The sequence below is a fragment of the Lissotriton helveticus genome, chromosome 10 (genome assembly GCF_964261635.1).
Source record: "Lissotriton helveticus chromosome 10, aLisHel1.1, whole genome shotgun sequence".
In the NCBI taxonomy this organism is placed as follows: domain Eukaryota; kingdom Metazoa; phylum Chordata; class Amphibia; order Caudata; family Salamandridae; genus Lissotriton; species Lissotriton helveticus.
This window is the reverse complement of record NC_136071.1, coordinates 468,443,829-468,515,917: the sequence shown is the minus strand read 5'-3', so window position 1 is coordinate 468,515,917 and position 72,089 is coordinate 468,443,829.

Sequence of the window (72,089 nt, the reverse complement as noted above, 5' to 3'; positions counted from 1 at the left end):
ACGCTTATCTTACCTGTAATTTGTGTTTGAGGGCTGGCTCCACCTGGAATTCACAGTGTCCTAAGGCGTTCTGCAGCAGGGCCCCAACTGGAGTTTCCCGGCGAGGATTTTCTGCAAAACAAAAGCAATCAACATTAGAAATATGGCAGCGGTGCTCACAGACCCCAAAATCCTAGAAGCCCCACAGACAGCACCCCTAAGACAGGCAAGCGAGCAATAATAACGCCTAAACGTTCACGTGTAATTGGCCAAATGTTTTCCAAAGTAAATGCCTGTCACAGAGTTTGTTAATTCAAGAGCCCTAGGACTTTACTACTAGTACCACTGTCACTCTCTCGCCTCTCCGAATACTCCATTATACTAGCTCCCATCCAAACGCTTATCTTACCTGTAATTTGTGTTTGAGGGCTGGCTCCACCTGGAATTTACAGTGTCCTAAGGCGTTCTGCAGCAGGGCCCCAACTGGAGTTTCCCGGCGAGGATTTTCTGCAAAACAAAAGCAATCAACATTAGAAATATGGCAGCGGTGCTCACAGACCCCAAAATCCTAGAAGCCCCACAGACAGCACCCCTAAGACAGGCAAGCGAGCAATAATAACGCCTAAACGTTCACGTGTAATTGGCCAAATGTTTTCTAAAGTAAATGCCTGTCACAGAGTTTGTTAATTCAAGAGCCCTAGGACTTTACTACTAGTACCACTGTCACTCTCTCGCCTCTCCGAATACTCCATTATACTACCTCCCATCCAAACGCTTATCTTACCTGTAATTTGTGTTTGAGGGCTGGCTCCACCTGGAATTCACAGTGTCCTAAGGCGTTCTGCAGCAGGGCCCCAACTGGAGTTTCCCGGCGAGGATTTTCTGCAAAACAAAAGCAATCAACATTAGAAATATGGCAGCGGTTCTCACAGACCCCAAAATCCTAGAAGCCCCACAGACAGCACCCCTAAGACAGGCAAGCGAGCAATAATAACGCCTAAACGTTCACGTGTAATTGGCCAAATGTTTTCTAAAGTAAATGCCTGTCACAGAGTTTGTTAATTCAAGAGCCCTAGGACTTTACTACTAGTACCACTGTCACTCTCTCGCCTCTCCGAATACTCCATTATACTACCTCCCATCCAAACGCTTATCTTACCTGTAATTTGTGTTTGAGGGCTGGCTCCACCTGGAATTCACAGTGTCCTAAGGCGTTCTGCAGCAGGGCCCCAACTGGAGTTTCCCGGCGTGGATTTTCTGCAAAACAAAAGCAATCAACATTAGAAATATGGCAGCGGTGCTCACAGACCCCAAAATCCTAGAAGCCCCACAGACAGCACCCCTAAGACAGGCAAGCGAGCAATAATAACGCCTAAACGTTCACGTGTAATTGGCCAAATGTTTTCCAAAGTAAATGCCTGTCACAGAGTTTGTTAATTCAAGAGCCCTAGGACTTTACTACTAGTACCACTGTCACTCTCTCGCCTCTCCGAATACTCCATTATACTACCTCCCATCCAAACGCTTATCTTACCTGTAATTTGTGTTTGAGGGCTGGCTCCACCTGGAATTCACAGTGTCCTAAGGCGTTCTGCAGCAGGGCCCCAACTGGAGTTTCCCGGTGTGGATTTTCTGCAAAACAAAAGCAATCAACATTAGAAATATGGCAGCGGTGCTCACAGACCCCAAAATCCTAGAAGCCCCACAGACAGCACCCCTAAGACAGGCAAGCGAGCAATAATAACGCCTAAACGTTCACGTGTAATTGGCCAAATGTTTTCTAAAGTAAATGCCTGTCACATAGTTTGTTAATTCAAGAGCCCTAGGACTTTACTACTAGTACCACTGTCACTCTCTCGCCTCTCCAAATACTCCATTATACTACCTCCCATCCAAACGCTTATTTTACCTGTAATTTGTGTTTGAGGGCTGGCTCCACCTGGAATTCACAGTGTCCTAAGGCGTTCTGCAGCAGGGCCCCAACTGGAGTTTCCCGGCGTGGATTTTCTGCAAAACAAAAGCAATCAACATTAGAAATATGGCAGCGGTGCTCACAGACCCCAAAATCCTAGAAGCCCCACAGACAGCACCCCTAAGACAGGCAAGCGAGCAATAATAACGCCTAAACGTTCACGTGTAATTGGCCAAATGTTTTCCAAAGTAAATGCCTGTCACAGAGTTTGTTAATTCAAGAGCCCTAGGACTTTACTACTAGTACCACTGTCACTCTCTCGCCTCTCCGAATACTCCATTATACTACCTCCCATCCAAACGCTTATCTTACCTGTAATTTGTGTTTGAGGGCTGGCTCCACCTGGAATTCACAGTGTCCTAAGGCGTTCTGCAGCAGGGCCCCAACTGGAGTTTCCCGGCGAGGATTTTCTGCAAAACAAAAGCAATCAACATTAGAAATATGCCAGCGTTGCTCACAGACCCCAAAATCCTAGAAGCCCCACAGACAGCACCCCTAAGACAGGCAAGCGAGCAATAATAACGCCTAAACGTTCACGTGTAATTGGCCAAATGTTTTCTAAAGTAAATGCCTGTCACAGAGTTTGTTAATTCAAGAGCCCTAGGACTTTACTACTAGTACCACTGTCACTCTCTCGCCTCTCCGAATACTCCATTATACTACCTCCCATCCAAACGCTTATCTTACCTGTAATTTGTGTTTGAGGGCTGGCTCCACCTGGAATTCACAGTGTCCTAAGGCGTTCTGCAGCAGGGCCCCAACTGGAGTGTCCCGGCGAGGATTTTCTGCAAAACAAAAGCAATCAACATTAGAAATATGGCAGCGGTGCTCACAGACCCCAAAATCCTAGAAGCCCCACAGACAGCACCCCTAAGACAGGCAAGTGAGCAATAATAACGCCTAAACGTTCACGTGTAATTGGCCAAATGTTTTCCAAAGTAAATGCCTGTCACAGAGTTTGTTAATTCAAGAGCCCTAGGACTTTACTACTAGTACCACTGTCACTCTCTCGCCTCTCCGAATACTCCATTATACTACCTCCCATCCAAACGCTTATCTTACCTGTAATTTGTGTTTGAGGGCTGGCTCCACCTGGAATTCACAGTGTCCTAAGGCGTTCTGCAGCAGGGCCCCAACTGGAGTTTCCCGGCGAGGATTTTCTGCAAAACAAAAGCAATCAACATTAGAAATATGGCAGCGGTGCTCACAGACCCCAAAATCCTAGAAGCCCCACAGACAGCACCCCTAAGACAGGCAAGCGAGCAATAATAACGCCTAAACGTTCACGTGTAATTGGCCAAATGTTTTCCAAAGTAAATGCCTAACCAATTTCATCCCTTAATAGACCTTGCCAGCAATGGCCCAGCCAAGACCCGTAAACCCAATCGCAAACAAGTTTGACACCCCCCAAACAGCCAAAAAGCAAATCGGGGAAAAAAAGTCACACTTAGCAAAATGTATTTAAATGAGGACTCACTACTTCCAGTCCCTCTTTAGGGGACTCGTCAATGTAAGTTTCTTCATTGTGCAGATTCCAGGCATCAGCATTACGGGAAATGGATAGGGTGAGTCTGGAGGAGGAGGATAGACGACCAGGACTGAGTTCTTGTCAACTAACTGTTGTGAACCTGAGGAATGCTGCGGCATCAAAATCAAGACAGTTCTGCTGATGGGCTTGTTGTTGCTTGTGATGGGGTGATTACAGTTTTGTTGTGAATGTGATCAAGCACTTGCTAAAAAAAGAAAGACAGACACACAGGAATAAAAGTGAATAAGGACTAATGTTAAAGTTAATTAATTATTGACTCATTTTCAGAACTCGCTGTCAGGGAAGCAGAACTCGTCCTCATACACTGCAAATTCAGTCGGTAGCACTTCTGGTAACTGAGGAGAACTTTCCTCAGGTAGGTCAGTGTCCTCTTCTTCCTGCGTGCATTCTCGTACTTTGTAATCTGGTGGTATGAAGTGCTGGTTCATCTTTATCATGGTGAGCCGCTCCACATTTGCGGGCAAGAGGCGGGACCTTTTGCAAGTCACAATGCCACCAGCAGAATTAAAAACACGTTCTGAAGACACGCTTGCGAGTGGGCAAGACAAGTAATTGATAGCCAGGTTGGTGAGCTCTCGCCATATGTTTCTTTTCCCATGCCAATACGCCAATGGGTCCTCAGTAATATTGACCGCTGTGGAGTCATCCAGATAGGCCTGCACCATAGAAACAATGTTCTCCCAGATTCCTGTACTTTGCACTTCTGTGTCCTTTCTGGGACAAGGAAACCCTAGCTCACTTAGCCAATCCGCTTCAGACATATCGCCTGGGCCTGGTGCAGATGATACGGTTGCTGGTGTGGTTAACGGCTCAGAGGAAAAGTTACTCACTTCAGCCACAGGCACAGATGCAGAAGTGTTTTTTTGGGACGCCTGATGGCCTGCTGATTCACTAGTAGTACTGTCTTCAAGTTCTCCTACAGTTTCCTTCCGCTCTCTTTCAAAACGAATGGCTGACTGAGCTAGCCAACCTTTGTACTCTGTAACATTTGATGTTTCAAAAGGAATTATTACTTTGCCAAACAATGGCTTTTTTGTAACGTGGATCCAGAATAGTAGCACAAATGTAGTGCTGTTGTTTCTTGATATTTACAAGCCGTTTATTGCTAACTAGGCGATGTAATAATCTCTGCGCCAACTCATATGCTTCATTCTTTCCAGCATCTTTTAATTCTGAAGACACCACCTTGACTTGGTGCTCGAGCTTCAGCAACAATGGGATAGCTTTGCTCAAAGAACAGTCCTCCCTGCTGACGTCACGCGTGAAGACCTCAAAAGGACGAAGCATGTCTGTCAGGCTTTTAACTAGCTGCCATTGCTCCACCGCTACCATCATTTCTGTCGTATCACCACCCAGGTTGTAGAAATACTCATTGACTACTGGAAACAGCTCATGCAGACGCTCAAGCATGTAGAAGGTTGAGTTCCAACGTGTTGCCACCTCCTGGATAAGTGCTTTCACTGGCATTCTACGTACATTTTGCTGGCGCCTCAGCTCCTTCCGGGCCTTAAAAGAATGGTTGAAGTGTGTGCATATTCTTCTGCAGATGGTCAGTATTTGGTCGACTGCAAGTTCTTTTTTCAAGAACTTTTGCACGACAAGGTTCATACAGTGCGCCAAACACGGCACTCTGAAATAGTAACCGTCCTCCATGGCCCTAACTACATTGCTGCCATTATCAGTTGAAACATAACCAACCTTGCAATTTCTTGGGGGCAGCCATTGCGAGACCTTTTTGTTAAAGTCATCCAAAATGTTGACTGCAGTATGACTTTTCTCCATGCCAAACATGGCTAATGTTGCATGTTTACGAGCACCCTTAAAAATCTCGACCAAGTCACCACCTGCATTTATCTGTTGTGCAACCCCTGAAAAAGAGACCCAGTGTGCAGTGATGCACATGTAATCAAGGGCTTGGCAACTGGTCCACATGTCTGTTGTCAGGTGTATAGTGTGAACAGCACTCTTCTGCAAAGCTGCCCCAACCAACTCAAGCACCTCTTTATGTAGTGCTGGAATAGCAACCCTGGCAAAATAGAACCGGCTAGGAACCTTCCATTTAGGGGCCAGTGTTGCCACGAGTTCAAGAAAACCCACATTTTCGACAAACGAAAAAGGGAGAAGGTTCACCGCTAGCATTTTAGCCAGCTTAGTGTTATACAGGCGTACAATTGGGTGGTTGCGTTGAAATTGCACATCTGAGGAGAACATGGCTGAAATGGTGCGCTGGACAAATTTACTGGATGATGCTGATGCCTTCTTCGACCCACTTCTGCTCAGTGTTGACATTTTCCGCATTGGTGTGTCTCCCAGACTCTCAGTGTGCCTCCTATGTGTTCCGGAGGGTGTGGTGCTGCCAGGGGTACTGGGTGCAACCGGACAAATGTCTGACGCTTCTTCTACCTCCCCGTCATCTTCAGATGAAACACCTAATATGGGTATATTTTGGCCACTTGCCCTTTGGGATTGCTTTCCCTTGATGTTTGCTAGGTGCCCAAACCATTCGATAGCGTGCCTTCTTTCAAGATGACCTATCTGGCCTCCGGTTCCATAGTTGGTACCAGTCTTACCACGGCTAACTCCAGTCTTACAAATGCAACAAACGGCTATGTTATCATACTTTGCATGGACACTAAAAAAGTTCCAAACTAGGGACTGGAAACTTCTGGTTTTGCCGCACGAGATGATACTGCCAATGCCAGATGAAGCAGTGGTGGATGAGCCTTGCAGACATCTACTGGGTTGTGCAATTATTGCAGCAACCCTACTTGAGGGAGTCGAGCTGGATGGAGTCCCCCTCTGGGGAGAAAATATGGGAGCTGTAGGTTTTGTTGAACTTGTTGTACTACTTGACTGCGTTGGTGGTGCTACCAGTGCCACGTCGCCAGGGTCACGCTCAGCATGATGTCGGGATAGGGTATAAATGTCTGTCTGCTGCATGGCCGGTGTGGCTGGAATGACGTGTGTGATGACTAGGTCATTGCTGTCATCCTGTTCAACAACATCAGAATGCACCACTTCATCAAGTCCGACGTTCGGATCCATAAGTATGAGCTTTCCGGGGCCCTTCCTTTTAACATTTGATACCTTTCGCTGCTCATGGTGTGTCTCCCTCTCAGACGTCAGAGATGGTTGCCAATCTAGATCCAGATCATCATCTGATGGAGCGGGGCTTGAAGAGGAACTTCTACACACACTCCTTGATCTTTTCCTTGGTGGGGAGCTGGGAGAAAATGAATCATCAAGCGGAATGCCTTCGTCTTCCTGACATGATACCCCGGCTCCAAAGTCAATTTCCTCCTGTGCCCCTACTTCTGGAAGAACAACCATTGTGGGCACTTGCACCGCTCCATGCGCCGCTACATGGGCCTCTTCACTGACCTCTACTTGCAACTCTCCATGGACCTCTCCTTCTCGGCCTTCTCCTTCTCGGCCTTCTCCTTCTCGGCCTTCTCCTTCTCGGACAGCTCCTTCTCGGACAGCTCCTTCTCGGACAGCTCCTTCTCGGACAGCTCCTTCTCGGACAGCTCCTTGCGCATGTACTTGTGCTTGTACTAGTAGCCCATGCAGTTGTTGTTGCGGCTTTGGTTGTTGAATAGTACTTGTGAGATGAGTTACAACCTGTGTTGATGGTGTGCTGCTACTTTCTTGCGATGAGCCAACATCACTGGTCGTTGGTGATTGAACTACTAAACTGGCTACCTGTGCAGCACTCATGGTGGGCCTTTTTTTTTTCCCCAAAATGTAGTGGTCGAGCCACCAGTCTCCTTGGTAAGTGGTGCCACTTGCTTCTTCTTCTCCTTAGTAGAGACATTTTTCTTGCAAGAGGAGCTACGGGCACCTCTTTTTGGAGCCATCTTCTTCAGATGTCGGAACAACAGGCCACAGCAGGACTTCTTCCTGGCACTGATGCTCAACGATGATGCGGAGTTATTGACTTTGTGCACCTAAAAGCAAACGAAGACAGAGGAACATCAGTAAAGATATGTTGCATATGTAGCGCTTCAATAAATAGTTTGCAAGTAGGCATTTATGAATACACACATGGACACCACACAATATGGAAATTTCAAAATTAGGATTTGCTAAATTTTTGGGAAACAGGAATTTAACATTGCTCCAAGAGAGCACACACAGAGAGGGTTATAGTTTCATGTACCACTGACTCCCCCTGGGCTAAATGGGTGAAAGCAAGGCAAAATGGGTGCAGGCCTATGGCACAAAGCTCACTGCCTGCCTTCAAAATGGCCACTTAACCCCCATCCACATGGCCAGGACCATGCCTCAAAATGGCCCCCACCAACATAGCCAGCCCCCAACCCCTACTCCAAAAAGTCGAAAAACACAACACCAATCAAATCACCACAATCCAATGCCATCCATCAAGTTTCAGAAGGTTTATGCTGCCTGCTGGAGGTTTTCTGGTGCGAAATTGCAATTTCTGCAATTTCGCGAGTGCGAGATTGTTGCTTCATGACGCGAACGTGGCGAATAACCAGCAAAATCCGCGAACAGACGGATTCTGGGCCCCCTGGGCATGATAAAATCACAGCACACTGGGTGCAGGCCTATGGCACAAAGCACACAAACTGGCTTAAAAATGGCCCCTAAACCCCCACCCACACGGGACCAGGCAATAAACTGGCCCCCACCCACATAGCAAGCCCCCAACACCACCCCAAAAAGTCATAAAACACACAAAAATCACAACAATCCAATGCCATCCATGCCCTGGCCAGAATAATGTTAAAATTAAAGAAAACAGTTGTATCATGCATGCACCCATAACTAAGCCTGGTAGTTTTCAATTCATGTGCAGAATTGTAATTTTTACAATTTCGCGAGTGCGAGATTGTTGCTGCGCGGGACGCGAGCAGTGCCAACACAGGCAAACATTTTTTTAAAAATCCGATTTTTGGGTAAGTTAGAGGCCCCCTGGGCATAATGAAAGGAATCAGAGCAGACTGGGTGGGCATAGGGCACAAAACACACTGCCTGACTTCAAAATGGCCGATTGACCCCATCCACATGGCCAGGACCTGCAGGACCATGCCTCAAAATGGCCTCCCACACATAGCCAGCCCCCAAACCCACACCAAAAAGTAAAAAAACACACACAAAAATCACCACAAACAAACAACATCAACTTATCAACTTACTTGTAAATCAAATTTCTAATCAAAAAGTAATCCAAAAGGCCTCAAAGCCAAATCTCCAGCAGCATCCACAAAAAGTAATCCTTCCCAGTCAAGATCGAATTCAAAGTGGCCAGGAAATGGACTAAGCAATGGGAGGAGCTTGCTGGACAGGAAGAGGAAGTTGGAGACTGGGTCACTTCCTTCACCCATCCCCAATTGTAATTTTTGTAATTTCGCGAGTGCGAGATTGTTGCTGCCCGCGCCGCGGCCCGCGAGCAGTGCGAACACAAGCAAAAAATTCGCCGCGCGCGGATTTGCGTATTTTCGCCACATCCGCGAGGTTCGCGGATTGCGGATTTACCGAAAATCCGAGAAATCCACGAGCGGAACGGATTTTGCGCCCATGCTTACATAACATTGCAACCAAGCGCCGGATACCTGTCGACAACTCTGGCAGTGAATCTGAAGGGGACGACCGGCCACCTGCACATGCGCACCATGCATGCGGGGAGAACCCAGCTGAAGGCCACAGACGTCGCAACCACATCACAGTGAACAGTTTCTAGGCCACCCTCTTCCCTCACCCCACAAATCACAATTGCATGCAAAATGTAATGATGACACAACGCTAATGTGTGCTGCAAAATAAATATATTGTTTCATTCACAAAAAATGTCACCAGTACAACTATTTTCTACTAACAGTATTACTTCATACTGCAGGACAGGGCAGGCTTATAGTCAGCCTGTGCCTGTAATTGTCTAAATGAGTCAATTGCGCCTCACGCGCGTTCCGCCCAAGCGCCTCTGAGGCTCATCCTCTTCCGGGGCACCTGTACCTGGCGTTGCCCTGGTGCTGCGCCTGAGTGGCGGGACTAGTGTGGCAGAGTGGCTGCTGATGCTGGATGCCCCCTCACTGCCATCATCACCCCCAACAGTGGCAGGTAGAGCAGGAGGGTGTAGTGCCGTAACCGCCGTGGTGAGGTGCTCCAGGACCCTGGTCATGTCCTCACAGCACTGTACGAGTTGGTGCTGCTGTACTAGTGACCGCCACGACAACTGTGAAGTGGCATTCGCTGCCACATAATTGGACCTGCTGTAGGAGGCCAGCCGGCTCATGAGCTGGTGGTGGCGCCGGCGTGCTGCACTGCGCTGCTTAGTCATCGCAGCGGTGTTGGCCTCCATGGCTGCAGTCATGCGGGCCGTTCCCTCCCCCACACCTGCCATGGCTGCAGTCATGTTGTCCATGCGGTCCCCCATACCTGCCATGGCCGCCGTCATGCGGTCCATGCGGTCTCCCACTCCGGCCACATTGCGCCCAATCTTGTGGAGCTGGAGCTGAATGGCACCTTGCTGCCGTGCCTGGCGCTGATGTATTCTCAACATGCGTCTTTCGACGCTCATACAAGCAAGACTCTGTCCATTGCCCCTCCTGCTGATTGCAGCAGTGGTGTGCTGGCGAGACCTCCCACGCCTGCTCTGCTGGCCTGTCACTGTGGCTGGCCGCTGTGTTGGCGCTGTCGCAGGCACAGATGTTGTAGCACCAGCTGCTGGTGGTGTCACAGCAGGCGTTGCTGGTGCAGCAGGGACTGGAGGCACAATAGTGGCGGGCCTGGCTGTGGCTGTCGGTGGTCCGCCAGATGCAGGGGGCACAATGGTGGGGGGCCTGGCTGTGGCTGTCGGTGGTCCGCCAGATGCAGGGGGCACAATGGTGGGGGGCCTGGCTGCTGGTGTTGTAGCAGCGGCAGGGGCTGGTGCCTGGGTTTGTGGTGGAAAATCCTCCTCCTGGGCCTCCTCATCAATTTGCAGCCTTTCACTGTCGCTGCTTTCAGCGCCACCTGTGAGGGTAAGTGGACAATCATTAGTTGCATGTGTCTGTCAGACGTGTAGTTGTTACATGCATGCTGGGTGACATTCCCTGAATGGCTGTGGATTTGCGTACTTTGGGACCTGTCTGGCTGCATTGTGGTACTACTACATTGTGGCCACACTACATCTCCCACAATGCTTCAGGGCATTCCCAGATGTGCAACAATGGCATGACTAAGGGTCATTATGGGAGCCTATTTGGTCAGGGACAGTCATAGGGGACAGGGTCGCAGTCGCATGCCACTTACCTTGGGTGTCTTGGGTGGGGCGGGAGGAGTCCAGACGTGTGACGCCAACGCACGCCTCCCTCTCAAGGGTGTTCTCCACCTGGTCCTCCAAGGGTGTGTTAGGAGGGACTGTAGGTCCGCCACCTCCAGTGCCGATGACTCTCCAAGGCGCTCCGCCACGCTCTCCTTGGCACGACCTCGGAGGTCATACCATCTTTTCTTCAGCTCCTCAAGTGACCTATCGGCCACACCCACGGAGTTGACAGTGGAGGCTATTCCCTGCCTGATCCTCCTTTTTTCTTGCTCCGGGACCTTCCTGGAGTCTTTGCCAAAGAGTTTTTCGTGGTTGGCCACCACCCCTTCAATCAAATGTTCGAGCTCCTGCTCAGAAAATTTGAGCTTCCTCTTCCGCCCTGTGTTGTTGCTGGGGCCAGGAACAGGTTCCTCTGACATGGCAGCAGAGTAGTTGCAGTTTACAAATCACCAGAATAGCAGCAGCTCTCCCACTTGCTCCCTCCAGGTCTGCCTCACTGTGGTGAATGGGGGTGGGAACTGCCTGCTTCCTGGTTGTGATGTCATCACTGTGCTCGAAATGCGACTTCCCGTTTTCCCGATCTCGCGAGTTTGCGAATCGCAATCTCGACGCGGGTAGCCGGAAATAGCGATTATTCTGCAATTATCGTTAATCGCAAACGGAATTTGCGCCCGCGTGCGAATCGCATTTTTTTATCGGTAATCTTCATGAATTCAGATTTGCGCTTTCTCAATAGCGATTCGCAATTTATCGCTATTTGAGACTCGCAAATCCCGTTTTTCATGAATCAGGCTGTAAGTCCCCAATGGCGAAGACACGGGTTCTAGTGCCTTTGTCGTATGGCCTCTTTTGGGTGGTTTGGGCACTCTCTAGGTTCTGTCTGACTATGTCCCGGATCACCGACAGGTGGGTTTTCAGGTTGTCTATGTATTCGGGGAGCGAACGTGTGCGATCTGGTTCCGCTTCCCAAGCCTCCTGAGCCATGTCTAATAGGGTACGAGGGGGTCGACCATACAGCAACTCGTAGGCGGAATAGCCAGTGCTGCTCTGAGTCTTACACCGGATGGCGAATAGAGCCAGCGGTAACATCTCTTCCCACCTTTTTGCTTCTAAACCCAATAGCTTTTTCAGGGTTTGCTTTAACGTGGCATTATAGCGCTCAACCAAACCGTCGGTTTGCGGATGGTACGCTGACGTCCTAATTTGTTTTATCCCTAGTTGGGAACAGACTTGTTTCATGAGAGCTGAGACAAAAGGCGTGCCCTGGTCGGTCAAGATTTCCCGGGGAAACCCTACCCGGGAGAAAACAGAGATAAGGGCCTTGGCAATGTTCTGGGCAGTGGGTTGACGCAAGGGTATGGCTTCAGGGAAGCGAGTGGCATAGTCTACTATAACTAAAGCATAGCGACACCCGCTTCGTGAGGGCAAGAGGGTTCCTATGATGTCCATCCCTACTCTGGTAAACGGGACGTCTATGATGGGGAGGGGTTGTAGCGGTACCCTAGGGGGCCGATATCGACTATGTTTTTGACAGACCATTTATTCGCGGCAGTAGGTTTTGATCCGTTGGTGCACGCCGGGCCAGTAGAACTTTTCAAAGACCACCTGACTGGTTTTCTCATCACCAAAATGACCCCCTAAAAGGGGGCTGTGTGCTAGGAAGAGGACTTTGTCTTTGTCTTGGAAAGGACCAGGGTCCAACAACTGTGGATTCTGTTGTGCCCCCCCTTTCGGTATAACAACCCATTTTTCTTGAAAAAGTAGGGACCTACTTGCAAGGGATCCTCATTTTCTAAGGCCCTTCCCCATGCTTCCTGAAGAAGTGGATCCTCTTGCTGTGCCGCCCTGAATTCCCTGTCTGTCTGGGCTTTCTACACAGTGAAGGTGCTTTACAAGTACTATACAGTGCAACTATCACGACGCTTGTGCCCAAGAGAGTAATTTACAGGGTATTTACAGCGAGCACCTAGCGTGCTCTGAAGATGGAAATACGGGTACTCACACGGTCCGCCGCAACTCTCCAGTGAGTCACGGCCGCTCTTCAGCCACCTCCTGGGGACTCCACCAATCTTCCGTCCACACGTCTTCTTCAGTGTTCGCCTGCTCTCCTTCTTCAGCTCCAGTCCGAGTGTCCTGCCACGATGCTCCGACGGCGTTCTGGTCTCTGCTTTCCGTTTTTCCTTGTTCTGGCGCTGCCACGGGGGTGGGACTTCCGGGGTCAGAGGGATGTGCTTTCTGTCGATGCCTACCTCCGGTTGGTTACTGCAAGACAGAGAAGGGCGGGGGTCTAATTGTCATGGTTACTGCTCCGGGACTTGTTCCTGACATAGGGGAATGTCCGAGGGGCCTTACTCCTGGCGGAAAGGATGGCGACACCGTATCACAGCCCCACAGGAGGTGGAGCCAGCATTGTGGAGGAAAGGCACAGCCCTTGAGCACTCTGTTGACATGATTCCTTCTCTCCTTTCACAGTGCAGGGCAGAGACATCAGCCGCACCACAGGAGGTGGAGCCAGCATTGTGGAGGGAAGGCACAGCCCTGAATCACTCTGTTGACATGACTCCTTCTCTTCTTTCACAGTGCAGGGCAGAGACATCAGACACACCACAGGGGGTGGAGCCAGCACTGTGGGGGCATGCGCAGTCCTATTTAGGTCCCAGGTGCTACTCCTCCCTCCCATCTAGACATAGATCTCTCTATTCACCACTGGGCTTACTTACCTTGTCTCCTTCAATCCCCCAGCCCTGTCACTCAAACTTCAGACAAGGAATATACAACCTAGCAGAGGCAGGCTTGGATAGTTAGACAAGAAAATACCTACTTTCTAAAAGTGTTATTTTCAAACACAAAATGTTAAAAGCAACTTCACTAAAAGATGTATTTTATCATTCTGAGTTCAGGCATACTAAACTTGAATTTCCACCATGTTCCCTGAGTCAGTTAGGATTATAAGATTTAATATTCTAAATGCCCATTGTGGCCTATGGAGAACAGATAGCCTTGCAATAGTGAAAAACGAAAATGGCTGTAATTCACTCTTAGGACATGCCATACACACCAGAACATGTCCTACCTTATACTTACAATGCACCCTGACCTTGGGCCTCCCATAGGGATGTCTGATATGAAGAAAAGGGAAGATTGATTTAGGGACTAGCAAATGGGTGCACTTTCCCAGTCAGCATGGCAGTACCAGACTGCACACAGACTCTGCAATGGCAGGCCGTAGACACATTTTACAAGGCTGCTTCTGTGGGTAGCACAACCAGTGCTGCAAACCCACCAGCAGCATTTGTATTTACAAGCCCAGAGCACACTCAGTGCACTGTACTAGGGTCTGAAAATTAAACCAAACAAGTCAATCATGGAATCACTAATCCATACATCAATTTACAATAGGGAAAGCATATGCACTTTAGCACTGATCAGCAGTAGTAAAGTGCTCAAAGTCATAAAACCAACAAAAATAGGTCAGACAAAATACAGGAGGAAGGCAAAAAGTTCAGGGATGACCCTGCAAAAAGGGCCAAGTCCAACAGCACGTATACCCAAAAGGCGTCATGGCGCTATCTGCTTCTAAGCCGGACATGCATACTTACTGAAATTCCAGGTTTTTAGCTGTTTTCTGAAAGAGATAAGAGTGGGAAGGGCTCTGATATGAGGATGTAGGTTATTCCAGAGCTTAAGACTACCCACAACAAAGTTTCTGCCTCCCCTGTTTGTTCTGTAAATTCTAGGAGTGATTAACAGGTACATCCCTTGGGAACGCAAATGTCTTCCAGGTGTGTATATCTGCTAGGAGTGTTTAAAAAACAGGGCCTATGTTGTGTATCGCCTTATAGGCTATGCACAGCGATTTACATTTTATTCTGCTTCCGATTGGGGCCCTATGCAATTGTCTTATAACCTTGGATACAGTATTATATTTGGGAGAGCCAAAGAGAATCCTTGCAGCTGCATTCTGTACCATTTGAAGCTTACTGAAAATACATCCCTGAGCATTGATCAAGAGACTATTACAATAGTCCAGATTAGACATGACTAAAGCAGTGACTATTGTCCTTCTCGCTTCTGCCGGAATAAATGGAAAAAGTTTTTTTTTACCTTTCTAAGTATGTAAAAACAGGCAGAGACCAGAGAGTTGACTTGTAGCTTATAGTTTAGCTTGTCATAAAATATAATGTCCATATTTTTGCCTTAACCACTGGGATGGGCTGGGATCCCAGTTCTTCAGGCCACCAACTAGAGGACGAGAAAGGGAGTACATTTCCAAACACAATCACCTCAGTCTTCGAGTTCAGTTTGAGGCAGTGTCTGGAATTTCATGAGATAATGCTAGCATGCCATCATGTAAGGTGGTTGATACATTTTTATAGATGGACAGAACTATTTGGTTATCATCCGCATAGGAGGTAATTATCTTTATTTCTCCTTGTTTTTTCCTATTTCTACGTGTGTTGAATTTTTTAGCACACATAGAGAGAGCAGAAAGAGGAAAAAGCTTCAGAGAATTGTTTTTGTGCAGAATGTGTCCCCTCCTACGCAAAAACAATCCTGCCTGCAAGTCAGACACCCTTGCACCATGGTCCCAAGGGACCTGCATTGGCACTAGGAGGCACACATTGTGCGCCAGTGCAAGGAGAGGACAGGGATGCGCCATATGTTAAATCTGATGCTTCCCTTTCCTCACCCTATCACGCAAAGCAGAGCAGCTAGGTGGGTTGCTGCGCTGCGTAACATTTTGATAAATCTGCCCCTAATAGTTTTTAATCATTTTCCTTTCTTTCTAGAACTAATCTATATCCAAATGACCTTTCACTTTTTTCATAACTGTGCGACTTGTGCTGGACATGCAACCAAATATGAGAAGCTGGATTAACTTTGTGCGAAATGTTAAAAAAAGGGTTGGAGTCCTGGTTTCATTTTTACTCTTGGCCCGCCCTTCAGAACTTATAACTAGAAGAACCGAGAAGCACAGAACTGCAAAAAGAGAGTGCGAATGTAGAGATATCAGTCACTTTGATCTGATGAGTGAATGAAAGATTTAGAAAAGTAAAACAATTCATATATTTTAAAATAAACTATTTTTAATTTGAAAACTGTAAATAGGAAACTGAAAGAACATTAAGAAGAGGTTTTAGATGGACACGCGTTACCAGCCCCATCACAACTCAGAGGCTACTCTCACCAGGGCCGACTTTACGGTAGTGCGACTGGTGCAGCTGCACTGGGCGCCGACCTGTGGAGGGGGGCGCTGATCTCAATGCGGGCGCTGTTTTGAGTAATAACTTATCATCGGAGAGATGAGGGGCACTTTTGCCTGGTGGTTTGAGCAAATCCGAGGAGGCAGTCATAGGGAGTGGAGGCACCAAAAATGATTGTCGCACCGGGCGCCACCTGACTCTCACAGAGGGCCTTAGTTGAGAAGAACCAACTTTATGAATAGACACATGTAATGTGACAATTTATAACATTTAATTTTTTTACAGCAGTATAAAAAGTTCCGTGTTATGCATCATATTAGGATTTTTATAAGGGCTCGGCCTCGCCTTGCACTTTTTGGGTTAAAGATAATGCCACTGCATTGAATTTGGACTTCACATCTCAATTGCCAATCATTTATCAGCCTGGAAGAGATTCCGTTTTTTTCGCCACTCGTTTCGAGAGCAGGGGGAGACAATGCAGATGGCCTTGTGTAAATCTCACAGAGGCGGTGATTGGTGACATGCCTCCCACCACCAAACAAACGAGAAATGCAAACACTTGGCAGACAATGCAGCAGCAATGCAATCACCTCCTTCAAAATCCGGAAGGGCAGATGTGAAATAAGCATGAGCAGAAAGAATAACGAGCCTGAGAAGGTTTACTCCTGCAATTGCATTCTACGTTGTCAGATGTCTACTCTTCGGAGAAACAAATCTTCCCACAGCGAGTTGCCAGATTGAAAGGCAATACAAAACTAATCACGGCATCACACCATCTAATTTAGAGAGGATGGCATTGTTCCACCTTTGCCAGCACTCCCTCTTTCGCCAATATGAATCACATTTCGGGCCATATTATCAAGGAAGCTGCGGTAGTTTATCGCCGCTTTACCGGCAGGAAACTGCCGATAAAGCGGCGATAATGGCTTGATAATATGCGATTCGAATTTCAATCAAAGCCCAGGTTAGATGTATGAACATCTAACCTGGGCTTCAATTGAAATTCGAATTGCATATTATCAAGTCCATTATCGCCGCTTTATCGGCAGTTTCCTGCCGGTAAAGTGGCGATAAACTACCACAGCTTCCTTGATGATATGGCCCTTCATTTTTTTAACAAAATAGCGAAGGCATTTTTTTGTAAAAAGTGTTGTGCAAAAAAAACTAAGAATGTAGGGGCATATTATCAAGGACGGGCGATACATTATCACCGCTTTTATGGGTAGGAAACTGCCGACAAAGCGGCGATAATGGGCTTGATAATATGCTCCATGAATTCCTATCGAAGCCCATGTTAGATGTGAAGACATCTAACATGGGCTTCGATCGGAATTCCATAGAGCATATTATCAAGCCCATTATCGCCGCTTTATCGGCAGTTTCCTGCCGATAAAAGTGGCGATAATGTAACGCCCTTTCTTGATAATATGCCCCGTAATTCCTTAATCACATAATCACTGATTTTGCTTTTCTCATCAGGAATGGTATTATCTGCACAAGTGGGAACATCATAATGAACGAGCATTAGTGAAGTCAATATAACTGGTTATTTCTTAAGGAAAAATGATTCTTCATCGATTTGTAAGTCTGAACGCAAGATTGTGTAGATCAGTAAGTGGGTGAGTGCGATCATTAGTCATCTGTGGGATAGGCGAGCTAGTGCAAGGATGTAAAGTAAGTGACCAAATGCTTGGATAAGTATAGGGTGAGCTCAAATATTGATACGTTGTTGAATAAGTTAGTGCATTGTTGGAAGGATGAATACATTAGTGACTGAATGAAAGATTTAATGAGTGTATGATAGAATGCAGATATTGTACACCTATCTTTAAGACTGATGCCTCAAACAGCAAAAGTAACAGTGTTATAAAAATGCCAATCACAATTTGTTTTGTGAGTTTTATATAGCGCGAACTAAACTTGAGACATCGGGTATCAGAGCACTTTACATGAGCACCAGTTGTGTTACTGAAGGACACATTCATTTTCGTTATGCAGGGGGAGATTAAGTGATTTGCCGCTGATTGCGTGACCCGCAGGGGAGCATGGGCAAGCAGCGCTTTAGTGCCACTAGTCGGAGCACCCAGGCCTGCTCATTGAGGGTGGGCGGAGTATAGAAGTTGGCTCCGGACCCTCCCCGCTGCGACCGGACATTGGCTGAAAGGGGGGGGGCGGGCTCACCTGTGGAAGGGGCGTACTCGCCCCTATTTAACTACAGCGTGCCCTCGGCCGGGCCTCTTTGTCCTGCTCGCCCGCGCCCGAGTTTAATGAAGTGGTTGGGATAAGTTTATTATTCCTTGAGGCAGGTTCAATTTGGCTACTGCCATATTACAATTGCACGACTACTAACACTTTAAAAATCCCTGTAGATCAGTAGACAACATAGCGCAGGGTCGCTTTCAGGATGTGGGGGATCGGGTGCGTTCTTACGCTGCAATTTGTAAGATTTGAGGGTATGGATGCATTCGCGCATCACAGCACAGGCAGTATGACTATCAGTTGCCCTAGGTGAAAGCTTAGTTGGCCCCCCTCTCCCCTGGGTGGAGCAGCGTCGGTTTGATACAGGCCACCCCTCTCATGCTCATGCTTTCAAGAGTCATGACAAGCACAATTCTAAATAGGTGTGCATTCAAGGAGGGGAGGGTGATGTGTTTGTGGGCTGCGACCCAGCAGCAGCTCACTAATGGTACGGAAATTAGTAATTGACCCACTGGCTAGAATATAGGAGGGTTTACCTGATCCTAGGTGACCCTTCAGTGATGTTGGGGGAACATAGGGCTCAAGGTGAAGTGTCGTAGGGGGCACACTCCAAGAGTGGGTTATCTCACTAAGGCTGCCTCAAACCTACGGGTCACGTGACGGACATACCAGTCACTCTGCATGGGGAACGTGAGGGAGATTGGCCAAGTAGTTCCCATGAGAGGCTTCAACGCATGACGGGGACAATTAGTGACATGCCTGGAGTGGTAAGCATGGTAGCTAGGGGCAGGACGCCTAGGGAATAGCCGGACTGGCGTGCACAGGCAGGTGATTTCGCGGGGCCTTAGCCAAGCTTGCTGTCAGGCGGGGGGCCCACACAACAAGGGATTACAGAAGGTTGCAAGCTTGCACCAAGAGATGGATGCTCAAGCCCAACGCCAGAATAGCGAGATAGTCCCCAAGGTGGGAGATGGCCGTTGTGCGCCTTACTAGGTCAGGGACAACCCCCCCCCCTTTCATCCTTCAGACGGTCCCCACCGGGATTTACCGGCTGGCTCCACTCCTGGCCTGGCTGCCCCCCCTTTTAGACTCTTTCTTGTTTATTCGCTGGATAAAGGTTTGGAGCGTTTTGGCAAGGGGGGGCGAGTGTTTTAGGTTAGGGTGTGGCTGTGTACAAGCTATTTGTGTCAGGCTTATACTTTATACAATCTTGGGCTGACACGTAGTGGTGCAACTGGCTATGTCCTCTGTTAAGCTCTCACTTGTACAGTAATTCAAGGACTAAGCATCATCACAGTAAACAGTGTGTAGTGTGATTTACTAAACTACGTGTGCTGACAATACGGTGTCTTCTCCCCCTTCATTGAAGTATCCGGCTCTCTTCACAGCGGGTTGTTGCGTGTGCATGGCACAGTAAGGGTGTCAGAGCCAAGTACCAGAAGCCGAAGGAGGTTCCTGGAAATCGCGGCGGCGCCCCGTTAGTCCTTCGGGCGGTCGGTGGGCCTGAACTGATCGGGGGTGTGCCACACCGCTCCGCCCTGACAGGGGGGGCGGGAGTATTACGAGGATGGCAATGTGCTGCACCGTTTGAGCATCAACTCACCGTGCAAGACGGCTCTTTAGGCATGCGGGACAGCGAGGGGCTGCCTGCTTTGGATCGCCCATAAGATGACCCACCTAAATCGTCATACATATGTGTTGTATGAAATAAACCTGCAACAGTTCTTCCCCATAATCACGTGTCAAGAGTATCATTTGGGTGGGTACTGGTGTTGTGGTTGTGTGGGTGCTGCAGGCGGGAGCGAATGACGGTGTGGGCACTATGCCCAGAATCACAGGATGTTGAGCATCGTTGCCGAGACTCAAACCTGGTTCTCTAGCTTCGCGGTTGATGGCTGTAGCCATAAGGCTACATCCTGTCCTACATTATTATTCAACTGCAAGAATTACACAAGAACAGTGCACTGTTGTCTGTAGAATTCTATCAAACACACAAAATATGATAGGAGCAAAGCTTGCAGTAAGTCTAACAATTTGCCATTGCTCAGAGTAGCATTCCAGCCCATTGTTCTTTTTCCCATCTCTGCATCTCAGTTTAGTCCGAGCCATATTCAAATCTGCCTTGAGCAAGGTCCAATAGGAAAAGTCCAGCCTGAACTGTTAGTCCGAGTCTTTCCTGTACAAGAACACAAGCAACCCAAGACCGGTTTTGCCCTGATTGGGATTTGTGAGTCAGTGTATCTTGGTTACAATTGAGCACTGGACTCATGTCCCATCATACCCTTTCCATTGAGGGATGTACAGCAAACACACATAACGTGATGAGAGGAGTGCTTACAATAAGTCTAACCTCTTGCAATCACCAGGCGAAACATTCCAACCCATCATTCTTTTGCAGTTAAGGCTGGACAATGGGTTAGAATGCTACCCCAAGTGACTGCATGTGGTTGGACAAATTGCAAGTTCCTCTCATCACTTGTGTGTGTTTGTTGTAACACCCTAAGTGGGGTGCCCTGCTCACTGTGCCACTGGAACCAAGGTAACCTGACTGATGAGACCAAATCAGGGAGAAAACATTGTGGGTTGCTTGTGTTCTGGGTTCACTGTACATGTTTACAGCGAATAGTGCAGTCACTGTAAATATTTACCGGAAATAGACCATAACTATGCAAAGTTGCATAATGGCATAATTTCAGGAATTTTGGGTAAGAAGAGTAATTAAAAATTCGCAAAATGACACAAATACACTGGCATAATTACATTTTCGCTCAAGCCTAATATTGAGAGGCCATTTCAAAAGGTACCATAACAGTACACCTAAGAATACTTTTCATGGTCTGTGTTCACTTATTGAATCTGATCTCCGAAAAACTTGCTCTAAAGAGATACCTTTATTTTTCTGAGTATGTAACTCTTGTTCGTATGTTATTCATTATTTTTGGTTGTTCGTTGTTATTTCCCATACACTGTAAAGTTCTCTACCATCCTGTGCTCAGAGCTTTGACGTGCTATCTCGGTAACATAAATAAATACATGCAGGGCCTGATACAGGGTGACATACACAGCGTTTGTCTTAATCAAAGTCTAGGAGATCTCAGCCTGTAAATAGATTTTAGTATGCTGTAAGAACATGAAACATTGTGCAGAATTGTGTGTTAGTCATTCACAAGGAAAAAAAAACCTGCTTTACTTTTCTGTCCTTTGCTGAAGTGCTGCCTCAGTAAATATTTAAGAAACTTGTTCTTAGATAACAAGATACATATTTTTAAAGCAACATTTGTGTTCTTACTTCTGCCTACTCATCCAAAAGATGCTTATAAAGAGTTTTAGGGGCATATACTCAAGGACTTATCGCCGAGTTAGCGGCACTTTTCTGCCGCAAATGCTGCGATATTATTATTGCCCTATTACCAAGCGGCAGCTTTTTTGCAAAAGATCGCGACTTCTGTTAGCAATATTTATCGCTAATGACATTCAAAGGAGGCGTTCCCATGCAAAATCTGCCGTTAACCCAACATCTCCATATTCACAAGGAAATTCCTTAAGCCCAGGGGACCACAGAAATGGCAATAACTGCAACTGGAGGCAGTTTTTTAGCATCAGAAAATATCTGGTCTTAAAATGGAGCTTACCATTGGGACCTCATTTCAGCAGGTTTTGTTGCTGGACCGCGCTGCAAGCAATGTTGCTGCGCTGCCCTGCTACAAAATTACAGGACAGGAGTGCGCACCATCAATAAGATAGTGTGCATTCCTGGGCCACACTCTTGAGAAGTGTATCAGCGCTGCAACTAGAAAAACATTGCAATACTTTTCACTAGCCCTTCTTGCGACACCACAGATGAGCTGCATTCACTGGACAGTGCTCCATGACGCAAGTAATGACAGATATGTCTGGAATCCTGACGTATAAGTCTGCGCTAAAGTCACGCATTGCTGCAGTTGTGTCACAACCATGACACAACTCCAGCAATGAATGGTGCCAGCCTATCCCTGTGGCACAGCATCACCCTTAGGCCTGCTATCAGGCAGGCGTAAGGTACTAATGCAGTGCCGTCCATGAGGTGTGCCCGGGTGTCAGTGCAGTTGGATATCCATTGTTTGCCTTTGGGCGCTGCGGTGTCATCGTCTGTAAGCGTAGGCCTAGTGGTGGTGCTGAGGGAGTTGACAAGATTTAATTTGGTGACCTTCATCCATCTGCAATGTGTGCAATGATGGCGGTGGAGTACGGTGGACATGTTGTAGACGTGATGTATATAATGATGGTTGGTCCAGGAGAGTCCTGTGGTGTGGCTGTAGCTGAATGTCCAGCAGGCTGAGGAGATATGCTCAACAGTGTGTCCTGCTATGTTGCTTGCTGTGGTGACTAGCTGCTTGATTCTGATGTTATTGAGCTTCCCCAGGAGGGGGTGTTGTTCTGATCACTGGGGTCATCCAGGTGGTGCTTGAGTCCGCTGAGTAGTATGTCGTCGGTGGATGGGAGAGCTTGGTGTTCAATGAGGTCTACAATGGTATAGGAGAATGGGGGTCCATGGCCCGTGGGGCCTGCAGATGAGTGTGCCACAGAGGATGGTTTTTGGCTTGGTCCTTATCCGGAATTTGAGGTGTTCCATGGTCGCCCTTGGGTCATTAGAGTGCGTGGTCAGTCGGAGTGTGCTCCGGTAGTTGATGGCAATACCTCTTGCATGATGGTCGGGGTGCTCCTTGAGGGTGATACTTCATCCGTCAGTGATGGGGATGGCAATATCAATTCAGGAGCAGAGGTTGTTCTTGGCTGACGAGGAGGCACCCAGGGTTAATAGCAAGGAGGGTGCCGGCATCGTAGCGGTGGAGTGTCCAAGAGGAAGGCTCCTTGGTGCTGATCGCGGTGCAGGGGCAGACGGACACAAACGGGCCAGCCCATGGGTTGCCTTTGGCATGGAAGACGTCCAGTACAATGCAGGCAGTACATTATTAATTTCACAACTCTGATAATGCAGGTGCCTTTACGTCCCATTTGATTACAATGCATTGCTAGGTCAGTAATGGGGTAATTTAAAGTTTTTGGGTGGGTATGGGTTTCGGATGTAAAATATAAAAATTGGGGTGTGTGTTGGGGTAAAATATGGAATTTGGGCTGTGTTTTGGGGTAAGAGATGGAATTTGGGGGGTGTTTTCGGGTAAGATATGGAATTTGGGGGGTGTTTTGGGGTATAATATGGATTTGGGGGTGTTCGGGATAATATTGAAATTGGGGTGTGCATGTGGGTCAAATTTGATTTTTAGTTGTGTTATGGGGGCTCAAAAAGGAATTACAGGGTTCACTGTTGGGTTTGAGGTGCAAAGGTTAGTTTTGGGTTGCACTCACTGTTGTGGGAATAGTGATATTGATGTCTCCGCTATGCAACACCTTCTCTACTGTTGCAATGTGCATAGTATTAGTATGCTTGGGAATGGAATGCAATGTTATGGCATGAGTTTCAACCACGTATGGGCCTTTGACATGGGCACACAGCAGCCGCCATTGTGAAGTAATGGGGGGCTGGACATCTGTGAGGTGGTAAACTCTGGAAAGAACACTGGATGGGGCGTGAATGAGGGGATGTGTTTGTTAGCAGGTGTTGTAAATTTTTTAAAAAGGGAAGTCTTACCTCGAAGCCGGGTCCTGTGTCTTTGTTGCTCCTGCTCTCCTGTGTCTGCTTCCAGGAACAGGAAGTAGGCAGCCAGGCTCCCTCCCCTGGGCCAATCACAAAGCTGCAATGCAGCGGTAGGGTTGGTATTTGGCAACGGGACAAGGCATGCAGCCAGGGGCTGGAGGGGTGGGCATATTCTCCATGCAGGCTGTAATGCAGCTTGCATTACGAACAGGGAATTGCGCATGACTGCTTTGGGTGGCCTGAGTGGGCCAACCAAACAGTCATTGCGCACTTGAGTGGGCGTGTAAATCCACCCATGGCTTGCCCTGTGCTTGGAGCAGTACTACCCATCCTCCCACCCGCAAGGGAAACATAGTATGGTTACATCAGTAAGTTATCATCATGTGATGATTGTCGTTCCTCTGCACTTCTTAGAAGCAGTGGGGCGATGCTCTATTGCCCTAGCGGATGAGCCGACACTGGGGGTATGTCATATATGTGTGCTAGGCCTGGGGGACTCGACCCCCAGGCGTCCTATGCTAAGTGTCCCACCTTCTCATTACCTGGACTTTGACACCCTGGCTCAACCCGCTGCACTCTCTCCAAATCTGTGACTCAGCCAGCAAGAGCCTCAGCCAGGCAGAATTTCACAAGCCTGGGTACATCAGTCACAGCCAAGTTGGCTGGTAAACCTACTGATGCAGTTGATGCAGCAGAGCCCCCTTAAGCGTGAAGTTGCAGCGCTCACACCACACAAGTTCGGCGCAGCTCAGAGCCCTCACCTTCCACAGCGTCTGGCCAGACCAACATCATCCGGCCTGTGATGCAGAGAGGCAACGCCCACTGTTGGTAATCCCCTCCATGCACCCCGGTGTAGTGGTGGATCATAGTATGCAATGCAGACCTCCCTACGTTGGGACGCAGGAGCGCCTCTACTATTGAGAGCTACAAAGTGTGCAAGGCGGTCTTCTCACTCAGGTCAGCAACGTGTTTCCATGCGACCTGCCAGACTTCACCACCAGGTACGGGCGATCGTCGCGCATCAATGTCTACCGCCACTACTCATTGACTCCACAGCTCCTCCACATTCCACATACTCCAGGCTCCAGCTGCAGGTCCAGCGAGGCAATCAGGCTCCAGGCGCAGGTCCAGCAAGGCATCCAGGCTCCAGACGCAGGTCCAGCGAGGCAACCAGGCTCAAGACAGAGGTCCAGCAAGGCATCCTGGCTCTCATCCTGGTCATCCTGGAAGTTGGGTGGCTTGAGGGGTTGTTGATGTGTGCTGCACTTGTCCCTGGCTGCTCCATGCTGCAGTTTATTGGTTATTAGGCCTATTTTACAATGGAGGTTGACTGATAGGCTATTTTTTGCATTAGAGACAAAAATACCTCACGTTAGGCTGACCAACATGAGTTTTTTTGCAGCTAATGGGCCTTTCCGTAGTTTCCGCCCGCTAATGCCAGATTTCCTATGACCTTCGCGCTGATGTTAGCGACAGTTTTCACCGCTCTTCCCTAATAGTATCGCCATGTAGCGACGGCTTGATAATACATTGCTAAAATGGTGATCGTTTTCAGGGTTAGGCGGCAATAAAAAAACTGCGGGTAAATATCACAGGTTCTAGAGAATATCCCCCTAAATGTCTTACATATTTTTGGAGTTTATTTCAACTGTTGTAATCTATTTTCACTTGCTTATTGTATTTCTACTAATGCACGAAATCCATGGCCTTTTTGGAGGTATGTATCACATTTAAATAAACAAAAGTACACAAAATAAATAAATAAACATTTGTTTGTGACCCATCATCAGGTAGGGGACATTATAGAATGTAATTTCCCAGAATTTATATTCATGTTGTATGGCAGCGAAGAACGGATTAAAAATTCCTACAGGTTTCTGAACATGGAGAAATCCTTAAAATCCTTTAACAAAGAAATGCTTAATCGTTAATTATTTCTGAAAGTAGAACGGTTACGATGGTGTTTTGGCCACATTCAGATTAATAGTAACATCCATAAGGTGCCACTTAGTGCTGAGATGTGAATACAGACACAAAGCGACTTGTATTGTTACAAATTTGAAGCAATATGAATATCGAAGTAAAAAGCAAACCAATGTTCCTTTTCTTTAAAAAGTGCCCGTCAAAGGTCATTAGACCTACTTTTAAAATGTAATCAACCAGCTGAGAGGCCTTTTGCTTGTGTTTCATATGTTGAATACGATCTTTGTACCATTTGCATGAGTTGTAATGGTTATTTCCCCTTAATGGGCACTGTCATGAAAGCAGTCATGCCAGGGAGCATTCCAATTCTCTTCATTTTCTGGGCTCATGCCACACAGTTGTGCAACTTCCTTCTTCCCAAATGTCATTTATCTGCACAAATGAAGGGGCATATTCTCAAGGATTAATCGCTGAATTAGCAGCACTTTATTGCAGCCAAAGTTGTGAGAAATGTATGCCCCATTCAAAAGCTGGTGATAACAGCCAATATCACCAGTTTACCTGCGATACCTAATGAGATGTAGAGTGGGCGTTCCCCTGCAAAAAGCCACGACAACACCACTCCGCAACATTCTCAACGACCAGCCAGATCGGCAATTAGATCCCAAAACATGTGATAAGGCGCGTTAGCAGCAGGCATTTAACACCTGCTCTTACCTGGTGTAAAGTCGGACGATAACCTGCACCGGAAAAGGGAGCCCAGTCATAGCCACACCTGAAGAACAACATATTCCATGGTGCTACTGATCATGCAGCTCGGAGCCCCAAGGTGGCCACAACACCCACCGCCACAACCCCCAGGCCCAACCCGCCCTGACCCCCCCTCCCCCTGCCCACCCAGGACTACCACAGAGGTAGCGCAGACAAAGACAACAGACCTTCAGAAATCGACCCAGCCTCACAGACCTAACACCAGGGGATGTCATTGCCCACCACAGGCTCAAAAGGACACGCATCCTCCGCATCCTGAACATCATTGCCCACAGGCTGACGGTACCAACATAGTGGACAACCAACATCCCTTCACAGACAAAGCTGCTGGCTGTCCTTTATCTGTTGGCCTCTGGTACCTTCCAACCAACAACTGCCAGAGTCGGAGGAGTCTCACAGCCACCCCTATCAAAGTTCCTCACAACTGTCTTGGATGCCATCATCAGCTTGGTACCCCAGTACCTTTACTACCCCCACACTGTGCAGGAACATCTGGAGACCAAGCAAGACTTCTACGCCATAGCTGGTTTCCCGCACGTTTCAGGGGCAATCGACCGCACACATGTCCTACTTCTGCCCCCTGCCGACACTGCACACAATTACCACAACAGAAAGCACACGCATTCCATCAATGTGCAGGCAATAGCGGACCACTGGGGACTCTTCACCGATGTAGTCGCCAACTACCCAGGCAGTGTGCATGATTCCTAAGTCTTCTGGCACTCCATCATCAATCGGCGCTTCCAGGATGGCTCCTACGGAAATGCTCTGCTCGTTGGTAAGTACCAAATGAACACTCCACACAACCCAACTCCACAATCATGCAACTCACAACTCTGGTAATGCACGTTTTAAACTCACATACAACATGCCAAACAACATGCCCACCCACCAGACATGACAGCACAACTTACTGTGGCAACCTGGGCTAGCCATGTACATGAGCCAAAAACGGCATGACACCTCAACCACACTATAGCAAAATATGGGGAGAGATGGGAACCAGGCATGTGCGAAGGGAGCAAGTGACCCATGAATGAGAAGGTACACAATGCCAAGTGTGGCGTGGATGTGCTGGCCAGACTGCAATATGCATACCACAGACATATCCATGTCGACATACACTGCTGGTGTTTGGAGTGTAGTGGAGAGTGGACGCAACCATGTCACCCCAGAAAGTGTGGAAGATCACGGAAGCTTGTTACGCCCCCCCCTGTAAGCGTGAGCGGAGTGGAATGGCCCGGTATACGCCAGGCCAGCGTAAGGGTATGAATAAAAAGCATGTAGCCCTGGGCATGGCTCTCTTCCGGAATGGCCAGACATGTGATCCTGTGTGCCTGCTACACCCCGGGCCACTGGTCCCCGAACCTGTCTTGTCTGCCCCTGCAAACGAGGCCTCACTGCTCACCTGTCAACACCGGTGTGTGTCAAAGAGGGCCCACCACGTGACGGCGCAAGCTCCAAGTCCGAGGCCCGAGACCTTGGAAGCCTCCTAAGACCAACACAGCCTCCACGACACAGGCCCGCAGTACTCCTTTCTCGCTGACGTACTCCACCGCTGCCTCCGACCTACACTACGGTCAAGTAGGTCACACATTTGGAACTGAGTCTTGATATCCTGATGGCCGAGTTCATATGTTCATGAGACGTTTGATAGAAATGTACTTCCTTCGATGTGGTGCCACCAACTCTGTGCATAGCATTCCAACCACACGTGTCTGTGGTCCCTTGCTGACTAATGCCCACACTGCGGTCCAAAGGTCACACATTTGGAACTGAGCCTTAATTTCTCAATGGCAGAGTTCATATTATTGCATGCAAGGAGAGGTGTAAGAGGAAGACGCGTTTCAGTCCAGAGGAAAAAAGGATCATCATTACGGAGGTGATCGAACACTACCAACAACTGCCCTGGTGTCACTAACTCTGTGCATCGCGAGCCAACAACACGTAGCTGTGTGCCCCTGCTGTCCACTGCCTCCGGACTACACTACGGTCGAGTAGGTCACACATTTGGAACTGAGTCTTGATTTATTTATGGCAGAGTTTATATCATTATACAGGCCTCATCGCAGACTGCATCCCCTTTCAGCTCCAGTGTCACTGACTCTGTGCCCAGACATTCTTGGACACTCTCTGGTTGAACTTTGGTGGCGTCTGAGTCTATGGCCTAGGGGTTGTCTTCCTCATCATGTATCACCTATACTGACTTGGTAGCAAAAGCGAGGCTGTAGCATTCCACTCCTCCATTTGCCTGTTTCTGCCGGCTGCTGCCCTCTGCAGCATGCCCACGAGGACATCTTCCACTGTCCCCCGAAAGACTCTGCGACATTCTCCTTGGACTTCAACGAGGAGCCGCTCAGCTCGTGTGGCCCTAACAAGTGCACCACAAGTCACCGTCCCGTGACGGTGTGCCTGTGCCGGCTGCAGTGCATCAGGGGCCACTAACTGTGCTGCTCAAGTAATGGACCCTTGCTGTTTGAACTTTGAACTTCTGATTGACTGATCGCTGTTGTAGTTGTTGCCAGCACTCACCAGCCCCTGAGGGGTGGCTTACACTCACCCCACACCCATCCAGAATAGGCGTCACTGGACATGTGACCCTGGCAATAAAAGGGGCCGGGCGCACATGCCCATAGCCAGTACCCCAAACTATCTAAGTGTGTCTGTGTGGTCAGTATGTATGCATGAGGGCCGGGCCCTGCCACATTACATTGTGCTGTGCACAGCGGACACAAACATGTCACCTCAGGTGTTGGGATAGACCTGGGCCATGTAGCTGTGTTGCATCCACCTGTGAGCGTAAGCGGAGTGGACTTGCGTACAACAGTCCAGTGTAGGGGTGTGGTTAATCAACCCGGGGCTCTGGGCATGCTTAAGTTTAGGCCTTGCCAAGGAAGTAACTAACGCTTGTGTCTCTGTTGTAGTGTCGGTACCACCCATCACGCAATATACAATGTTGCTATGTAGCATGCCCCCGGAGTGCGGGCTCGGCTGAAGGGGTAAATGAGGGAGCGCAAGCAAGCTCGGGGTCACAGATCATACATGCCAACTGTTGTGTGGGTTGCTATTACCGCAGCATAAGCCAAAGGTCTCCCCTAAAATGCATCGCGAGTTCAGCCAGCCATGCACTCTACATCTGTGTCTGCCCTATCCTTACCGTAGGCCTACACACACGTGGCAACCCACCTTCAGCACACAACATCACAGGGTTGTTGTCAGGCTTGTGGACATGCGCTGACAGGCATGATAACGGTGTGCCATGGGAGTGCAAGTGCACTACACACCATTGTAAATAGCCCAGGGGGATGGAGGAGCAGCAATGAGGCTACGTAATACGAATTGATGCCACACATTTGCTATTCTACAAGCAGTACATGTCAAACAGGAATCACAAAGTCACACATATCACACACCAATGTACCAGTGAGCCTGCAAACACATCATGCAGAATGAACTATTGACTCATGTCTCTCTGCACTGTCACAGGTGATCAAGGATATGCACTCTGCGGTTGGATGATGACAACCCTCCGAGCCCCGAACACACAGGCCCAGAGGCAGTACAATGCGGCCCATAAACGCACAAGGGCCATTGTGGAATGCACATTTAGGGTGTTGAAGTCACATTTCAGGTACCTGATATCACAGGTGGGAGGCTCTTGTGCAGCCCAGGCATTCTGTGCAAGATGATTGTTGCATGTTGTGTGTTGCACAACATATGTGTAGGCACCAATGCCCCATGGATACAAGTGCCAGATGCACTGGACAATGATGAGGAAGTTGAGGCAGGTGGACCACACACCACTGCAGCTGCAGCAGGGATAGCCTGTAGGAAAACCATCATTGACAATTTCTTTGCATGAGCACGTCACATTGTGACAGTCCTTATGGGACAGTCCAAAATGAACACAGGGACAGCATGTGAAAATAAATGCAATCCAAGACACTTTCCCTAAGTACATGTCCCTCATCTGTACAAGCACATTACTCAGACAAGTGTGAGTGCGACATGTAGTGCAAACGATTTCATAATTTAATGATAGAAGGTGGGTGTGTCACCTCTGTATGGAGAGGCTGTTTAGGGTGTCAAGTATTCAAAATACCAGTTCTGTGTGTCACAGATAGTACGAAATCAAGCTATCCTGGTTGAAGAGGGGTGAAATCCCGAAACCGGTCCTAGGATGTTTGTTTCCAGTCCAGGGAGGACCTGGCCTGGCAGTTCGGGCTGGACTGTTCCCATTTGGCGCAGGGTCAAGACTGATTTGCATATGGCTGGGTTTAAACTGGAATGGCATGGTGAGCAAAAAAATGGATTTAGTCCCAGATCTCTGTACTGGGGTGAATGTATGACATTGTTCTGCATTCTGTCCATCAATAGTTCTTTTTGCATTTGTCACCCCAAGTGGGACGGGTATGCTCAGACGTGAGTACCATGTTCTCCATGCCACTGGAATTAAGCTATACTGGCTGAACCGGTCCTAGGATGCTTGTTTCCAGTCCAGGGAGGACCTGGCCTGGCAGTTCCGGCTGGACTGTCCCAATTGGGCGCAGGGTCAAGATTGATTTGCATATGGCTGGGTCCAAACTGGAATGGCAATGGATTTAGGCCCAGATCTCTGTACTGGGGTGAATGTATGACATTGTTCTGCATTTTGTCCATCAATTGTTCTTTTTGCATTTGTCACACCTAGTGGGACGGGTATGCTCAGACGTGAGTCCCATGCTCTCCATGACACTGGAATCAAGCTATCCTGGCTGAAGAGGGGTGACACCCCAAAACCGGTCCTAGGATGCTTGTTTGCAGTCTGGGGAGGACCTGGCCTGGCAGCTCGGGCTGGACTGTTCCCATTGGGCGCAGGGTCAAGACTGATTTGCATATGGCTGGGTCCAACCTGGAATGGTATGGTGAGAAAAAAAAAAATTTAGGCCCAGATCTCTGTACTAGGGTGAATGTATGACATTGTTCTGCATTCTGTCCATCAATAGTTCTTTTTGCATTTTCACCCTGAGTGGGACGGGTATGCTCAGACGTGAGTTCAGTGTTCTCCATGCCACTAGAATCAAGCTATCCTGGCTGAAGAGGGGTGAAACCCCGAAACCAGTCCTAGGATGCTTGTTTTCAGTCCAGGGAGAACCTGGCCTGGCAGTTCAGGCTGGACTGTTCCCATTGGGTGCAGGGTCAAGACTGATTTGCATATTCCTGGGTCCAAACTGGAATGGCATGGTGAGCAAAAAAACGATGGATTCAGTCCCAGATCTCTGTACTGGGGTGAATGTATGACATTGTTCTGCATTCTGTCCATCAATAGTTATTTTTGCATTTGTCACTCCGAGTGGGACGGATATGCTCAGACTTGAGTCCTGTGCTCTCCATGCCACTGAAATCAAGCTATCCTGGCTGAAGAGGGGTGAAACCCCAAAACCGGTCCTAGGATGCTTGTTTGCAGTCCAGGAAGGACCTGGCCTGGCAGTTCAGGCTGGACTGTTCACATTGGGTGCAGGGTCAAGACTGATTTGCATATGGCTGGGTCCAAACTGGAATAGCATGGTGAGCAAAAAATCAATGAAATTAGGCCCAGATCTCTGTACTGGGGTGAATGTATCACATTGTTCTGCATTCTGTCCATCAATAGTTCTTTTTGCATTTGTCACCCCGAGTGGGACGGGTATGCTCAGACGTGAGTCCTGTGCTCTCCATGCCACTGAAATCTAGCTATCCTGGCTGAAGAAGGGTGAAACCCCAAAACCGGTCCTAGGGTGCTTGTTTTCAGTCCAGGGAGGACCTGGCCTGGCAGTTCGGGCTTGTCTGTTCCCATTGGGCCCAGGGTCAAGAACGATTTGAATATGGCTGGGTCCAAACTGGAATGGCATGGTGAGCAAAAAAACAATAGATTTAGTCCCAGATCTCTTTATTCGGGGTGAATGTATGATATTGTTCTGCATTCTGTCCATCCATAATTATTTTTGCATTTTTCACCCTGAGTGGGACGGGTATGCTCAGACGTGAGTTTAGTGTTCTCCATGCCACTGGAATCAAGCTATCCTGGCTGAATAGGGGTGAAACCCCGAAACTGGTCCTAGGATGCTTGTTTCCAGTCCATGGAGGACATGGCCTGGCAGTTCGGGCTGGACTGTTCCCATTGGGTGCATGGTCAAGACAGATTTGCATATGGCTGGGTCCAAACTGGAATGGCATGGTGAGCAAAAAAAGAATGATTTAGTCCCAGATCTCTGTACTGGGGTGAATGTATGACATTGTTCTGTAATCTGTCCATAAATAGTTCTTTTTGCATTTATCAGCTCGAGTGGGACGGGTGTGCTCAGACGTGAATCCCATGCTCTCCATGCCACTGGAATCAAGCTATCCTTTCTGAAGAGGGGTGAAACCCCAAAACCAGTCCTAGGATGTTTGTTTCCAGTCTAGAGAGGACCTGGCCTGGCAGTTCGGACTGGACTGTTCCCATTGGGCGCAGGGTCAAGACTGGTTTGCATATGACTGGGTCCAGACAGGAAAGGTATGGTGAGCAAAAAAAGATGGATATAGTCCCAGACCTCTGTACTGGGGTGAATGTATGACATTGTTCTGCATTCTGTCCATCAATAGTTCTTTTTGCACAAATAGTACGGAATACCACTCTTTGGCATTTCACATATGTCCCATATAATTACATTTAGGCAGTCATTTGTGACCTAGAAGTGACAACAGGGCTTCTTTTGGGGTCAATTATTTACCACCATGATGCAGGGATGCACCCTGTGATTCATGTCCCACAACATGAGCAACATGCATGTAAGGAGGAGTCACTGCCCCTGCATTCGTCCATGCTTTCACCCTTGATTGATCTTGGACATGACACGTCTGTGTGCAGGAGGTGTTGAGTGTCCCATTGCAATGTGAAGGGGAGATGCGGTTTCACAGTGTGTTCCATGTATGTTTCCGCATTGGCGCAGTTTCCATTCAGACTGCATGTCATTGTACATTGTGACTGTTTTTGAGGAAATGCCTATTTGATGCGGCACAATGGACATTTGTACTGCATCACAGATGTGGGGTTGTACTCATACATTATCATTTCACCGTTTTTTTCACTGCTTTTCAGGTGCATTTTCCTGCATGACAATTGGTTGGGACATCGCTGCTTTTTTCGCATTCGTGTTTCGCATTTTTGTAGCGTACAGTTGATTTTAACGCAATCATTTGACGCGTTATTGTGAGACCATCACATGGTACAGCCATGTTGAAAATACCACGTTAACACAGCGTTATTTTCACACGATAGACTGCTATGGGAAGAGTTGCATTAAGCTTCTTTTGCGATAATTATCACATGTTCTTGAGAATATCCCTCAGAGTGTTTGAATGACGCAAGAGAACAGGGCAAAAAGGGCAATGCTTATTCTATTCTTTAATGACACACTTTGAAATATTTTAAGGCTAAGTCCCTCATTACTTAACCCCTTGGATTCTTGTGACGGAACCACTCCGTCACCAGCCACGGGTGGGCTGTGCTAATGATGGAGTGGTTTCGTCACGGCCCGGCCGCCGCGCCTGCGTGGCATTAATTTCGCGCCTGCGCGGCATGTTCTATTAGGCGGGCGGGGCCGTGTCGGAACCACTCCGTCACAAGCACAGCGCGCCCGTGGCTGGTGACGGAGTGGTTCCGTCACCAGCATGGCAGCACCGCACGGCCCCCACTCCCCCCCTGCACCGCGGCAGAATTACCGCCGCAGCCAAGGGGTTAAATTCTGATACCTGTGCAAACCTTTATTTTAACAGGGGCCGAAACTAAGAGTTGTGTTGTAATTATCACACCCTCATAGTTTTCCACTGATAAATACCGACAGGTCAAACCTGACGAAATGTATAAGCGGGGAAAAATGCCCGGTATTTACAAGTACTTGCAGATTTTGGCATGGTCAACACCAAAATCTGTATGTTGTTCCCCAAAAACTTGCAATCATGCGATATTTATCGCACCTTATATATCTTGACTCTGCGAAGTCGGATTTTATCAGGTTAGATAAATATATTGTACAATTTACAGGCTGCTCCTAATGAGGACCCAGAGCTATCAAAATACTACACTGTTTATGTGCTATCTAGCATCAACTTGCTTTATACATGGGGTCTGAACTAAACACCTTTTTCAGTGACCATCGAAGAATATATGACTACATAACCTGCACAAGATTCGTCAGACAATCAGTAGTTGATGGGGGGCTAAGACAAAGCCCCTCAATCTGTGTATTTCCATGTTTTGCTGAAGTGAGCTCTGGCAGATGGCTGAAAAACGATATGGTGTGACCAGGTAAGTGATAGCCCAAGTAGTATTTGGCAAACATTTCTGTTGACAAGCGAAATGTGTGTAGGTTTTCAAGCTTCACCTTTCCAAGTGTTGCCTCTAAGCTACCAGTCTAAGCTACATCCATCAAGGTGCCAGTGTGCTCCATCACTGTCCCTCATTTCAATCAGAATATCCCAAACCTTCCCAGTAAAAATGTTTCAACCTATCAACATTTCACATCAGTGTTTCAGGATATGACATGATGGTGCCTGAATATTCAATAACTGTTTTATTGTATTTGGAAAATACAATGGCACCAACTGAGTACACTGTTATGCACCAGAAAATAACGTGCTATGATTATTCTTGAGTATGGCATGATTGCACCATGCTTAACAATAGTTAGAAATAGTATTATATGTTTCCATGTTTAGGACCACTCCTATTTAATTAAAGAAAATGCACATACTTCTGACCATGGAACTCTAGTAAAAGATGGAAATTTGACAGCTTAACCCATGCCTAGAATAGGCCCTTGACAATGTATGAAAATCGCTTTTGTATGTGGATGATCACCAATCCAGTAAAGAACCCATGACGCTGTATGAGTAACCAGCTGATCAGGACAGCTGGAGGAGATAAGCACATGCATTTAAATAGAGAAGCCAGAATTAAATGGAATCTGATGTTTCCTCTTTGGACTTTAACCATGGGCATCAAAAGTTCCTTGAAGCATAATAATGTACATACAATAAACAAACAATGAAAGAGAGATAAGCAGATGTAGCCTAAGGGCTAGGGCGGTCGACCTCAAAACTGGGAAACAGGGTTCGAGTCTCGGCAACGCTCAACATCCAGGGATTCCTTGGAAATCACTTAATCTCCCTGTGCCTAACAAAAATGAATGTGTTCTTATGTAAGGCAATGTAATGTTCTCTGATACCTTGGGGTCAAGTTCGTGCTATATAAAACAAAAAAATATTCTGAAGTAGTAAGCTTTTGCAAATCTGTATACAGGGAATGCTAGGATGAGTAACATGATCATCAAGCTGCTGCACTTGGAGTGGCTTCCTTTGTCTACAGGATCTTCCTTGCTCCAAATACATAATGAAGTCATTTCACTGAAGCAAACAGGAAAAATGTCCATTGGTTTTCATCCAGGCAGCTCACAATTGTCTTTGTTTCAGAGCCACTTCACTGTCCTATAACATGGGAGAAGCTTCACGGACAAAAGGAAACGTCATTGGCTAGAATAATACCCCTATGTCCTTAGGGTCAGTTAAAGGCTGACAACACTGGCCCTTAGAGCTGCTTCCTAGTCCTAGTAATGTAATAACATGCTGAAGACAAATGGTCCCAAGCACATCTGTCAGCACCAGGGACGCACACTGTATTCTTTTATTCCAGTTAGTGCTCTGTTGGAAGAGGAGTCATGCAGTGTTCTTAAAGAGTTAAAAGACTTCCATGGTTAATGAGGACCTGCAAACTAATCCAACTCACACATACGCAGCCACATTGTATTATTTTTTGTGTGTTTAGTTTTAAAGCATTATCAGGTTCACATCAAACTATAGAGATTTGGTTACACCAGCTATTGCTAAGGTAGCCATGCATGCTTGCACATTAAATATAGCGCTATTAAAGGCGTGTTATTTAAGATATCTATATGTCTTACAGATATTCATAACTGCAGATGTCTTTACTGCCCTGTGGTGTTCGGAATGTCTCAATCTTCTGCAGTCTCTTTGTTAGACACATGTGATATTTGTATCCTTATATCTCGCAGAAATAATCCACATATCTCACACCTTGTCCTTTTCAGCACCCTCTTGTCACTTTCTCCAGCACATACGTCCTTGCATCTCCTTAAGGTCACCACTCCCAAAACACAGCACAACCACTCAGCTCTAAGCAGTGTATTTTCTTAAACTTTCACTCTGTTAATATTTTGACAGCTGCATATCACCTTTACACACTTTTGCATATAAGCAACATTACAATTGGCACAACTGTGTGCACGTCAGGGAGGCCAAGGATTGGAGAAGCATGTATTCTTGTTTGCCTCCTGAATTTGGTATCAGCAATATCCATCAGATAGATTATCAAAGACAAAATCTCAACTATAAAATGACAATAGGTGTGTATACGTTTTCTCTACCTATTCCTTTACATTGCTCCACGTGCACATACCTATGTCATACATATATCTTCAAGGGACATAGGGGCATATTATCAAGGGGGTTTATCTTTAAAAGCCAAGAAAGCGGAGATAAAATTATCTCCCTATTACCTAGCTGTCGCTAACACCAGTTAGCGACAGCTAGTAGGAGATAGCGACCATCTTGGGCCCCACTTTGCATGTCAGTGATATTTATCACTAATGACATGCAAAGTGGGCGTGCCAAGATGTTAGCGACTGGAAACAGTTGCTAACATCGCTATCTCCTATTACTAACTTTTGGAGATATTCGCGCTAAGCGCGAATATCTCCAAAAGCTAACACCTGCCCTGAGCAGTTCTTAGCCATGTTATCCAATGGTAGGTGGATAACATGGCTAAGAGCATTAGCTCGGTAATGCATGAATATTGCTGACTATTCAGCGATATTCAAGCATTGCGGACGTTTTTTATCGCATTTACGATAAACCTTGGTAATACCAAGGTTTATCTGCGATAAAAATCGCCGCAGCTCAGCGGTACATTTTTGTCTCTAACCAAGCAATAGCGATAATTATCGCTATTGCTTGGTAATATGCCCCTCAGTGTAGTGTTAGGATTAGTAAATCTATAGTTCTCTATATGCACTTACTTTTTGCTGTTTTGTCCTGCAATATTCTATTCCTGATATTAGTATGCCACAATATTGTTGGTGTCGATACTCAGTAGAACAATCATGTATTCTGAACCACATTTTGAGCACTTGGTGGGCAGTGTGAAAAAATTGCACTGCTTTCAGATTGAACTCCCCAGCTGTCAATAGTAGTCCTCCATCACATTGAAATCACACATAGAGATAGAGGCATCTCTTTTCACGGTGCGTACTATACATAAATTACAGATTGTATGAAGGTAATTACAGAAACACAACATCCTTGAAAAAGCAAGTATTCTTATGAAAAGAATCAATAAGAAAATGTGAAATGTAAACTCAAACACCTTTGCTCTTCCCCTGCTGAAAGGGCATTTTTAAGTCTAGCTATAGCGGCAGCATGCATGCGCTGCTCGCTCTGTGAGGCATGCAGTACTAGAGTATGGGGCATGCAGTAGTAGAGTATGGGAGACAAGTTGCCCTCAATCTCTGCACATGTTTTTCATTGGCTTCTGTGTTTGTCCTTCGTAAATTCTGTCTTCTGATTGATTATGAGGCTTGTTAGTCCCACCTTATAATGCCATATCGTCAATTGTACCCTCCCATGGCTACTGGCCCCTTTACTTCAAGCTCTGGTATTTTGAGGTCTGTGTCCACCACTACTTTTATTATAACAATTCAATGGATTATTGCTGCATATTCACTAAATGTCGCCTTTGCTCTCTGTCCACATAACCCCCCGATCCCCATCCCAAACAACCCTAATTTACTATGCTTCGTAGTGACTTTAGCAATGTTATGAATTTAAAGAAAAACTGGTTCTGTGGGTCAGCCTGATGTTACTCTTGTCACATACCCAGCCCCAGGAATAAGATACAAATGAGACAGTGTCAGGTTCTCAGGTCTACAGCTGGGTGGCAGCAGGCTTGACTACTAATCCTGACCCCTGGTCCCCTCTTGATCAATGTTAGATTAGGGGGTCCCTAGTTGGCAGAGGTAGGTACCTTGGACCAAGTAGGGACCCTTGTTTCTAGTCAGGGTAAGGGGGTTCACTCCTAAAATAGCCCCTGCTCACCCCCTTGGTAGGCTGGCATGAGCAGACAGGCTTATCTCAGAGGCAGTGTGCAAAGCATTTGTGAACACATGCAGTAACCCAGTGACAACACTACAGATGGACACCACACAAGTTGTAGTATAAAAATAAATATTTTTATGGAGACTTAAGACAAGACCACAAACAACAAAAATCCACAATACTGTACTTAAAAAATGGTAGAAATAGATTAGGTCTCTTTAGATGTAAAATGCAACACTTTAGGTTCAATGTACCTTTGGATGCGTAACGCTATACAACGAAAGTGTTGCAGGGAAGGTGATGCATCGGTTCCTTACATGCAAGAACGGTGATGGGTCGGGTCCCTACTGCTGTGTAGGGGATGCGTTGGTTATTCTCCGCCTGGGGAGGTGATGCATCGGTTTCTTACTGCGTTTCCGTGGTGATGCGACCAGCAGCGCCATGATGCGATGAAGATCCGGTGCAATGAAACAAAAATGGCGTCTTCTCCTTGATGCGACACCATGCTTGCACGCCCGATGGTTATGCGGCGACTCAACGATTCTTCTGAGCCGTGACAGGCCCTGCAACATGCTTCTCTGGTGTTGCGACGGCGTCTGGTGTGACGGTGACACTCTTCTCCGGTAATGCGAGACGCTTCGGCGATGCAATACGACAGCGACAACATCCTTCTTCAGTGATGCGACGACAGTGGCTGGGGCGGCTATATGCTTTTCCGAAGGTGCGCGGTGCCTGTTGCGATGGCGACACTCTTCTCCGGGGATGCAAGGCGCTTCTGCGAGGCAAAGCGACAGTGGCAGCAGCGACACCCTTCTCTAGTGATGCAACAACAGCGGCTGCGGCAGCGACACACTTCTTCTTCGTAAGTCGTGCTTCCAGCTCCTTGCGACACGCAGTCCCTCAGAAGACCCAACACAACAGCAGGCACTTCCAAAGAACTCTTGGGGAGCTGGTTGCTGAAGCCTGTTGCCCCTGAGACTTCAGCAAGAGGCAAGCTCTATCTCAAGCCTTCAGAGATCCTTTACAGGTTGATTTGAAAGTAGCACAAAGTACTTTCTCCTTTCTTTGGCAATCAGGCAACCACTGCAGGCCAATCCCCCAAACAGCACTCTGCTGAGGGATAGGCTCCACCTTAGTTCCTCTGGTTCCTCTCCTCAGCAAATGTTCTTCTTGTTTCCCAAAGTGATCTAAAGTTCTGGAGTTTGGGTCCCCTCTTTTATACTCATTTTCCCTTTGTTCTCTGAAGGCAGAGAGGCCTTTGCCTTGTCCAAACCAGTTCTGGTCAGGCCTGGAGCACTTTGTTGACAAGACTCCTTCTTTCCTTTCACAGTGTAGGCAAGGGACATCAGACGCACCACAGGAGGTGGAGCCAGCATTGTGGTGGGAAGGCACAGCCCTATTCAGGTCCCAGGTGCAACTCCTCCCTCCCATCTACATGCAGATCTTTCTATTCAGCCCTGTGCTGAATCACCCTGTCTACAGGAATCACCCAGACCCTGTCACTCAAACTCCAGATAAGGAATACACAACCTAGCAGAGGCAGGCTTGGATAGTTAGGCAAGAAAATGCCTACTTTCTAAAAGTGGTATTTTCAAACACAGAATGTTAAAACCAACTTCACTAAAAGATGCATTTTATCATTCTGAGTTCAGGCATAATAAACTCGAATTTCTACCTAGTTCCCTGAGTCAGTTAGGATTATAGGATGTTATAATCAAACTGCCCATTCTATCCTATGGGGAACAGATAGTCTTGCAATAGTGAAAAACAAAAATGACTGTAATTCACTATTAGGACATGCCACACACATCAGGGCTTGTCCTACCTTTTACCTACAATGCACCCTGCCCTTTGGCCTACCATAGGGGTGACTAAAATGCAGAAAAGGGAAGGTTTAGGGAAGGTTTAGTGACTGGCAAGTGGGCGCACTTGCCCAGTCCGCATGGCAGTACCAGACTGCACACAGGCTCTGCAATGACGGGCCTGAGACACACTTTACAGAGTTTTTCTGTGGGTGGCACAACCAGTGCTGCAAGCCCACCAGCAACATTTGATTTACAATCCCTGGGCACACTCAGTGCACTGTACTAGGGTCTGTCAAGTAAACCAAACCAGCCAATCATGGAGTCACTAATCCATACATCAATTTGTAATAGGGAGAGCATATGCACGTTAGCACTGATCAGCAGTGGTAAACTGCCCAGAGTCATAAAACCAACAAAAACAGGTCAGACAAAATACAGGAGGAAGGCAAAAAATTCAGGGATGACCCTGCAAAAACGGCCAAGTCCAACAATCTACCGGTTGATCTTCGACAGATTGTGCTATCGCGATGGGCTTCTGCTTCTTCAGATTTCAAAATCGGAAAGGCCGAAAAACAAACAGAATTTCTACTTCACAGCAGATAAAGGGTTAGGATACCCACAATTATCGAAGACAGTTGACGTGGCAGCCCAGCACCTGAGAAGACTCGAATGCAGTTTGAAATGCTGACTCAATGTGAAGGACTTTTTTAAAAGAGCTGCAGGTTGCAAGTTCATGCCAATAGAAGGTAGCTTGGTGGGTTAATGTTCGGTCTCTCATCACTGCAACCTCGATAAAGTGAGAACAATTGGGTCAGAGAATAGAAACGTCAGCATGTGTGCAATAGGAGCCCCCTCATTGTGCCAGGTGTAGCATACGACATAAAAGAAACAGTTATTTTTATGTGATGGGAGTCTGTAGGCTGAATCTGAGGAGGGCACAGAAGATCCATATGTAGGCGCTACATTTAAATCAAGACACTACATCACAAATTCACCTCCCATGCAGTGTTGAGTTCAACATGCACACCCATGTTATGTTACAAGTTTTGTATGGCGCACAGCTGCCCCAGCAAAGGGGCGTCCCACATTAACAGGCGGAAGTTGGGAGGCTGCTAAAGCGAAGGGATAAGGTGTGTTTTAATAGCCTTGCTCAATACCAGGTAGTTGTCTGTTCTGCAGATGTGCGCAGGAAGAGAGTTCCACTGTTTTGCAGCCAGGGTGCAGAAGGAGCATCCTCCTGCCCACTCCACCTCTGTTTCACATATTTCAGAAACTCTGCTGTGAATCTTGCATTAATCCACTGGGCTTATAGTGAGGTGGGCTAATTCCAATGCCATAAAAAAGTGAGTTTTCCCTGCAGTTCCTGGGTTTTGCCCCGAAAGGGCTGACACAGCATTTCATGCTTTTGAGGTTGACATCTTGTAGGGTGATACTAGCACCAACTGATAAGTCAGTATGTGGCATTGGTGATTATGATGACGACCAGCACAGTTACAGGGGGAGTTCCAACACATGAACCCATGTAACGGCAATGAAAGCTGCTCTACTCTCCAAGGCCAGCACTCGGGCTCCCATCACCAACCTCAAGCACAGGGTTAGGGACCTGATAGCTGCAAGGGCGGATTGACATGGACCGCTCTGCCGTTTGGCACTTTACAAGGCGAGCCACTCGCTCATTGGATGGCAATACGTCAGAAGATCACCAGATTTGTTTTATTGTCTCACACACTACATTTGTCACCCTGGTGTGTTTGGGTGCTTCCTGTACTACGTGCCTGGTTGTCACGTCTGTGCCAAGGGCTGGTGTTTGCCCTGTGTGTTAAGGTGCCTATGGTGACAGGGCTAGGCGCTGTCATCAGTCTGGCCATTTGGCGTGTAGTGCACCTACCCTACAACAACAGAGGGAGGAGAGCACATGGGCCATGACTAAAGCCTCAGCCAGGGAATTGGACCCTGAGTCTCACTGTGTGATCTTGGACATCTCTCTTTAACTCCACATGCTTGTTTCCTTCATTCCACAAAGCTGGAGCTTACAAACAGGCATTGCCCGAGTAGGTGGTCTATAAAACTCCATGTATCTGTATACTAGAGGGACACGCCTCTTTACCTAGAAAGAAACACATATGCTTCCAGATCTGAAAGCATGGTGGGTGGAACCACTGCTGCTACTGTTACCTCGGAATTCCGAGCCCTATGATAGAATCCTTGCCGTTGCTACCTGGCCTTTCTTCCATCTTAAGTTGATAAAATGAGTGGACATTAGGTATAAGAAATTAGAAAAAGTACATATGAAAATGCACTCCCCAATAACCCCGAAGAAGCCCGAAAACAGCAAGAGGCATGAAGATGAAAGAAAAAAATCACCGGAAAGAACAAAGACAGGGGCCTCAAGATCTAGAAGCAGGAAAGATGAGAGTGTTAACAATCAGTAGGGTGGTTTAAAAAGATTAAGACGGAAGGTTAATCTGATGGACCTCGAGCAAGGAGGATTATGCAGAATAAAAAGGGAAATGAGGTCACTAAAGTACAGGTGTATTCTGGTTTGCTAAAATTAACCTGAATGAAAGCAGAGCATGAGATGTTATAGGAAGGAATAAGGCTAGTCCCAGAATCAGAGTTGTCTATATTGGGCAATCAAGGAATAGTATTCCTGACTCAACATGCAGGAGACTAGGGCAAAGTCAAGTGAGACTAATTGATCAGGCATTGATTGGGAAGGGTGGTATATAAATTAAGGTGTCTGGTGAGAGGTCCGCCAAGGGTTGGAGAGTTGTGAGCTCTGAAAATAGTTATATGAACCATACTATACAAGCCCAGGAAGAATAGAGGTGGTTACACAAAATAGATTAGGAATCGGGGTCATCGCAGAGACTTGGGGTCCTTTCTTGTGATATAAATGAGTTCAGTGGAATATCAAAATTAGCAATTTTTGAAAAGCTAACAGATACTTATGAGACTGTGTGCCTGCAAGAAACATGACTGTGCAGTGAAACCCCTATGATTGAAGGATAGGTGCAGGTACACAAGTCTGCTATAAGGAGATAACAAGGATATCCAACAGGGGGGATAACTACTATGATATCCACCCGAATAGCTAGGAAGGTGACACCATTAGTAGTATTGTTTATACAAAAGAAAACCAAATCACTCATATAGGGTTACATAATACCATAGATTCCAAACAGTAAGGATAGAGTTTAAATAGAAGTACACTTTATTATCAGATGCAGTAATCTTCTTGTACATTCCACTCTGACAAAGTATTTTTTCTTCAACAAACAGCTGACATGTGCTTCATCACTGCATGACTTTTCAAGGCTTCGAAAATAAGATAATTCAACCGTTCGTTTAGTTAAATCCAGATGTAATCTATATTGGTGGGGAATAGCCTTCCATATGAAATGTAGTTTTATCCAGTACAATTATGATTATTGTAGGTACATCGTCACAGGTTCATGCCAAAAAGATCCAAATTTAATTTGTAGTGTAATCTTTCAAAAGCGTGTACGCGGCTCCTCCACAAAATATGTGGCAACTTCTAATATTGACATGAAACTTCTAAGAAAAACGACATGCAATCAGCACCGTCTGAAGTCATGTGTGGTATGAGACCACTATGATCTGGTTCAAACCATAGAGCATGTGACTATATGTCAAAATTACCTAAAGTCCGAATGAATGAAGGATAAAAGAATGGAGTCCATGATAAGCTCCTGGCCATATCTTCCTCACATCTCCGGCAGCCTTAGTAGTAAGATGTAACTGGCTGGTGGTTTGTATACTGGAGCTTCAAGCTCCAAGAACAAAAACCTGATAATAGTGAATCAATATATACTGGGGGGCAGTCAGAGAAGTATAGGTATGAAATGGGAAGGCTTTAATTACAGCCTCCGAGCACTATTTTCTCAGATAGCTCAATATGTCAGACTGGGATGTCTCTCTCACTCAATTGCCTATTTGTCCTGATACATGTCAATGCATATGTGTACAGCTCCTCTGGCCTCCATGTCAGTCACTTGACTATCAGCACGCTCTTCAGTGTGAGCAGTCTTGAGGTTTTGTTCATTGCTCAGAGTTTCCTTCAGGACACTTCACCAAATTGAATCTGACAGACATCCATTGATTAGTTTGAGAAGGGTAGTGTTAGAAGTAAAAAACGCCGGGAAACAGAGTATTTTCCAAGCACTCCTTTATTGTACTTCCACTCTCCTCACAGTGGTGGAACAGCACCAACATTCTAAGATCATCTCCAAGGGAAAGAGTCCAAGGGAAGAGGGAAAGGAGGGGAGGACGGAACGTACCAAAAGGGGAAAAAAGGAAACAGAGAATTATAACACACCTCCCTTATTTATCTACTGAAAAACATCAAGCTTCCCCATAATTTCATTAATTATATTTATATTGCTTCACTAGAATATCCTCTCCATCAACAGACTCATGGATGGTTTCATTTGGACTCTGGCATTCTTGACTGAATATATATCCTCCATACTCCACATTTGGCACTTGATTAAACTTGACATTCAAGGCTGTTTTGATTTGATCGCATGTGACTTCAACTTCATGTGGTATCTTTTTCATGGCTTTTTTCACTCCTTCACCAGCCATGTTCCTCATGTACTTTAATATAGTACTATAATATTTTTATCATCATTTTCATCTATGGTATCCATGAACTATTCCAAAGTCTCTATCCATGCAGTCCATCTACTGCCAGTAGTGTGTTTTTGGCAATATCAAATGCAGTTGGCAGTTTTAAGAATGCAGCAGCCATATGAAAATGTGTGGACAGTAGCGGTCTCTCAGGTAATTCTTGTGGAACTCGATCAGGCAGAGCTTCTCTAGCATCTTGTGACGGGCTGGCTTCGGGGACAGCCTTAACGACTTCTGGAACTTGGATCTAGCTGTTGCTCTATTGAAGCTCTTTACTTGATGGCAGTCTAGGGAGTTGATCTGATCCCCTACCCGGCAGCTTTGATGTTGGGCCTCTTCCTTCAGGGACAACTCCACTCGCACAATGCCTGACACTCTTTCAGGAGTCGCTGTGCAGTACGTTGTGGCCCAATTATTCTTTAATCGTGTCTGTAAATAGAAAAACCTTGTATGCTACTGGTCTATGAAAGAAGATAACGTTATGAAATGTGTCCTGCCTAATGCTTGAATGTTTCTTCACAAACGCCTGATTATACTCTGCTTCATAGCCTAGGAATTTCAGTTTAATCTGTACTGAACTATTTCTGTCCGCTGCTTTGATAACCTGGCTGCAACAACCTTTACGTTTTTACTCCATATTGCATATGGCGTTAATTTGCTTAACGGTGCAGTACCTTTTGTTTGTAGCTGTTTCATTCATTTCCTGGACCCAGACACATAGACCTTCAATGTTCCTTTCTTTTTCTTTGGGCATTTTACACAGGCTGGAGTTGCGCCAGTCCAAATACTTGCCAGTAACGACACCACACACAGAGAGTAGTTTTATATGTCTTTATTTTGTTGCATGTAAGTCAGAACTCAACATTCTAAGCCTGCCTTCAATTCACCTCTGTAACATTTACAACACAGGCCTACATTGTACAGTGGGAACAAAAAGGGTTCCAGGGTTCTTTAATTTACAAGGCACTACACCCCTTTTTGCAGTAGGAGAACGTTCTGGAGGTGTCCATCCACAGAGGTGCTTGCAATTTCCTGCCTCCCTGCCCTGCCCTCATCTTGTCTGGGAACACAATAGATTAGTTTCAAAACCCTTTGTGAGCTTTCTGTGCAGAGCCTTTGTGATGTGTGCTGTGGTTGGTGACAGCTTCTACCCCTTATCAAGTCCGAGATGGCCCATCCTGCCAACCTCTATTTCCTTTTTGTCTCACTGTCTGGGGGCAATACACAAAGATCGGCTGTCAGCTAAACATAGTCAAGTGACCAAGGAATAGGCTGCAGGCACCAAATGGTTAGGACAAGAAAAATCCAACTTTCTAAAAGTGGCATTTTCAGAAGTGTGACTTTTATATGTTGTTTGGATATATTTAATATATCTAAAATGCTATATGGGAAGTTTTAAGATCTGTTTTATCATTTTATCTATGTACTTTTAAGATTCTTATGAATCGAATAAAGTTTTTCAAACTAATGACTTAAAATCCACCGTTATCCTTAAAGAGGGTTTTAAATTACAATTATTTAGAAACCAACTAATTCTACTTGCTCCTAGTTGAAAGTTATCAATCTTTACATGTAATAAGAAAACACAATGTTATCTTTCGGGACAGGTATGCCTTGCAGTAGTGAAAAATAACTTAACAGTTCCTTAAAAGTATATATCCATCTTCTTAAATACACTGCACCCTGCCCCTAGGATGTTTAGGGTCTACCCTGGGAGTGACGTATACTTATTAAGATGGAAGGTTTGTGCCTAGTAAAAGGTTTATTTTGCCAGGTTGACATTGCAGTTTAAAACTGCACACACATGCTGCAATATCAGGACTGAGACATGTTTAAAAGGTTTCTAAAGTGGGTGGAATAATCATGCCTCAGGCCCACTAGTACAATTTAATTTACAGGCCCTGTGTAAATGTAGTATAACTTTGCTAGAGATTTCCAAGTAAATCAAATGTGATAATTAAATGTAAGCCACTTTCAACATGTTTACATGAAAGAGAACAAGGCCTTTAGAACTGGTTAGCAGTGATAAAGTGCACAGACATCTAAGGCTGACAAAAATGAGATTGGCTAAAATGGAGAAGTAAGGCAAAATGTTTGGCAGAAGACCACCTTGAGGCTGAGAGGTCTAACAGTGGCCAAGCAAATCAATCTGTAAAGGAGGCACGGGAGGCAGTTGAAACCAATATTGTAAGAATTCAAAGATCAGAAATGGTGTGCTCTTGCTGGGACAACCCATGAGTGTAAGGTGATGCTTCATTCTTGGAAGCACTGCTAGATATTGCCAAATTACAGGCTGTATGAAATCTTTCTAGACTAACTTCTGAAGGATACAGTGAGAGTGCCTGACCATGGAAAACTCACAAAGGAGGAGGAGACGCCGTCTCCTCCTCCTGTTTCAACACCCTCTGCATGCTCCGTAGGATCTACAAGTGGATCCCGACTGAAATGAGAAGAACAGTCACCCAGGCCCTTGTCAGCAGCAGGTTGGACTATGGAAACGCCCTCTACGCAGGAGCCTTGGCCAAACTCCTGAGACGGCTCCAACGCATCCAGAACGCCTCATCACGCCTGATCCTCGACATCCCTCACCGCAACCACATCACACCCCACCTGAGAGACGTGAACTGGCTCCCGGTCAACAAGATGATAACCTTCAAGCTTCTCACCCATGCACACAAGGCACTCCACAACACCGGACCAACGTACCTCAAAGACGACTCAGCTTCTACACCCCCACCCCACAGCTCCTCTGCGCCGACCTCGCCCTCGCTACAGTCCCCCGCTTCCGAAGAGTGACCTCAGGCGGCAGATCGACTCCCACCTCGCCGCAAAGACCTGGAACACCCTCCCCATTCACCTATGGCAGACCCAAGACCTGCTGACCTTCAGAAAACTCCTCAAGACCTGGCTTTTCGAGAAATAGCAGCATTCCCCATCCCAGCGCCTTGAGACCCTCACGGGTGAGTAGTGCGCTTTACAAATTATATGATTGATTGATTGATTGATTGAAAGGAGGCTGTAGTCCAACATTAGAGTGAGCACTCTGACTTGTTGAAATATCTTCTAGGATAATGGCACTCAATGAAGTCAGCCAAAAGACCTTGAGCCTAGAGCCACTAGGAGGTAGTGGTAACTCAATGTTACATTGGCTTGATGTATCCCTGAATTTACCAAGACCACAACAGGCTGGAAATATATTCTTATTGGACCAATATGCCAGAATTACCATGCCAGTGGGAAGTCGAGTGGTCAGGCTGAGGCTCTCCTCTTTCGATACTGAACAGGTTTGAAAGGGTGGTATTGGTTGTTGTTAGACCCTTGTGGCCAAATACATAATCAAGGGACAAAATAATATAGTTGTGGTAGATCATACAATTAGATACATTACTGTGGTACACCTCAGGATGGTTGTACTACCGGTGGTGGTAAGGTCACCTTATGGTAATTTTACCAGAATGAAAGCCCCAAGTTCTAGGTCTCAAATAGGCGACCACATTACGTTGTGCCTAAATGAATGCAGTGTGGCACAAACCTGTTGTAACCTAGCTCCATTGTACCACGAAACCAAGGCTCAAAGAAAGAAAATTCAAAGCATGATTATGATTTAAAAAAAGAACAACTACTCAGAAGGAAGAGGAATATCCTACTGCCATTACTGAATGTAGTCTGCAGTGAGGTGGCAATGATTTGTATGAACTTTGGATCCTTTGAGCTTTTGTTTGGCCATGAAGTTATAGGCCCCTTGAACCTTGTGCAAAGGGATCACAGAATTATGTTAACAATCCAAACATGATACAATACGGTTTGTGATATGACTGAAATGTAAGACGTCAGGACATAGGCAATACCTGTGCTTTCATTAGCATTCCTTGTTTCAGGCTCAAATGGGCATTCTGGTTGTGTTATCCTTGAGGGTGGCATTTATTGAGTCTCCTAGCTTGGCAACTCTGTGTGCATCGATCATCATTGGTTTGGCCAGATGAAACAAGCACACCTTAATGGACAGAAAGAGAGCCACAATAAAAGTTGTTAGGTGAACTGTAAAAAAAATAGTGCTCTGGATAGGATACACTTTACAAGATTGTTATAATTGGGGTTATTCTTTGTCAACGCCTTTAAAGTGCTGTAGCGAGACTGTGGTGGTGGTTGTTGAACTCTCAGACATAACGAATGCTAGGAATCAGAGTAACGAAGATTTTCAGGTAGTAAGTTTTGAGACCTTGCATAAAGTAATGCTCATGAATGCCCCTATCTCTGATTGATGAATCTGTTACCCTACGGTTCTATTATAGGCTCTTAAAAAACATATTATTCCCGGAAACGTTGGAAGAAAAAGGCTGACTGAAGAGGGTTCCAACAATTGTTTCCACGGCCTGAAATATGCTTCCAGATTCCGTGAGAGGCCTCAGTGAACTTATGTTATTCAGAAAAAGATAAAACATCCTGTTTTTCGAGGGCATCGTATTACGGGAAAGGCTGAGAAGTATCTTTGGGGGAATTCCATTCGGCCATATTAAAAGTGATTCAGAGATTCCAGGAATTCATTTATAGGATCATAAACACGGGGCCAGCTTTACCAGGTGGTAAAACCAGGGGAGAAGTGTGAACGCACTGTGATACAGGTCCAGCCCTCACCTGCCCCGTCCAACATCAAGGAGGTGGAAAGCAACACTTCCCCCAGAACGGATACCCCCTTCTCATGACCCAGAGGCCTTTTAAACCGGCGCCCAAGATCACACAACCAACACCAGCTTCCCTTCCGATATTTAACACTTGCTCTTGGCAGATGGTTAATATAGGAAGACTAGTCAATGGAATCAATGCACGCATGAAGATTCTCACCCAGATTTTGTGAGTCCGCATAGTTATTTCACATTCATGGGACTAAAACACCGTAAAGTACGATTTAGGTGTGGGGATACTGGCCAAAATCGAAGATTTCATACCCTTGTATCTCAATACCGAAATTCGTCTCATAATGAGTGCCTCTAGGCCTTGATGCCGTTATCTTGGTGTTTAAATACATATTTTCTGTTTTGATTTATAATAGACTTTATAGTTTATGAAATCGAATTATTTATCCCCAAGCCTAATATTGATTTTGAGAACTCAGAAGCTAAGGTACACAATTAAAAATTCCTGTCTTGAGCCAGCAGCTCTCACAAAAATAAATATTATTCCCGCAGCTGTCAGTGACCTGCTGTCAATCACATTTACACTCTAGTGCTCTCCGAGACCTCTTACTGTACTGCACAATCTCACGATGCCTCTTATGTTTTTTGCCTTAACCGCTGTTAAGTATGTTTTTTGTAGTTTACACAGTGCAAGCTAAGCCCAAGGAGGAGAATCAGGCTTTGTTACAGTTTTTTTATGCGCCGGGAGATATGATTATTTGACCTGTAGAGGATGGCGCTTAGCGTAGGAGCGAACTTGGTACCCCGGTTCCAAAGTCAGCCGTTCTGGCCATTAGGCTACATGCATCGATGAACCGCTTGTAGTGTCGGTGCACCTGGGCGACGTCCACCTCATAACATTTATTCCAAAAACAATGTCCTCTAAAAAATGTGAGCTGGTGCAGTGAGATTTCCTCAGCCTCATTCGATGCACACAGAGTGATACAAATAAAACGATTTGGCATCGGCTGCACAGTACTGCTTTACCACTTTTTAATTCACTTCCACCACAAAGATGAACAGGGGACAGTTTTAAACAGGACCACAAAATTAGCATTTGTTTAGAGCACCTGCCAAATGACAGTCTACAATTCCACCTGCCAAATGCTCTTTTCGCTGGCACTTTTACATTGCCTTCATTGTGGTCATTTTCTGATGCGATCTGGTGCCTCTGTGTAACATTTTGCATTTCCATCTAAACCATTTCCTGCCCAAGTGTGGCCCTTTAATAACGTTGCCAACATTTCTTTTCTTTGACATTAAACAATGTAGTTAATTTTGACAAATGTTGTTAGGTTGATCCTGGGACGCATGTGCTGTATAATGCCTGCACGGTAGAGCTGCAATCAACAATTGTAACGTTAAATATTTTCACACGTCGGATTTCGGTAACCTCACCCGCAAACTTGGGTTTATATGCATCAACGTCAAACATAAATTAAAGCTATCCTTATGCCTTTCAACAACTGGTGTTCACGACATCTGTACAATAGCTAATATTCTTCTGCATCTCTGCAACATCTTGTTTGCACGTGGATCGGAATTATGAGTTGTGTGATAATTATCACACTCTCTAAGTTTTCACCTGATAGATTCTGGACGGGCTAACAAGCTGATGTTTATTTGGGGGGGGTTATACCCCTTTAAAAAAAAACATACGAAATTTGGTGCATTAAATACAGATTACGCATGTTATGACTCATTTGCAAGCTAAGCACTTGCAACAGGAGATATTTCCACACGCGGTAAATACCTCACTTCCGGATAAAGGTATTTACCATATGTGATAAATACCTAAACCTTATCCTGAATGGCTTACAATGCTGGTGTCTTAAGTAATTGAAGAATAGAAGCAGCACCATTTTACCACCTCATGGGGAGGGGGGGGGAGTAAATGGTTGCTTGTCACAAGAACTTTCAAGGCATGTGCTGTTTTTCTCTTGCAGAGTATGTAAGGGCACCAAGGGATATGCACTATAGTGCATTTGTTAAAGAACAAATACACCAGCGCACATCACTTAAAGTCACTTTTATCCTTGTGCAATCCGCACTTTTCTCCAATTCGTATTCTTGCAAGCACACTCCTTTTCAATCCAAGGGAGTCGCGTTGTGTAGAAAAATGTGTTTTTTATTTCTTTTAAAACAAAGTGCTTCACAGCCGATGCGCGTTTTGCCCTTTGCAGGCTTCCTCAAGGCTGTAAATCATACATAAAGGACAAATTGTAACCTTCTTTTCCTAAACATTGTTCATTAAGCATTACTACTCATCCATAAGTGTACTAAGTTATCACAACCTCCAATCGTGTGATAATAAAACTACAAACCGACCACCAAGAACTTATTACAAAGTATCATGCTGTTACCAATGCTTTGTTTACAACAATCAACATATAAGTTGCAGTTCACACAGCATAAGCATAATGAAAGGACAGCCACCATGTGATTCTGTCAATATCCATGAAAAAAGGTTAGACACCCAAGTTTCTAGGCCCCAAGTGTAGGAGTAGAAGAAAGAATAACCTAATGCTTTGGGCAGAATACCGCTCCTTTGTCCTGAGCTTTGAAGTAGTTGTGTGTATGTAAGGAATACTAGTATGGTGTTGTGCCAACCAGGTTTTCACTTAATATATATAAATATTAATGATGTGTGTCTTACGGGGTCCGGTAGCAGGAGACGCTAGGTGCAAAACGGGTGGCAGGCGTTGCGGGCAGGGTGTGCCATTGTTGCTTCCCCCCTCCCGAGACCCATGGGGTGTGGCTCTTGTGCATTACAAACAGTACAGGGACCTCAAATTGAAGGTTTCCCATCACTTTTGTTTGGTTTTTGCACTTTATTTTACACACTTGTTTTTAACTTTCACGTCCTCTGGTAAGAGTGGGCCTTAGCGTGCCCATACCGCCGAGGTACACCACCTGACGGTCCTGATGAAAGCCCAGTAAATGACACATAGACGGGCAGAAACATGTTGACCCCACTTTAAATGGAAACAACCGAGTCATTAACTGGTAAGTTTCCCACACATATTTTACTTATGTCAAACTGACCATTGAATAAAAAAAATTCCGTATGGTACAGTTTCTGACATTTTTAATTCACATTTCTTTTTGACACTTTTGCCACAAAGAACCTGCTCCGCAGTAATCTGGCATTGTAGCACACCAGGGAGGCATTCGGCTTCTCCTGGTGGGCCCGATGATGAAGCATGTCACCACCCAGGGTGGTGAGTGAGGGCTTCCTAAAAAAAAAAACGCTGATTTCCACTGTGACTTCTTCAGGGAGATTTCTTCTCTGTGTCTAGTGCTTACACACTTCTCTCACGACACTCCTTTGTTGTTTTACAAGTGTTTCTTACAAAAGCATCTTTTAATTTACTACCGATTGGTGCAACCAACACCCACTTTCGTGAGGGCTCAATGAATTTTTTCAGCCAAGATGAGGATACTATAGTAAGGAAATAAAAGCGCAATTACTATTTGGGTAATATGCATGCAGTGAAGTAAATATGGGATCTCGTTTTGATACAAAAAAAAATCTTATAAAATAGATGGAACTTATCATGGCTCCTGGATTGTATAATACGAAGATTACTGCTTACATTTCCTGTGCTTAGAAAGATTAGAATATACTCTTGGTGAAGTTTATACCATGGTAAGACTTTGGAAAATGGGGCATGTGTATGTGACTACAGTTATATGGTAGAATGTTTCACTAAGCTCTAAAAGAGAATGTTATCTAAACAAAGTTTCTTTTAAAATTCCCTTCACAGAGCTACTCAGAGTGACAAGTCCATACTCTAACTCTTTTAGTGCTGAATACATTGGAAACCGGGTGAGCGTATTAAATACTGGTATCTCACTGGTAGTTTTTGTTCTCTGCTTACATCTATGATGCCTGCTTTCTGCACGAGTGCAGGTGTGGTTGGTTTGGAAATAAGGTTATTCTTCTACTCCTACACTTGGGGCCTAGAAGCTTAGGTTTTTAACCTTTTTTCATGGATATTGGCAAATTCACATGCTGGCTGTCCTTTCGTTATGGTTATGCTGTGTGAACTGCAACCTATATGTTGGTTGTTGTAGACAAATCATTTGTAACAGCATGATACTTTGTAATAAGTTCTTGGTGGTCGGTTTGTAGTTTTATTATCACACGATTGGATATTGTGATATCTTAATACACTTATGGATGAGTAGTAATGCTAAATGAACAATGTTTAGGAAAAGAAGGTTACAGTTTGTCCTTTCTGTATGATTTGCAGCCTTGAAGAAGCCTGCAAATGGCGAAACACGTGTCGGCTGTGAAACACTTTGTTTTAAAAGAAATAAAAAACACATTTTTCTAAACAACGCGCCTCCCCTGGATTGAAAAGGAGTGTGCTTGCAAGAATACGAATTGGAGAAAAGTGCGGATTTCACAAGGATAAAAGTGACTTTAAGTGATGTGCGCTGGAGTATTTGTTCTTTGTTGATGTGGCACTCTGCAACACTGTTGGTGGGCAGATGGTCACTCTTTAATGCTTGAGGTGGATAAGCATTCAACACCTAGGTTGCACTCAATATTTGAATTGTATATGTAGGTGAATCTTTTCTGAAAAGGAAAGAGACATATTTTGATGTGCAGATCTGGTATAGCAAATCCGCCCCTTTGTGATGTTAATAGTGCATTTGTTAGTTGTCTGCGGTATTTCCGAGCTCAAAATGCATGCTTGTATCCATTTTTGGACGCAAGGCTGAATTTTGGGCCAAAGAAATAGCACCAAAATCCTTCATCCACTGCAGAATTCTGCTGAATCTTGTGGAATTTTAATGTAATTTCACTAAATTCCATGGAATTAAATACCGCCAATTCTGTCCACCCATAGCTTTGGCGGTGCATCACTGAAGTGTGATTTTGTTATGTTGTACTGCAGTTGTTTATTATCAATGAGCAATCACCTAATTGGTGAATGTAAGACAACTGAATGAACATTCCCTCAGAATCAGCCCCCATTGGTGTAGGGAACTAGCAGAGTTCTTCAATACCAAAATACTCAACATATACAATGCCTTCCCTCCGCAGCAGCAGACTGAAATTCCTAGCACTATAGTGAAAAATATGATGGAGGAAGCGAATTCTCTGAGCGACCTCTCTATACTGGATATGACCACCCTTACCACACTTTTCACAAAAGTTAAATCAGGATCCCCATGTGTTCCAGGAACAGCACACCAGTCACATAAGGTAAAAGAGACCATACTCCCTGCACTCTTGGAAATACTTAACCTATCCCTAAATACCGCAACAGTACCACCAAGCTGGAAACACGCCATGGTCAAAGCACTCTTAAAGAAGCCCAACCTTAATACAGAAACCTGGAGCAACTACCGTCCTGTATCATTGCTACCCCTGGTCTGTAAAATTCTAGAAAAACATGGAAATACCTCCCTTACCAACTGTCTGGAAGCCCATAAGATTCTACACATCTCCCAGACAGGGTTCCGTCCCAAACACGGTACAGAGACAGCACCGATAACAGTGACTGAGGAATCAAGGAAAGTCCTTGACTTGGTGGGCAATGTAGCACTCATCTTACTTGATGTGAGTGCCGCATATGACACTGTAATTCATGGCACCCTACTAGACAGACTCAAAGAGGTGGGAGTGACGGGCAAGGCATTATCCTGGATCGAGTCCTTTCTAAATGACAGAATGTTCCAAGTATTTGAAGGCAAGCACATGTCAAGGAGGATACCCCTCACATGTGGGGTCCCACAGGGGTCCTCATTGAGCCCCACCCTGTTCAACGTGTACCTGAGACCCCTAGCTGATTTAGTCCTCCCATATGGAGCCCTGATGGTAATATACGCCGACAACACCCAACTGGTGGTCCCCTCAACCACCCCAATGGTAGCAAAATCGACCTTGAAGCTTGTCTGACAAAGGTGGCCATCTGGATGGACCAGTCTTGCCTGAAGCTCAACGTGGATAAGACTGAACTAATGATCCTCGGCAATACAGCAAGTGGCCCCTTAGACTTAAAATGGCCAGTCTGCCTGGGTCCAATCCCCAAACCCAAAGACAGAATAAATAGCCTAGGAATCTGTCTAGATAAGTCACTGAAACTAGACTACTAAGCGGTACAAGTAGAAGCCACATGCTTTGGCATCCTAAGGCAACTAAGGAAAATACTTCTACTACTCCCAGAAACCGCACGCAGGACGATGGTTCAAGCACTAATACTTCCCCGGCTGGACTACTGCAATGCTCTATACCTGGGCACCCCAAACTCCATAAATAGCAAACTCCAAGTGGTACAGAACTGCGCAGCTAGACTACTGCATAACATTCCCAGAAAACAATCAGCCAAGCCAGCACTGAGAGCCCTGCACTGGCTTCCCATCTCAGAACACATAATGTTTAAATCACTCTGCATCGCACACAAGATCCTCTGGGAAAAAAGCCAAAAAATCCATTTAAACTTGCTCTTCTTCCATCGGCCCCTACGTAATCTGAGATCTGCCAATCTGTTCCTAACCAAGGTTCCAAACATTCAAGGGGCATCATCAGGGGGACACAGGTTCTCATTCAATACCTCCATCCTATGGAACTCACTTCCCTTACAGCTTAGATCCACAACCCACCACCTCTCTTTTAGGAAACAACTAAAGACGTGGCTTTTCCGGAAACTGCAGTAAAATAGGAATGTGATTTGGTCGCGAACCAGCGCTGGGATGCCTAAGGGTAGCCATGCCCTATACCAAGAATCGATTAATAATAATAATAATAATAATAATGATTAATTCCCATCAGATTCAGGAGATAACTCAAGATGGTAATGATGTACAAGCATCACATGAGAAGTAAATGTTGCTGCTCAACAGGCTTCCTAATTCGAAGCTCCACGCATCTCCATTAAAGAAGAAGAAACTGCTCTAGTGGAGCAACCTTGAATTGGAATAGGCACAACCTCCCCAGCCAGCTCATAAGCATGAAATAGCATGCTTGACCTATCTTCTAAGAGTCTGAGAAGTAGCCATTTTACCTTGGTTAGCAGATCCAAAAGACAAAAAAAGAGCAGCTGACAAATTAAAATCCTTGGTACAGCCCAGATAAATCATCAATTCCCACTTCACATCAAGAGAAGACGGAATACCTAAATCCGCCTCAGAAAAGACAGGAATCACAATCTCCTGAGATAAATCAAAACAAGACCGTACCTTAGGTACAAACTTAGGGTCCAGTCTCAAAACAACCCAATCAGAAAAAAATATCTCAAATAAGGGAACGAGATCACCAGAGCCCCTAGTTCCCCTATTCTCTTAGCAGATGTGACTGCCACCAAAAAAGCAGTCTTAGCAGACAGAAAAGCCAAATCTGACTGCTCCATAGGTTCAAAAGGCGAGAGTTGGTGGCCCTTAAGGACGACAGATAGATCCCAAGTTGGCATAGCACTCTTAATAACAGGTCGTTGTAAACGAAAACTCGTCAAAAGGCTGATCAACAGTGGAGAAACCTTAGAATAATCTTCTCTTATTTAGAGAGCTTTAATAGATGCCCATTTAGCCAGAAGGTAAAACGAGTAAGACCTTTCAAAATCTAAAAGGAATCTATAGTGGAAGTGTCAAAACCCTTTGAGACACACCATTTATGAGAAGAGGACCACTGCTTCATATGGAAGGGTAATATGGAAGGCTTCCTAGAAGCTTGGATGTCTAAGGCCACTGCATTAGAACAACCCATCTCCTGCAGGTCTATTTTCTCAAGAACCAAGCTGTCAACCTCGGGGGCATAATTTGCAACACTGGAAGCTGAGGCGATTGAAGAGGACATGGTCAAGTAGACAGCTTTAGAAATCTCCCATTGGCCATGTTCAAGAAAAAGGCAAACCAGGACCTCAGAGGCCATAACGGGGTAATCAAAATCCCTGTGCTCCTGTCCGCCCAAATCTTCTGAAGCACCTTCAGGAGGAGGGTAATTGGAGGGAATGCATACAGGACACTCCAAGGCCAGGAAATTGAAAGAGCATCCCCTGCCCAGGTCTGGGGTCAGGCGAGCTCTGAGCAGAACCTTGGCTGAATTGCATTGAGAGTGGACACAAACATGTTGATCCAAGTGTTTCCAAAGAGAGCACGTATGCGATTGAACTCCAGAACTGACAGATGGTAAGAGATTGATGAGGGAATGTTCTGATCAATCTGTCTGCCTGAAAGTTCAATTGAACTGGAATGTACACTGCTCCCAGACCCAGGAGGTGAGAATCTGTCAATGCAAAAATCAACTCTGCCACCTTATTCAGTCTCTGACAATTTCTGCCGCCCTGATGATTCAGATAACACCTTGTGACTAGATTTTCTGTTCTCACGAGGACAGTGTGTCCCTCCAGGTGAGAGGCAAACACAAACAGACCCCTCCAAACAGCTGAGAGCTCATTACAATTGGAAGAGACTGAGACAAATGACCAATGACTTCCATATCACCCAGAGCAGCACCCCAGCCCCAAAGACAGGCATCTTAGGACATAACCAGAGAAACTGGGTATTGAAAAGGACCCCAAAGGCAATTCTTTTCCATCAGCCACCATCCCAACTGGCTCCTGATTTCTGAAGTCACTGGGATTATGGACTCATAATTCATTGAAGCTGGGAACCCCCCTGCCAGGACATGATATACCACTGGTTTGAGATGTAACTGAGCCCAAGGTACAATAGCTGTAAGACCTCATAAGAACTGCAGGAACCAGGCAAAATCTCAGACTTAGCCAGGGGAATGTATGAAAACCGCAGTTGTCTAACCCTTACCCTGTACAACAATACACTATGAATACCATTCAGGATAAGATGCACACCTACAATATCTATATGATAAATGTCCCTAGATTAAAACGGTGCTAGAGAAGATGAGGACTCATTATAGAACATAGTGATACACTGGATTAGGAGTAGGTGCCAATGCTTATCTATCATAAGATCTGACCCAATCTAAAAACAAAATGACAAAAGTCGAACGTCTCCACCAAGAATTTGGGAATCTAGATGACATAAAACTAACCATCCAATCAAAGTATTTTCCAGACAATCTGATAACTAAATTTGCACACACATTCCCTGTTCGAATCCAGAATTTGTTTTAGGCAGAATAAAATCATTTTAGAGAAGAACAACAAGCTACACGCTCCAAAGCTAACCAATAACCTAGACTTAGTAGACTGACTGACTGAGCTAGATAAAGTCAATGTAAGCACAACAACATGCTAACTAACACAGATAAGGTCTGTTCCCAACTGGTGTCAGATATGTGGATGCGCCTGATACCCAGGCACAAAATACATCTCTTTTTGGCTGTATGGTCACTGGAATTACACCTGAATATGTCCCTGAGACGAGTCTTGAAATATCTCCAGATAATTTGAAGGTGATATCTTAGAATGTAGCTGGCCTTAACCAAAAACTTTTAGCGCCAGATTGGCAAGAATATATTGAAAACTTTGACCTCTGCCTTTTCCAGTAAACCTGGCTGAAGGAGCCATCCCACAAATTAGGGTAAAGGACATTTAGCATAGAAGCTGTACTATCAAAGGGAGACCTTTGGGTGGGGGTTGACAATATGGGTGAACATTAATTTAAATGCCAAGATAGACATTAGGAACATCACTTACCCGGATATTCTAGGGCTAAATCTGAAGCTCCCAAACACGACTCAGTTATATCTCTTTAATATTTACATAAGACCAAGACAGCTGGCGACAGAATCACCAGTCCTCCACCAGCTAGAAGAATTATTTTAATCCATTGAACCTGAGGGAGTTGTCCTTGTGAGGGGCGATTTTAACTGCTGGTATGAACCAATTTCAGTGATAGTAACTATATTTGAGGATGAAGAACTGGCTAGAGGGATTTCCCTCCTACCCAAAAACTCTCAGGAACCATGTTTCACTGCAGCAATGCAATTAGTCCATTTCACCATAGAAAGAGGTCTGCGGGCTTGCAATGGCCGTTTCCCCTCAGATACCCAATGTTCTAACACCTTTGCTAGGGGTAAATCTAAATCTAGAATATATTATGTAATGGTAACTATAGCACACTAGGGATACATACAGGATTTCAAGGTAGACAACAGAGGGGAAAGCAATGACTTCTCATTGAGCTTAGCCTTGTCAGTGGGACTGATTTTTACTCAATTAATCCACCCTATGAACTCGGGGAGTAAGTCCCCGCAATTGACAGTAAGCAATAACCGAAGATCATTTAAATGGTCTGCCATCGTTGATCAAATTGAGCCCCTTATGAGTATCTACATTGCTTATTGTGAAGCATTTATTCCCTACATTGATATAAACCCAGAGTTAATACATAGAACACAAATTCATAGCTGTTTGGCAGAGAGCATTAAAGCATCTTTAACAAAACCCCGAAAGGAGAGGCGTAAATTAATACCTAATTGCCAATATTCTACCCCTGGTTTAACAAAGGAAGCTCTTTGGCAAAAAGAAAGACTCTTACAGGCCCTCAAGTTCAAAAATATGCCACAAATTAGGCACCTGAGGGCAGAATTTAAAAGAGCACAGAAGGTAGGAACTGGGATGATGCCAATTGGAATGATCTTATCATTGCTGCCAGACTTAAGGACCAGGCTTCATTTTGGAGAAACGTTTCACACGGCAGTTGAGGGGGCAAGACTGACACAGACCACTTTTTGGACCCCGGTACTTCGGACAGATACTTTTCTAACTTATACGCCATGCCCAACAAGATTAGCACAAACCCCACTGACTTCCTTAGGGCTCTTCTTACAATACGCCAAAACCATCACTCCAATTTAGTATTGAAGAAACCAGACTAGCTATATCCATAATTAAACTTGGAAAAGCACCTGGCCCAGATGGGAAACCGGGGGACCATTTGAAACATGCTCAAGAAGTATGGGAACCATACGTGAATCTTTTAAGTAATGCAGGGGCTAGAGGGGCATCTATTCCGGAAGAGATAGTTCCTATTTACAAGAAGGGTAATAAAGATGATCCGTTAACTCCAGCCCCTAAAGCCTGATAGATACCCTCCAAAAATTGTATGCAAAGCAAATCCTGGGCAAATTAAATGACTGGGTATTAGAGAATGATGTACTCGTACCTTGTCAGGCTGGTTTCAGACTAAAGACAAGTACAATCGTTCAAGTCTTTAGAATTTCATGCATAGCCTGTAAATATATTAATTTGAAACTTGGGCACTTATACGTTGCGTTCATTGATTTGAAAGCAGCGTTTGACTCAATACCATGAGATTTCTTATGGGTAACTTTACACCAGCAGGGAGTGCCATAGGGTAATGTATTACAAATAGCAAGGCTACATGAAGGTAACTTTGCCAAAGTACAATGGGGAATGGGCGAACTTACTGATGACATCCCCGTTAGGAGGGGCATGCAACAGGGGGGTTTTGGCACCAACCCTGTTTTATTATATGTGAATTATGTGAATGACGTGGTCCATCATTTACAAAAATTATCCCATGACGCCCCAAAGTTAGGAGGGACCCACATACGTGCTCCAATGTTTGCTGATGATTCAATGTTATTGTCCCAAACCCCCAAGGGGCTACACAATTTACTCGACAGCTTTAGCCACTACTGTAGACAAAAAGGCCTAGAAATAAACCCTGCCCAGACTAAATATATGGCTATTAGACAACACAAACTTTTTAAAAACAAAATACTCTTAGTCCAAGTACAATTGGAGTGAGTTGCAAACTTTACTTATCCTGGTGTGACAGTTGACTCAAAATTGTGTTGGAAAACACACATAAACAAGGAGAAGACACTTTTATTGCAAAACTTTATCCCTATTGTCAAGAAACAGCAATCCACTGAGTCAAAGGCCATCACCCCAGCCCTGGAGGTCTACAAGTATAGAGCCCAAACTGCTGCTCTCTATGGATTCGAATTATAGGGTGGTAAAAACGTAAACTCTTTAATAAGAGTAGACAATAAAATTATGGAGATGTTCAAGTCACTCCCACACAATATCCCTGTGATCCCCTTATCTTATGAAATTGGCATCAAAAGATCGGAGCACTTGGCTTTACTGAAATCTTTGTCCTAGTGGGTCAGAATTTGGACCACTGAAGAAATCGAATTAGGACAATAAAGGTCCGACGTATTTGTAAAAGCGTCAAGGTCGTGGTCGATCAAATACTGGATAGGGATGAGTGTCGAACTTCAGTTCCCTAAGTGCTTGTAATAACAATCCAGTGTGAGTCTGGGTTAAACAGAGCAGTTCTGTGAGTGAGATGTGCTCTCTGGATTAACTTTTGAGTGGCATCAGCATGTAAGGAGGCGCTGTCCCTCGAAAATTAATCCGACACTTGGTGAACTGAACTTCGACACTCATCCCCGTCCGGTATTTGATCGACCGCAACCCTGACGCTTTTACAACTAAATAGGACCTTTATTGTCCTAATTCGATTTATTTCTTTGCACACCAGACCTTGGCTGCCCCCCTGACGTACACATTTTTAGTGGAGCTTGATCTGACTCCATCTCAGCATCAACAGAGTTTTCTGTACACCGTTCCTGATGATGACCTGAAATGTAAACAGGTTGAAACTCCATTGACCACTCAGCAAATTTTCTGGCGTTCATTGGTTCCTAAACATGTTCTTTACTTACTTTATTCTCATTCGTTATGTTTTGTAACCATTCTTTGAGTAGTACTGTTTTCACAGTTTTCACTGTTCCGTACACTTTGTCATATGTCCCTTGCGCCATTCACTTTCTGCATCAGCACTGATGTGCACATGAATTTATGGGTTACATCCAATACAATGCAAATAGTGCTGATACACCATTTGCACTCTTATTTTTCTCCATCATAGACAACTTTACATTCCCAAAACAACTGTCTCCCTGTTTCTTTTCTGTTGTAATTGGTGTTTACACCCTACTGAATTGTCTGCAAATGTTACCTGTTGAGACGCTGTTGCTTGTTACACACTAGTTACCCGGGTCTCAACTGGATTTATGGGTTATTTCCTGTTTTTTTTTCCCTACCTTCATTCTATGTAATTTCTCACTCCTCCTAGGTCTCTGGGATTTAAAATAAAATATGTTCTCTAAGGAACACAGGGTGGCTTATCCATTTTGCTCTTACGGATACTTCTGCAGCACTCTAGGAGATAAGTGGCACTCCCAGGCACTGCGACACTATGGAAAAAAATCTGGCTCCCTGCTATGATGGATGATCTACAGAAAAAGAATCTGAAGATGGAGCACAGCATGCGTCTTCTCAGGGCATCAGGTACAAATTCTGGAGTTTAGCCTGATAGAGATTACTTGGAAGGCTCCAACATATTAAGGCTTTAGGAGCAGCCGCCGCCAGGGCTATAAGCATTACTGTAGTGCAGAGTATGCATCATAGGAACAGTCAAACCATTTACTTTTTACTAATTATTAAACAAAATTGTTTGGTGAGATACGAGAAGGAACTGAATATTTATGATTACTTCCTTTAGACTTGCCTATAGAACAAGAAATTCTCTGAAGTGCAGACTTAATTCTGTTAAAAATGTATAAGTATAACTATAATACCAGATGAGGCTTCACTAAAATATGCTTTAGACAATATTAAAAGGTTTAAGAAGAGCAGAACGAAGACATAATTGAATTCCGTTACCTCTATGCCTGCCCTCGCTTTAAATTTCTGATAACATTATGAAGCAGGCAGTTTTTTAAATGCCAGATTACATTTTCACAGCCTGCGGAAAACCATAGATCTTCGTTAAGTCCCTTGCTACATGTTTTGCCTACAGCAACACATTTTTTAAATATAATTTCGCTGCAATAGCCGGGCAGATGGTGCAAAAGTCACTTTGAAAAAGCATTTGCTCTATTGTAGATGTCAGGCGAAAGAGCCTCGGCCTCATACTCATAGTACACATTTCATCGACACCCAGGGCCGTTTTCTAGTTGTATTTTTTAAACCTGCTCTTTCCCACACATTTAAGAAATAAAATAGAAATATTCTCAGAGAATTTTATCCCTATGATTTTAATGGGTATTTTATTGTTTTATGTTGATTGCAGCAGGAGATGTGTTACCTTGTATTGTCTATTAAAATGCATGTTTTAATCTATCCTATCAAGGCCATTGAAATATAATATTTAAGAGACGAAATTATGAACCAGCTCGTGAATCCTTTGAAGCGCTATGGACTTACAGGAAAGTAATTTGGGCGTATACAAAAAAACAATAACATGAGTATGTAATTTATTTTCAACACATGAATGACTGATACAACTAAGTGAAATACAATATATTCTTGTTTTGTGTTAGAAGTGCTGGAATCTACCATAATTGGTGACAGTTTAAGATATCCTCTGGCTTCAAAATCGAGGCGTATTTATAAATAATATGTCGACCACCTTGGCATGGCATAAAGACATGTTTTCAACTTGAAAGAGGGACTGAGGTGAGCATTTAGAGCAGCCATTTTTGACGAGCAATTTTGCTAGTTTAGCACTTCTCAGTCCAGTGTTTGGACAATAAGGGCATATTTATGCGAGACATGCACCGCAATTGCCTCACAAAATGTGATACAACACTCAGGCTGTACTCCATATCCACAAACTGGCCCATGTGGCCAATTGTCTCAGTTTTCAAAGGCTTGCATCGAAAAATAGCTGCGGCAAAACCAGCTGGGCCCTGCACGCAGTAAAATATGCAAGGTAGGCGTTTCTTTGCAAATTCAAATATAAAACTAACGTAGTGATATTTATGGTTTTGTCAATGTGTGATGCATCATCGGCAAGCGGTGCTCAAAGCCTGCAATGCATCAAAATTCCTTCTCATTGGAAATTACACACTGTCTTTGGTACACAAAGACAAGCCACATAAAACAATTTGGCAAGCACAACTACACCATGGTGGTCATGATTCTGCAGCTTGGAGTTGCGAGGAAACCACCACCAACCCTAGTGCCTTTCTCAGTGCGCAGTGCAGCACAGTTAGGTGGCTTGCTGCACTGCACAGTACTCCTTCCCCAAATCTTTGGACCCTTGTGTCATGTACACATAGTGGGAGCAAGGTACTGCAACATGTACTATTGATTTCCTGTATTGACATTCCCTCACTAATCTGTCAATAGCAGTAGATACAGAACATCAGTGAGTAGTACTGTGTCATTTCACTGTGTGAATGGACGGAACCACATCATCTGCACTAGGTAACAAATCATCACAAAAACCATGTGGTATGCCAGGCGAGTCAATATGCGTACAAAGGCTAAACAATGGATAAGTTGATGGTGCATGGGACTACCAGCTCACTTTACCATACTCACCTGGGCCCATAAACATTCACACTTTGAACTAGTAATCCTGCTTCTACTTACAGCCTATCAGTTCCTTTATTCCTTTTAGGGCTTATACCTGTACACCATGACTTACCAAGCCTTGTCACCTATGCTATAAGTCCTAGGGATCGAAAAGGGAGTTAGCATAATAAGTAGTATTTAACAATTCATCTTTCCTGTGATAACCACAGACTCGGGAGAAGTTTTAAACAATTTATCTATGCAAATTTTGATGGGTCAGCGGCCATATTACAGTGACCAGAATTTTCACAAGTAAGAATATAACTAATAAGACATAGAGTTTGCAAGAAATCACAGTAATACCTTTAGACATTGGTACCTGGGAAGGGTGAGAAAGGGAAATAGCACCAGGACATACCACATGGATTATATTTACCTAGAATGATATGAGGACCAACCCTGGCCACAGGCTGGGCAAAGAGAGAGCTCCCGAAAAATCAGGTGCCAAGCGGGACAGGAAAGGTGCAGAACAGGACAGGAAACCTCCACTAGTGCAACACCAGCGTCACACCCCTCTCAAGGCAAATTCTGATACCCCGATTGGGTAATCGATAATTTTTCCCCAGCAACACCCCGATTCATCTGACAGAGTGCTCCGCCAGCACCTCCGCTCTCATCTCCTACAGCATACGATGTGTCAGTGACAGGTCAGATATTCGGACAAGTCGGACAATTTTCTGTAACTATGCTTACCGTAGTCATACCATTTCCAGGGCAATGTACCACCCCTAAATTTTGAAAATCTATGTGTTCCCCTTGAGTGATTGGACAGAAAGACAAGGAGAGGTCATCACACTGTACTAAGGTGAGATCATTTCAATTTCACTTAGTTGATCAATGTTCCCGCTCATAATTTTTGTTTCCATGTGTTTATTCCCCCAACAATATTATTTCATTTTAATATACAAAGTTTAATAAAGTAGCAATTCTTCTTCCTTTCCCAGGTTTATAGGTTGTGGTTCCCAGGCGCATTGCCAGAAAGACAGTTCATTGGTAGCAGTTCAGTGCCATTGCTTGAGGTCTCTCAAAGTTCTTGGCACATGCGCAGAGCGGATTCAATATGGCTGATCATGTCACCCTTGGGCCCAAATACGAGCTAATAACAAAGTCAAAGAAAAAAACATATAAAACACAAATATAAATGAATGCACTATATACCACTCAAAGTCAAAGTCAATTTTATTGTATAAAATTATTAAAAATCATTACAAAAATGCATGTAGGCCATCATAAGACATAAAACACTTTTTAAAATTTTGGCAATTAAAACTGTTTGTCAAGTGGCAAAGTAAGTGTCAAACATTTCAGTTTGGAGGTATAGTTCCAAGGTCAGCTTGCTGTAAGAGAGATTGGGCTTTCATCATAAATTTGACCCCCCTGCAGGCCAACATAGGACATGATCCATCTAGCCATCGGATTACGGCTTGCCTACAAGTCCGAATGTTCAATTTGTTAAAAATGTTCTTTAAAAGTTGTCTCCTCAGGTCTTTAAGTACCGGGCACACACAAAGTAAGTGCGTTAGAGTTTCATTTCGGTATCCACAAAGACGACAATGGGGGTCAGTATGGCAATTTTTCCAGGTTGGTAGCAAGTCCTTTGAGAACTGTAGACCTAGTCGATGTTTTATATATCTTTGTTTTAACGAACTGTTAAAGTGGCTTTCTAAGTAGGTCTGTGGTTTTATCCAAGAATATGAATTAATCACAGTCCACCCGTGTCGTCTTTTTGCGATATTCATCTTGTCTTCGAGGTAGGATTTCCATTTTACCGCATTGTTTACAATTTTATCAAAAGTGGATCTATCTGGCTTCGTGTCCCAAGTTTCTTCAATTCCTATGCAATTTAGGGATTGAGACAGGTATCCTCCCCAACTGTTTGAAACTTGCTGTTCGATTACTTTCCTGCACAGGTTGTCCAATGAATTGGCTTCCGACAAGCGTGTTTTATGGCAGAGTTTCACAAAGGTTCCCATACTGTGAAACTTCTGATTTAGAAGGCCAAATTCTAGACGAACCTGCGCCGGAGCCGACGAATTTGGTAGATTTAAGACTGCCTTGTATACTTTTGTTTGTAGGCTGTTTAACAGCCCTGCTTCTTTGCCACACCAGGTGGCCAATGCGTATGACAAGGTTGGTAAGGTTTGAGCTTTTATTACTTTCAGCAGGTGTGTGTAATTTGGACAACTTAGTTTCTTTTGTAATTGCCGGTATGCATAGATCAAAGACTGTGCTTTTGCTTTTAGGTCGGTTTTATGTTCTTTGTTCGTCGGACCTCGCCCCAATTTCAAACCTAAGTATTTGTATGATGTTTCCTCCTTTATTGGAGAACTATTTGCATACCATTTGAATATTTGCTTTTTTGGATCCACAATGCGAACAACTTTAGTTTTATCTTTATTCAGTTCCAGGCTTTCGTGCTCCAAATAAGTTGTCAAATTGTTGATCGATCTTTGCAACCCTATCGGTGTTTGGCTCAGAACAACGATGTCATCTGCATACTGCAGGAAAGGGATAGGGATTTTTGACATGTGGGGTGGATGGCATTCCCCGATCTCCATGTGGTTGAGTATATCTGCCATATACAGGTTGAATAAACTTGGGGCCAGTACGCAGCCTTGTTTTAGGCCCTGTTGTGTTCTTATTTCGGCCGTTACGCTGCTACCGTCTCCCAGTTTTACTCGAGCCCAGGTGTTGCTGTGCAGGACTATAATAGCCTCCAATAACTTCTTCGGGATACCCCATGATCTTAGTTTTTCCCATAGCCTGGATCTGTTCACTTTATCAAAAGCTGCTCGCAGGTCTATAAAGCAAGCATACAGTCTTGTTCCCCTTTTTACAGCTTTTTCTTTCAAGAGCGCCAGGGTTGTCAAGTTTGTCAGTGTACCCGTCCTTGGCCGAAAACCAGTTTGGAACATTGGTATTATGTTCGTATCTTCCATCCAGTCCTGAAGGAGTGATAATAGGCATGATCCATATAGTTTTGCCTCGACATCCATTAGCGATATTAGCCTATAGTTCCCTGGCTCGTTGTGGTCACCTTGTTTAAAAATGGGGTGAATTATGCTCCCGGTCCAGGATCTTGGTGGTTTGTTCTGATTGTAGACTGCATTAAAGAGTGGAGTTAAGTATTCTGCCCAAAATTCAGGTGAATGTTTAAAGATAGCATTTGGAAGCCCGTTTGGACCCGCCGCACCCTCTTTTTTCAGGTGATTTATCTTGTCTTTGAGCTGGTCTGTTGTTACTAGGGTGTCGGTCACGGCATTCACTAGTTTTTCTGATTTGCTGGGCTGTGAGTGTTCAGGATTGTTCTCATTTCCACTACCCAACGATTGCTTCCGCTTGTCTCCTAGTGCATTAGCTCGTTTACCTATCAAATTTTCTACATGTTCGCTGTTTCTAGTGCATACTTTGCACTCCAATTTACAGTATCTTTTCTCACCTCCCGTCCTGTCGCTGAACATCTTTTCGACATGCTGGGTCCATATACTTTCTCCAATACCTGCCTCCTGTTTTAGGGTGTTCCCCCTTGTCAGTTTATTGATAATACCCCAAAATGTTCTGGCATTTTTGTGTTTGCTGGCGATTAGTAGGTTAGTCCACATTTCCTCTTGGTACAGTGTTTTTGCGCTACTCAGCATGATCTTATATTTCTTTCGCATAGTTTTCAATTCCAATTTGTTTGTTTTTTTTCCACTTTTTATCAATAGTGCCTGTTTGCAGACTTCTCGTGCAATTTTTCTTTTTTCTTCCCTCTGGGTAGTTGTGTACCAAGGCTTTTTGCCAGTATTGAATTTTATTGAATTTTGATGTGTTCGTGGAGGGTTTCTTGTTACTGTTTCACATAGGTGTTCCCATGTTTTTACCAGATTTTCTTTTACTTCCGGTGTTAAACTACGCAGTTTATTTTTGAGTTTATCCATTGTTGGTTTTAAATCCTTTCCTCTCCATTTTAGTTTACGTAGGTTGAATTTTTCAGTATTCTGGATGACAGTGTTTTGTTTTTCCGTCTTGGTAACCAACATTAACATTTTGGTAATTAGAGGGAAGTGGTCACTTTCCACACGTTGCTCCACTGAAAATGCACTCACCATTGATAACAGGCTGTTGCTCAGTATTGTGAAGTCTATTGATGACTTTCGGTTACCGCTTAAGAAGGTTATAGGTATACCACTATCCCCACTGACTTTCTTATTTAGGATAAAAAGGCCCAGTTCTTCAAGAGCTTGCATTGTTTTGTCATCTTTTGTTAGGTTGCTATTAAAATCACCTGATATAATCATGGAGTACGTCTCATGAGTGATTTGCAAAGCCCTGATCAAAGTTAGTAAAGTAATCAGTTTTTCATTTTTCTCCTTCTTTTCCGGATGAACATAAACGTTAAGCAATAGAAGATTACAGGAACTTGTACCTGTGACCAACTTCCCCGTGAGTTTTATTACTTGAATCCAGTTTACCATAGAGTCTACTTTTTCCGTATGCCATCTGTGTTGTTGGGCGATGAACGTAGATAGGCCTCCTCTAGGGTGACCAAAGTTAGAAGGTTTTTCGGCGAGGATGTGAAATTCGATATATCCCGGGATGGAGATTTGGCGCAGGTTCCAGGTTTCTTGTAGGAGTATTAAGTCATGTTGATCCAAGAAGTTTGCAGTTTCGTGGTCATGACACAAGCTGTTGAAACCATGTACGTTCCAGGAACAGAGGCTGATCGTATGCGGTTTCGCTGCAATGGATACCACTTGATTATCAACTATTATCCGTTGGTTTGATGTGGTGTCTTTTCCTAAGTGACTCGTCGTGTTAGGAGCATTTTTTGCTCAAGGCCGAAGCCACCCAGGTCCAGTCAGTTGCCTGTTCATGGGCGCCTCCTTGAGCCACTGCAATTTCGTGTCTACTTTGTGGTGTATTTTTTTTCGGAGAAACTGCACACGCTCCTTTTAAACATGATTTTTGGCTATTCCCCTCTGTCTTTGACTTTTTACATATAGTTAAAGTTTTTAAAAGTGGAAATGGATATTTTTTCCGATCGTCTCGCCTCAGTTTAATGCCCCAGGCTTCAAATGACAAACTCCTTTCACATATTCTATCAACTATTTCTTTAGTTGACCAGGTGGTTAATGACTCTTCCACCTCTGACATGTTTTTGGTGCATCTAAATTCTACTGACAAGAGATCTTGAGATTCTATGTCATTCAATTCTGGGATTTCTCTTAATAGCCTCATTATATTTCCTCTATTTCCTCTATTCAGAAAATCTTGGGGTCCTGATGTCTGGTATTCCGGTATAAATATCAATTTGTTATTTGTTTCTGCTTGTAATTGTGAACTCATTTTAACTTTTGTCTCTTGTTCTAGGTTTATATTTTTTGTTGGTGCCTGTCTTGTGATTATTCTTCTCCCTTGGCTTAGTGTTTTTATTATTAGATCTTCGTATGGACCGTCCATTCTTTTCAGATAGGTGGTTGGTTCATTGATCATGTCCGTATTTTTATCGATGTTCGAATTTTGTGGTATGTGTGTGCACCTTATTTGTTTGTTTGTTTGAAAGATACTACAGGTTCGTCCATCTTCATTTAAGTTTATTTTTATTGGTGGTCTTTTATTTACCTTTTCGTCTGCTCTTTTTATATACCACTCATATCTACTCTAACCCCATTACTTTATTTTAACTATAGCATTAGTGGTTAAGCAGAACTCACAAGTTTTAGTACAAGCAGCAGCATATGCATTAGTATGAGTATGCATGAAGCGTGCCATCTTGGCATTAGTGCGCAGAAGCATGAAATTCCCACCAAAGCAGAGATAGGTCACACCATGTAGATGTGGCAGACGTATGTGCAGAAGAGTTCCCGCGTTTTTCAGCAGCCATTTTTAGGACACTCGGGTTACTGTTAGTAAAAACACATTGACAAGCGTCCCCATCTTACTATAAATGTTGTGAAATGCAAATATTAATAAGACACGACATGTTGATTAATTAGTTATATATTATTTAGAGAGGGCTGATTACAAGCAAGTTTCTGTACGTATGAAACCCATCTCCATCAAAGCTTGAGAGGAGTATCTCCCCAATGGCATACCTCCTCTAGTCTAGTCTAGTCTAGTTTGGACACTTGTATTGCGCACATATCACATCCCGAAGGAGTCTCATGGCGCATGCAGAACAGTCCTGAGATAAGAAGATGAGCCGAGGGATAAAACTAGCAGAAGAGCCAGGTTTTTAGTTTTTTTCGAAAGCTCATAAGTTCGGTGGTTATACGAAGGCTCAGAGGAAGTTCGTTCCAGAGGGATGGTGCCATGAAAGAGAAGGCACGACCACCATTTCTGGCAGTTTTAACTCTGAGCGGCGTGAGCAGTGACTTAGTACTTGATCTCAGCTGTCGACCAGGCATGTACCATGTCAATTTCTGAGTCCAGTATTTTGGTCCTCGCCCGTACATGTGCTTGTGAACCAGACATAGGGTCTTAAAAATAGGGGGATCGTCTGGGTAGGCCTAAAATCAGAGGAGCAGCCGTATTTTGTACGACCTGCAGTTTCCTGATATGGCACTCGTTAATGGCCAGGAGGAGTGAATTGCCATAATCTAGCCTATTTACGACAAGGCCCTGAACCAGAATTCTACGTGCTTCGGTTGGTATCCATTTAAAGACCTTACGAAGACTCCGCAAGATTCCGAAGCAGGTGCCCACAGTGTGATTGACTTGGTCACTCATGGATAGCTTGTTGTCTATGTGGAACCCTAGGTTGCGGACTGATTCTTTTGGGGAAGGGCACTCCCCCAGTTCCGAAGGCCACCAGTCCTGAGTCCAGTGTTCATTTGCTCTCCCAAATAGCATGACTTTGGATTTAGTGCCATTCAGCTGGAGATGGTTTTGGCCCATCCAGTTTTTTACCTCTGCCATACATATTCTGAAACGCCTTTTAGTCTCGTTTACGTCAGGGCCAAGTGTGACCA